Source organism: Anas platyrhynchos, chromosome 14, assembly GCF_047663525.1.
Source record: "Anas platyrhynchos isolate ZD024472 breed Pekin duck chromosome 14, IASCAAS_PekinDuck_T2T, whole genome shotgun sequence".
NCBI lineage: Eukaryota > Metazoa > Chordata > Aves > Anseriformes > Anatidae > Anas > Anas platyrhynchos.
In genome coordinates this window covers 19,665,170-19,726,376 of record NC_092600.1, presented here as the reverse complement: position 1 = coordinate 19,726,376, position 61,207 = coordinate 19,665,170, and the positions used below count along the sequence as shown (strand labels likewise).

The 61,207-nt window shown below is 41.9% G+C and overlaps 4 protein-coding genes across 7 annotated transcripts; 1 reads left to right on the top strand and 3 right to left on the bottom strand.

Annotated features, from left to right (window-relative positions):
- Positions 1-1,265: 1,265 nt before the first annotated feature.
- Positions 1,266-20,233, bottom strand: CCNJL (cyclin J like). Its single transcript, XM_072023459.1, is given in 6 exon segments — positions 1,266-1,279; positions 1,892-1,915; positions 1,918-2,184; positions 12,397-12,607; positions 19,340-19,684; positions 20,150-20,233. Coding segments are annotated over 6 exon segments (945 nt in total).
- Positions 20,234-26,666: 6,433 nt separating this feature from the next.
- Positions 26,667-33,492, bottom strand: C1QTNF2 (C1q and TNF related 2). The gene is made up of 3 exons (XM_005009300.6): positions 33,227-33,492; positions 28,666-28,914; positions 26,667-27,444 (listed from the first exon to the last, which is right to left on the bottom strand). The coding sequence occupies exons 2-3, from the start codon at positions 28,904-28,906 to the stop codon at positions 26,831-26,833; spliced, it is 855 nt and encodes a 284-aa protein (XP_005009357.3). The 5' UTR covers positions 28,907-28,914; positions 33,227-33,492; the 3' UTR covers positions 26,667-26,830.
- A 7,012-nt stretch (positions 33,493-40,504) lies between these two features.
- Positions 40,505-52,722, bottom strand: SLU7 (SLU7 homolog, splicing factor). Of its 2 annotated transcripts, XM_005009353.6 has the most exons (15): positions 52,411-52,722; positions 51,616-51,769; positions 51,253-51,333; positions 50,507-50,671; positions 49,469-49,534; positions 47,947-47,994; positions 47,385-47,516; positions 46,997-47,094; positions 45,540-45,607; positions 45,186-45,325; positions 44,360-44,521; positions 43,801-43,905; positions 43,568-43,642; positions 43,186-43,290; positions 40,505-42,204 (listed from the first exon to the last, which is right to left on the bottom strand). In XM_005009353.6, the coding sequence occupies exons 1-15, from the start codon at positions 52,572-52,574 to the stop codon at positions 42,025-42,027; spliced, it is 1,743 nt and encodes a 580-aa protein (XP_005009410.5). In that variant the 5' UTR covers positions 52,575-52,722; the 3' UTR covers positions 40,505-42,024. The 2 variants fall into 2 exon arrangements, with proteins under 2 accessions (XP_005009410.5, XP_027320917.2); XM_027465116.3 differs by lacking the exon at positions 47,947-47,994 and having other exon boundaries at positions 41,915-42,204.
- Positions 52,723-52,950: 228 nt separating this feature from the next.
- PTTG1 (PTTG1 regulator of sister chromatid separation, securin) lies at positions 52,951-56,219 on the top strand. 3 transcript variants are annotated; one of them, XM_005009297.6, is made up of 6 exons: positions 52,951-53,086; positions 53,659-53,761; positions 54,045-54,223; positions 54,651-54,744; positions 55,552-55,701; positions 56,065-56,219. In XM_005009297.6, exons 2-6 carry the CDS (start codon positions 53,680-53,682, stop codon positions 56,127-56,129), a joined length of 570 nt encoding a protein of 189 aa, XP_005009354.3. In that variant the 5' UTR covers positions 52,951-53,086; positions 53,659-53,679; the 3' UTR covers positions 56,130-56,219. The 3 variants fall into 3 exon arrangements, with proteins under 3 accessions (XP_005009354.3, XP_005009355.3, XP_071879235.1); XM_005009298.5 differs by having other exon boundaries at positions 52,997-53,132; XM_072023134.1 differs by lacking the exon at positions 52,951-53,086 and adding an exon at positions 53,157-53,181.
- Positions 56,220-61,207: the final 4,988 nt, after the last annotated feature.

The following is a 61,207-nucleotide window of genomic DNA, read 5'->3' as shown; positions in this document are numbered from 1 at the left end:
CTGTTGCTTGATGCACCCCAGGATACGGTTGGCCTTCCTGGCTGCCAGGGCACACAGCTGGCTCATATTCAACTTGCTGTCAACCACAGCCCCCAGTTTCCTTTCTGCAGGGCTGCTCTCCAGCGTCTCGTCGCCCAGTCTGTACGTAAAGGCAGGGTTGCCCCATCCCAGGTGCAGGAACTGGCACTTGCTTTTGTTAAACTTCATGCAGTTGGTGATCACCCAGCTCTCCAATCTGTCCAGGTCTCTCTGCAAGGCCTTTCCTTGGACCCTCAGAGTCCACAACTCCTCCACGTTTGGTGTCATTGGTAAATTTGCTCAAAACACCTTCTAGTCCTACATCCAAATCATTTACATTGAAGAGGACTGGTCCTAAAATGGAGCCTTGAGGGACCCCACTAGTGACCATCCGCCAGCCAGATGTGGCCCCACTTACCGCAACCCTTTGAGCCCTGCCCATCAGCCAATTGCTCACCCATCATATGATGTTTTTGCTAAGTTTTATGCTGGACATTTTGTCCAGTAGGATCCTATGGGAAACCGTGTCAAAAGCCTTGTTGAAGTCCAAAAAGATCACATCATCTGGTTTCCCTTGGTCAACTAGATGGGTTTCCTTATTATAAAAGGAAATCAAATTTGTTAGGCAGCACCTACCCCTCGTGAACCCATGTTGGCTGGGACCAGTGACTGCAATGTCCCCCAGGTGCACCTCAATAACTTCAAGGATCATCTTCTCCATAATTTTACCAAGCACTTACATGAGACTGACAGGCCTGTAATTGCTAGGGTCTTCTTCCTTACCCTTCTTGAAAATAGGCACAACATTTGCCAGCTTCCAGTCTACTGGGACCTCTCCAGATTCCCAAGACCATTGATAAATAATTGAGAGAGGTCCTGTGATGACATCAGCCAGCTCTTTAAGCACCCTGGGATGGATCCCATCCGGACCCATGGACTTGTATGAATCGAGGTGGAGCAGCAAATCCTGCACACATTCAGGGTTGGTTGGGAGTTTGTCATTCCCACCATCATGGTCCTCCAGCTCAGATACTCATCCATCAAAACACCCAGCTGCATATGAGTGATAACCTGTAAAATAACCGCTACCACAAACCATGGAACTGCAGTGGCTGGGCTCTGTTCCTAAGGTCACCTGTATAGCAAGAGGCTTTTGGATGTGCAGAGTCTGAGCAGACAGCTGAAGGCTGGCCTGAAAAGCAGCGCAGGAGTGCAATGAGCTGTCAGCACTCCCAGCAAGCAGACCACTAGGCCTGTGCACCTGTAAGGAGTTACGGTAAGTAGAGCATAAATCTTACACTGGCAATTGGCAAGAGTAGCCGAATGCTGAGCTAAAGGTTAGTAACTAGGTTGCTGAAATAGAACCTGAGTATTGGCTTGATGGCTCAGATTTTCCATTCCTTCTTGTTGTTGATGTTGGATTGTTACTTGCTTCTTTATGTTATTGATTTCTTTGTCATTCTCAAAATATCTGAAACAAATTGGAAGTTAGATTTATTGACAAGGTAAGTTCACAGAGCTTGTCTATATCCCAAAGTTTTCACCGGTCAAGCAACATCAGCTTTTTGGCCACAGATATATACAATAAATGAACTGTGAACAGTTCACTTCCAATTATCCTGGTGGGATCTTCACATCCTAACAACATGTGTTGTGAATAATTTTTCATCCCAAGTATGTTCTACTGATGGATTGATTAGGGAAGATTACAGAATCTTGAAGTCCACAACCATCTTAACATAATTTATGTAGGTATTTGTGGAATATTAATGTGTGTAGCTAAGAGGAACAAGGGTAATTCCTGTAAGATACTAAGAAGAAACATTCACATTTTTGATAATCATTTGGATGATCAGTCACCGAAACCTCTTACCTTGCACTGAGAAATCAAGGAGTAATATTTCTCCATGAAAGTTTTGACTTCTGTCACTGAGTTGGTTGGCCAGCCGTCACAAAGGTCATTCTCACCAATGGACACATCGAGGTAGTAGCCAATGTAGTGCGGTGGTGTGGGTAGACAAAGATTCCAGCTGAAGTTTTCCAAAAGCAGCATTTCCATTCTAAGCAATTTTTTCTTACTCAATACCACGTTCACATTGCACATGTATGCTAGGTTATTTAAGTGCTCCAACTTTGGAACTTTATCTTCTTTTTCTTCAAATTTACCTATCAAAAGAGAGAGTTTTCAGAAAAGACTTACTGTTATGATTGAGTACTCAAAAGCCAAAGAGCACTCCCCCAGACAGAAAGTCTAACAGTAAAAGGTGCTTTAATAAATTTAAAAAATATATATTAAAAAAAGAGGGATAAAAAAAATTAAACATAAGTTTTTTAAAAGCAAGAGGGATAGATAAGTGAAGTGACATGAGTAGAAAAAGGTCAACAGTGGTCAATATCTTCCTATATCCTTTTTATTTATTTTTTTTTTGGCTTATATAGTGTTGATCCCAAAACCAAGATTAATTCATTAGGATGAATAGCAGAGCTGAAACAGCACAAGAAATTCATAAGACTCATAACTGTAGTGTTATGGATCTTAGTAAGTTTACAGAATTAGTTCTTAGAAAACAGGTACAGTTTTGAAACTGAGTAGCCCAAATTTATTTCCCATTAAAATGTTCATCTGCTTTTTGCTTATTAAAGATTACATGTTCCAACTATATGTAGTTTCTGTGAATGTCCACCGTAAGAGGGAAACTCTTTAAGAAGTAGAAAGCATTTTAGTGTGGAAATCTTTGAGACTTAAGTTGTAATCTTCTGATTCTCCTTATTCTTGATGAGTAAATTCATATTAATTCTTTCTGAGACGGCTGCTGTGTCATTTCCGGTCATTTGCAAAGGAGACATTTTTCCTGCTATAACATAAGCTCCTTTAACAACATCTCAGGTTGATTGTGAGATGGCCAGAAGCAAGCCATTAGATTGCCCTGCCTTTCCCTTACATTATCTCTAGAATAGAATTGACACTGCCCTGCCAAATGCCACGTTAGTGCACTAGAGTGGCGTGCAGCAACAGATTTGCAGAATTAGTAATTTGATGTTTCAGCCGGCTCACAACAGCAAGGCCACCCATTCCCAGCAAAGCAGAGATACTGCTTGGCTTCTCTCAGCCTCTACATAAATTGTAATCCACAGTAGGAGAAGCCGTTTCTGTCTTTTCACTTTAGGCACAAACAAGCTTATGGATCTCTACTTACCTGGAGAGAGAACCAGACTCTGCTATGCTACAAGAAATTATAAATTATGAAAATATGCCCGAAACAGAATGCAATGAGCAGCTTTCGATACTAAATTATAGAAGTACGTTAGTTTCTACCCTTGTTTCACAATGCTGTTAAAGAGGCCTTCATACCAAGGTAACCTGGGTGCCACATTCCCCTTATGCATTCCTCCATTAAAATTACTTGGGGGACAAGGGTGACATAAAAGTTACTGTCCCTTCTTCTCAAGCTGCCCACTGAATGCCATTTTAAAACTAAAACAAAAACACCAGTAATCTCAAATCCCAGTTACTTGCTTACAATAGCAATTCTGTCAAAGCATCTCTCCTCCTCAAGTCGCTTTTGAAGCCAGTTTTTTTTGACAATAACTGGAAGCGGTTTGCTGAAAGGCATTCTGTCAAGTACGAAGAAGACAGTGTGGGGAAAATAGAGCAAGGAAGATCTAATAGTGAGCAAAAAAAAGCTCCTTTGGGTATGAATACTGTCCTTTGGGTATGGAAGCTAAATGCACACACTACAAAAAGGAAGACATTAAAAACCCTCTGGCAACACCACCTTTGCCCTTGCTGCTTCAGAATTTCTCTTTGTTCCTTCTTGTCTTGGAGGGCCTCATTAGCTAGAGTCACTGAAAGGCTAAGAGAAGTACACTCTAACTAAGTGATTAACATAAATAATTCATATGGGATTAGCAGAGAACATATATTTTCAGAGTCAAGATAGCTGAACAAAGCTGCACCTTTTTCTAAATTGCATTTCCAGCCTATTGAGACCACAGCAGTCTCTAAAATGACTCAGTTTTTCACAAGCAGCTAAAGTATTGTCACTGTGTACAGAAAAACAGGATCTCACTCTATTTACCCTTCTTTAAAAATCTATTTATGTGTGTGTGTATCCATAGTAGATCTGATGCCCCTAGGATTGTACCTATCAGTAATAAAGCAAGGTGTTACTTTGCTGCAAACATAAGAAAGCACATCTTTTAAAATACTCACTGTTACCAAGCCAAAAATGACATATCTCCAGCCCTGCTTTGTTCAAAAACTAGCAAGAAGCAATTGTCACTTTCCAGTACCAATTAAGTAACACCCTTGCTGCAAAATCCAAACCCATTCTTTAAATAGCAATGCACCTAAATAAGTATTTTGGAGTTATTTCTCTTTGTTCCTGGAAGCATTCCACAAATGACTGTTGCTTCAGTGATCCTCCCATTGCCTATACAAGAGTCCTCTTTTACTAAGACAGATTAATTGATGAGATATTAGCATGACATATGGCTTCAGAATATTCTTGTCAAATCTAAAACCAATTAAAACCAGTATTGTACCAGAAAGTTACATTAAAAGATCTTGATATCCATTTAGGATAACAATTCTATCCAACAAAACGTCTCCAGTGTCTTAAAAGCCCTGACAATTTTCTGTACTATTAGCAGTTTAACTATTTTTTTCAACACTTAAAAATGTATTTCTATCTTTGAGCCTGCTCAGATATCATAGATATGGAATGCATTAAAAGTGTAATAGACTCCACCACAGAAGGCCTTAACAGTAACAATTAAATATAAAATTCATCCATTATATGGAATAAACAGTTCTTTCCTGTTCTATCAGTGGAAAAAAAAAAAAAAAAAAAAAAACACAACAAAAAAAAAAAACAACAAAACTTTAAAATTTAGAAGTATGTATACACACATTCGTGAATCCCTTTGGTAAACCTGAATTTAGAACTATTTAATAAAAATTAAAATTGAGAAGTTAACCCTGATACAGAAGTTTAAGGATCATGGTAGCAGAAGTAGGAGAAACTGCTTTATGCCGAGGAAACCAAGGATCTGTTATTCTGACTTCTGTAAGTTACAGTTCCTTCTTACTTCCCACTAAACCTTGGAAATTTCAAGATGTCAGACTAGTCTGGAGAACAGAGAGAGCTGACTATCAGCATAGTAGCATTGGAAAGCTACGATACTGACACAGGGGAAAGCTGTTTAAAAGCAAAATGAATTTGGTCAAGTCAAAGTTAAAATTAATGGACAACAGTAAATTTAGTGATTTAGATCTTTTTTTTTCCCCTCCTGCTTTTCAACACTAGTTCTTAGTTTTAATGTTAGATAACAGCAGCCACTGCAGCATCACTGCTGTCAAGCGTACCCTGAAGTATCAATTCATCCACTGTAGGAGGTAAAAGTCACTAGGTACCCCAGGGTCCTTGAGAAAGCCAAGCAACAAAAAAAGGACTGCCAATTTAAGGAGAAATTAAAATGCAAGTATTCTTTGTCCCATAAACAATTAAAATCGATCCCAAAAAAAGGATAGACAGGTCAAGCCCAACATAAAATCCAGACCTGTGGCTGACACAGTTTTTTATTGTTATTATTATTCCTATCTCGGTCCAGAAGTCACCACAACAAACTTCTGACGCTCTCTCCCATGCCACTCCTAGACAAATACAGTTTCTAATGGTCCTCTAAGCAAGAGAGGAAAGAGGCAGGCTGTTTAGAGATACCATGTTGAATTCCTTTTTCTGTAGTGTCCTGCAAAGCCAGCAGTCATCGATTATTCAATGGTCTGTACAATACCTAGCACACATGCAAACCACAGTGCTTACTGTACCTGAGTTTCTAATACCTTACTAGTAAAGTTTAATATATAAGAAAATATTCTGCCCATGTTATATCACCAGGTAAATGAAAGATGTATAACTTTATAAGCAAGTTTTATAAGCACAACTCCATATCCTGGACCGACACACACTATTGTCTTGCTCAGCTGCCTTTGTCAGAAGAGCTACCTGCTCATGAAAGCAGGACAGTAAATGAAGAATGGATCACAAAGCACAGGCCAATGGGAAAACTGACTGCTGATGGTTTTACACAGGCAACAGGGAATTAGGTAATAAACAATTATCCATGCCCTAAATTCAGCTCAGTTAGGACTAACATCTTTTCTTGCTCTAATTTCTTTATTGTACTAACTCAGCTATTAAGAATCCACTGGCATATTAAGGAATTGGGCAAAATAAAGACAACCACAAGAAAATTAACACAGTGCTCTGTAAAGCAATGCAGCACTGGATGTGTTAAAGTTTTGCTTACAACAATACTTAAATGTAAAAACTGTTAGTGTGTCTCTGTAGCAGCAGAACCCTCGAGCAAGAGGGGCCTGTAAGAAATAGAATTGCTGGAACATTCAATGCACTTGAATGGCTCAGAGAGAGCAAGCTGGTGCTTTTATCAGCTGCTGAAGCACCTGCTAATGAAGAGGGTTAGCTCATCAGGGAAGAAAGAAGCATCTTTAAGATGCAGCTATGATTTTACAGCAACAGGCAAAAGATGTACTGCTTGAACTATAGTTATACACCATAACATTGCAACAACAACCAACTCACAGGAGAAACAGTTGTGGTGGTTTAAAACATACTGCCCAGGTGCTTGCTGTCTCCCCAGAGTGTACTTCTCCTGCAGCTGGACCAGCTGAACAGTTTGTATCAGCACATCTCATCTACTTTGGGGCAGCTGGTTTGAACAGCTTTCAGCAGGCAATTTAAGGCAAGCAGCACTACAGCAGATGGGACATCCTTACACAATCTTTATCCAACAGAGCTAGAGCACCTTAAAAATATCACGCCCATTTTCTGTAATAAATTGCCTGATTAAGATGCAGTCTGTAGCATTACAACCTGCTGCTGCTCAGCAGTGCCCCTCTGCAAGGGACTGCCTTCCCCCATCTGCTGGGGACATGGGATAAGATATGAGTTCCTCAATTCTCTCCAGCCAAAATGTTACTTAACATTTACTTAAACATGTAACTTATTTAAAATCAATCCACTTACAGAAACTATTTAAATGCCAGCTGATTTTGTCTGGAGAAAACCAGAGATTACTCAAAACACTGGTGGGAGAGGTGGAGAGTACACTACAGGTAGGCAAGGAAAGTAATAACACTTTTCAGCCATCTTATCTGTTTCCGAATTGAGCATGTATCCATGGCTGAGTGCTGAGACAAGGATCCTGGCTTCTGTGCAGGTGTACTGGTTGGTAATCATCCTGCTCCAAAGCCAGCTGTCTTGCCAGAAGACCACCAGTCCTAGCTGCACAGCACTGCCACCTACCAAAAGCCACCACCTCCCTGGTTTACCAGCAAAGCAGTCAACCTGAGTAGTCACTAGTCTGCATCAAGCAGGGACACATGAAGTTTCTTGAGCAGTTTTAACTGCTGAATGTCATTGATGATCTTCTTGCAGCAGCAGGAACCTACAACCTTTTCCATTAGCCCACCTGGAACAGGACAGGAGGTCCTCTGCCTTCCAGCCACGTACCTAGTCAAAATGTCCATGTGGACTAGGTCTGACTACGTTACAAAAGCATGTTTAGCTTATGATTCTGGTTTGGAGCATAACATTTCCTTTAATGCAAGTGAAGGAAAAAAAACATCTATTTTAAACAATAAAGTACCCGTGACATCAGTTTTTCAGGTGATATTTCCTTCCCTCCCCCACTAGCTTTCAGTTCACCTCTAGATTTCGGTGAACAATTATCATTCTTTTTCAGAACTGATTCAGAGGAAATAACTGTTGATGACATTAGTAAACTTCAAAGCATTTATAGCTGTTCTGAGGGGCTAAACTATCTGGGAGGAATTTCCTTCTCCAATTATCACTCAGTGCATACATCGCAGAAGAAACATACATCTTCCAGCTAGAGAATGGCTGGGTGATTCAGGGAATGCACACCCACGTTCGTCTCAACTGCAGCAAGTCCAGGCTGAACATTATTTGGCTACCAGCACAATTTGTCTGCAACAGTGTTATCTTCCCACTCCCTCATCTCCTCTGCAGTTATTACTGTCAAGGGAAGCACTATCATCATCCAGTTTCCCTGTCTGGGGAAACTGATGAGCCAGTCAAAATGCTTATCTAGAACTCAGAGGGAGAAGATAACTCCAGCTCACTTACAGACAACCATGGAAATGCTGCAATCTCTGTCATAAGAGCACTGCTGTTGTTAGCTCAAAGATGTGTGACAGCAAAGTTTGTAGGTGGAGGGTAAAAAAAAAAAAAAAAAAAAAAAAAAAAAAGTTTTTGAGCTCTTTTAGATCTGAGATAGAAGCAAACTTCAAACTAAATAGAAGTTATCAACAATTTCTCTGAGCTTACCCAAACATACTCAACTAACATTTAGCTTAGAATTTTGTTGCTTCCACTTCAAAAGCTGTGTCCCCAAAAGCTTCCCTATTGACCCCTCCCAACCCTCTCAAAAAAACCATAAACCATCCCCCCACTTACTTGTAAGAATTCTTACCTCTAACCAGACCTCATCTTGCTTGTGGTCTGCACACTACCCTTAACCTCTTGCTTTTTTTCCTAAGGAAGTTTGTTTTTGACTCCTGATTGCTTTCTCAAAACATGTTTGTAATGCTTATTGAAAGATATTCTGTGTTAAACATTCATCTTGATGGAGTAAACAACAGCATTTTGAAAAATTGCTGACTGAAAACTTCATAAAGCTGAAGTTTTTGTTTCTCTAAAGTCATATACATATTTTTAATAAGTACAAAGTCTTGCTACACAGACAGAAAAGCACTTTCACTGCAATTCTTTGCTGAAAAATGATGCAATTCCTACAGTAATGTTTTGCAGGAAGTTCTAATTGCTGCATTTGCAGTAACTGGCAAGGAACCAGTTTTAGTCTTCTTCACTACAGCAAGACACTTCAGGTGACTTCTGGTCAATACTCCGAGTCTTTTAGTACAAAGCTAAAGCGAAAAATCATATTACAAGATTTCTTCCATTTCATATAATTTTGAAATTGACACCAAGTTAGGTGCGTGTGTCGATCTGCTCGAGGGTAGGAAAGCTCTGCAGGAGGATCTGGATAGGCTGCACCGATGGGCTGAGGTCAACTGCATGAAGTTCAACAAGGCCAAGTGCCGGGTCCTGCACCTGGGGTGCAATAACCCCAAGCAGAGCTACAGGCTGGGAGAGGAGTGGTTGGAGAGCTGCCAGGCAGAGAAGGACCTGGGAGTATTGGTTGATAGTTGGCTGAATATGAGCCAGCAGTGTGCTCAGGTGGCCAAGAAGGCCAACAGCATCCTGGCTTGTATCAGAAACAGTGTGGCCAGCAGGGCTAGGGAGGTGATCGTCCCCCTGTACTCGGCTCTGGTGAGGCCGCACCTCGAGTACTGTGTTCAGTTTTGGGCCCCTCGCTACAAGAAGGACATCGAGGTGCTTGAGCGGGTCCAGAGAAGGGCGACGAAGCTGGTGAGGGGCCTGGAGAACAAGTCCTACGAGGAGTGGCTGAGGGAGCTGGGCTTGTTCAGCCTGGAGAAGAGGAGGCTCAGGGGCGACCTTATTGCTCTCTACAGGTACTTTAAAGGAGGCTGTAGCGAGGTGGGGGTTGGCCTGTTCTCCCACGTGCCTGGTGACAGGATGAGGGGGAATGGGCTAAAATTGCGCCAGGGGAGTTTTAGGTTAGATGTTAGGAAGAACTTCTTTACCGAAAGGGTTGTTAGACACTGGAACAGGCTGCCCGTGGAGGTGGTGGAGTCACCATCCCTGGAGGTCTTTAAAAGATGTTTAGATGTAGAGCTTAGGGATATGGTTTAGTGGGGACTGTTAGGTCAGAGGTTGGACTCGATGATCTTGAGGTCTCTTCCAACCTAGAAATTCTGTGATTCTGTGAAAATAACAAGCTAAATCCAGGAACCCCCACTTAGTGTCAAATAACTTTTCCTGACTTGACTTGCATCAGATCAAGCTACACATACCAGAAAAGAAGGTCCTTACTACACATTAGGATGGCCCTAACTGTAAACAACAGCGTTTGCTATGCTCCCCAAAGTCTCCAGACTGAACACTAGCATATAAAACCTTATCTATAGAAATTATTTAGGCATTCGTTTTGTGCAAAGCTGTTTTGGTTCAACTTTCAGTATTGTGCTTCTACATATTGGTAGGAAAGCTACCTTTACAATAATAGATCTTTTCCTATAAGGCATGATTTTATTCCAGATCCAGATGTATGAATGCTGCTGCATACACTAGTGTCAACTGTAGAAAGATTCTCATATTCATTAGCACACTAGACCCAGACCTGCTCTTTTAATCAAATTGCCTTAAAAAAAATAATAAAGCAGAATTTGCAAAACATTTCCCTCTAGTGCTATCGCAGGGCAGTTTGCAAGCTTTCCTTTTTTTCACAGTTGCTTAGAAGTGATATAGAGTTGCATTTGACTTTATTCATTTACATAAGAACAGCCTCAAAAGCTTTTTTTCTTATTATTATTATTTTTTTTAAAATCCTGGAAACTATAGGAGTCCAGCCCTCCCAATCTCATAAAGGAAACTTCTGCCCAAGATCCTACCATTATACCAATTCTGACAACTCATACAAAGTTTGAAGGTATCACTTCTATCCTGTCTGCATAGCACTGCAAATGTAAGTTATAGCTATAAATTCTTCCTCTAAATCAAATGAGGAAAAAATAAATTAATTAATAAGAACCATTGAAGCATCAATTTTATGCTGGGAAAAAATGGAAGAGGAGTATACTTGAAATTGTCAGATTTAAAGAAAATCTTATTCTCTATTCCTGAAGGTCACTTTCACCCCTTGGGGGGGGAAGCAGTAATGCTATGAGGCTTCTTGCAGTTATGATGTTACACAAACACCCCCACACACACAAAAAAAAAAAAATCTATCAGAAAGCCCAAAAGCTAAGGAGTGCATTTCTGAACAGACTTCAGTCTTCAGGCTACCTGAACCTGGTATTTCATTCTGCTGCATTTGAAATAAAGGGTGCAGTTTCCTAACAATTTTAAGGTCAGCCTTAGTCCCTCTCCCCTCCTTTGCAAGGGCATGAAGCTTGTCTGACCCCTCAGGAGAGTGAAGAAAAATCTTTGGTAAACAGAAAGAAAACACTTCCTCAGCTGGGATAGTTTTCTGCCAATTTACTTTTCCAAAGGAGCTCATAAAATGTTCAGATCAGCAGAACTGCAACAGCTCTACCCAGGGCTCATGTAGGCTGAAGCAAAACTATACCTACAGAAACCATTTCTATTCTTAGTTCTGATTTTAATATTGGCCTTTTCTGTAATATGAACCAGGAACTGCTCCATATAATTCACCACCTTTTTCTCGTGAGTGAACAATGCTTAAATATACCATATGTATGGTTTGTTAGTCTTTTACCATTATCTCTGCAGATTAAGCTCTTCAGAGCACTCCCGTCAGGGAAAAGCAGTAGCAAACCTGCATCCTGAGGAATAAGCACATAACATCGCCTTATTTCCTTGAGAAATGGTTTCTGGCTCTTCATAGCATTTTTTACCTTAATCAATATGACTACTCACACCTTCTAGGCTCTACTGCTACAGTTTGCATAACTTTTGTTGTCCACAACAATAGCGTGGTGCTCTGCCTGGCTCCTATATGGCAGAATGATTTCCCTGTAACCTAGAAACAGAGCTTATAAGTCTGCAAGGGTAGTCCTTGAGGCAATTCCTTGAGGCACCAGCCCCACTGCCTTCCACTTGCACAGCACTAGCTGCAGAGACTTCAAGAAAATACTAATGACAAATATTCAAGATCATTTTTCAAGTGGATGCCAACACCAGATCTTCAGTGTTACATAGCAATGACCAGCTATTTGATAGGAGCCCAGAACAAGCAATAGACATTCCAGCATCATCAACATATCCTCACGAAACAATTTTCCTTTCACCCCTGTGCAAGAAAACTCTGATTTACAAGGAACTGATTATGACCAGTGATAACAGAGGCACAGAGACAAGGACAGATCTCCAGGAGAGACTGCGTTACACATGCTATTCTCTACTACTGATTTTTCCTTAGAACCAAACTCTCCCAGTCTTGCCACCTCCTTTCCATCACTCCCTGATCTTCATCATCCCTTTCCACTGATCCAACACTTCAGTTACCCAAAACTCCTCTGCACATTAACACCAGCATGCAGATGTGCAACACGATTTGGGCAGAATTTAAGACTACTTTATGCCTTTCTGTGGACTTCATTAGGCACTTACCCTAAGTAGATAGAAGCTGTAGTCTTAACAGAGAAAACAGCACATGACGTGTAAGGAGAACAACCATCTGCTCAGAGAAAGTTTAAAAAAAGGTCTTAGTAGACAGCAGCCAACTTGCTTGCTAGGAGAAGACAGGCAAATGCAGAGATGTACAGTTACTTGACACTGATACTGTAGTGATCCATGAAGAGGTCCAGTAAGTAGGCAGCGGGGTGCCGGGCTGTAGGGCAAAGGCTGCAACAGTTGCTGAGGATGGTCAAGAGATCAATGAAGTACCGGCACATCCCAATCTGTGGTGAATGGGCCTTATACAAAGGTAGGTTAAGCTCCTACAGGGGGTAACAGGGAAGGAGAAAAAAAAAAAAAAAAGTAAGAAAGAGATACTGAAATATACCATTTATTTATCATTTTGCTGTCCGGAATCCCAACCTCCACCTGCTGCAGCAGCCACTTAGCAAATACAGCACTGATTGACACAGAAATCAGGGCATGTTTTGACAGTCAATTAACTTTAAGTCTTGGGTCATCCATGCACTTCCCTTACAAACATTAAACACGTGCTTAAATACTTTAAATTAGTTTAACCCAGGAGATTGCAATTCCCAGGAACACGAAACTCCTTTGCCATGAATGCTGTCCCTTAAGGACTGCTTTTTATTTCGTTCAACCAAACTGGACTGTTAAATACTGTTTCATAGGCTATCACTGCAATATATGCTTCTCCTATACTGTCCCTTCCTCCATTGCCCAACTTACTACATCCTGTACCAAAAAAAAAGAAGTCTCTAGCATAAAAAACTTCTATCTAATGTTAAAACACATGCACAGTGCATAGCTGCAGTAAGAATGGACATTAACAAGAAAAAAATCATGGGAGAATGAATGATTAGACTTCTAATTACAGCAAAGTCAAGCACTTTCTGTACTAACCTATTTCAGCATTATAAAAGCTAACAAGCTGATAGATTATTTCATATGGTATACAAATTTTCATTTTAAAGGTAGAATTTTTGAAGTTTTTGGTCTACCTATGCTAGATCTTCACCTGCAAGTGGCTACAAACCCGTGTGAAAACACTATGCAAAGAGTAGGTTAAGGGAAGGAGTGAAGATCCTTGGGAACACCCCAAAAAATCTAATGCCTACATTTAATACTTTCTTAGTTTAGAAATAATCATTTACTAATGCATTACCATGACCAGACTTTAGTAAAAATAGGCTGAATACATGTTGATAGGCATAGATAAGGAAAAAAAAAACAGCAAGGTAATTCAGATTTCACTTACATGTAATATAAAAATGACGTATATTTGAAAAAGAGTTAGAAGTAGCATAGTGCTGCAAGATAAAGTATTATATTGGAATACAGAGTGGTACATAGAGCAGTTAATCCTACTAAACAAATCAAGATGAAGAGATCAGAGCTCTGAAGTATCTGCACTGGCTACACCATTTACAGAGGAGACACCACTGTGCAGAGCTGGTGAGGTGGCTGCCCCCACTCTCCCATCTCCCTGGAAGGAAGCACTCGATGAGCACATTCAGCTTATCAGGAGAAAAGGGCGACACAATCAGGCTTAGAGGGACATGCATAACTGGAAACCAGTGTGAGAGGCATTCTGATTTTGTGCACCAAAATAAAACCACGTGGGCTTCCATATAACCAGACTTAAGAAACCAGACAAGATTCAATTACAGGGTTAAATTAGGAGATGCTATAGGCTGTGGTTCCTTACATGATCCCAGGTATTAATTGATCCAGGGTTATAATCTGTGCAAAGGCAAGAGCCTTGCCCTGCAGCACACAGCACAAAGCAGCTCAGTACTTCAGTAGGACTGCTTAGGACTGCTTTTAGGATCAGTCTGAAATGCTGAGATGGTTTCCTATGAGAGAGAGGCAGACGGTGTAACGATGCAAGAGCAGGATAAGCAGGCTCACAGTTATGTTTGGCAACCACCGACGACCTACACAAAGTGAGAAGCCCTACAAACAAAGCCATGGATGTGCATCCTCTTCTATCAACTCCTCATAAGGTTCTTCTGCATAAGTTCATCAAGGGAAAAAAAAAAAAAAAGTTACTTCTTTGAATGCAAAAAATGCCTAGATACTTGGAGATACTGTTGAGGACTAGCAACTACAGCTCTGGAAAAAAAATATAGTGTAAAAAGAATAAAATCATTTCCAATACTTAAACTTTTCATCTATTTCCAGAAAAGCAGTAGAGAAGAAACTGTTAGTCCTGCCACCTGCTAGAATTGCCCTTTCATATACTGCTTCTGCTTATCTCTGACCTGTTCGCTCCTCTCCACTCCAACTACCCCGCTGTAGGCTGCTGCACCATCATCACATCAAAATGCTATAAAAGCAGCAGCATCATAAGAGGCTCACGGGTGTCTTGGAACTACTCAACAAACTTTGCTCAACATATTGATCAGCATCTCTCAGCAAAAAGCCTCCAGAAAGACAGGGCACAGCATTTAAAGTGATCACCACAATGTCCAAACATGAAAAGTTTTGTAAAAAACTTTTTTAAAAATTCTTTATTAATATCAACCATCTTCTTGACACGAATTATTGCTCCATATATTATATTACTCCACATGGGCAAACTCAACCTCAAAGAAAAAGGCAAAGATAAGTGACAGGGCAGTGCTCTTTGGATATGGGCAGCAGGATGCATTTCCTCTCAGAGCTAAAACACGTGATAAAAGTCTTCAAGCATCCAGACTTGATTCCTCTGTGCAAGCACAAACCATGCTGTCCGGTAACACACAGAAAGCAATCACAAATGTTAGATGTTAAAATGATAAGGGACAGCATAGGATTCAATGTGTGATCTGTTACTCTTATTCTCAGCCCCTTCTGTGACCTCCTCTCAGCCAAGCCTGGAAGCAACTGAGCTACTGTTTCCCTTTATTTAAGGGCTCTTCACTTCTTTCAGACAAATCTTAATCAGACCGTCACAGAAGTGCCAGTCTTGCACATCATCTGGATTCACAATGGAGGAAGTAAGAGACCAACCTGGCAGAGCCACATTAAAAACAAAAAGTCAGACAATTCCTCTTACTATTTCCAGTGAAAATGTAAAACCCAGACATTTTCTAATAAGGGCACATAAACAATATGTGATATATGGAGTAATAATTCCTGTCAAGAAGATGGATGATAAACTGTTAAAATTTGTTGTTTAATGTTATATGATAATCATATCATTAGTGTAGTTTCAATAGTTAACAAAATGCCAGAAAAGATGGTGTCACTGTTAGTGTCAATTACATTTTGTTACATTTGCGAACCTTGTGTACTAGTGGCAATGAAGAACCCTGAGCCTTCATCCCCACGACCCCCAACAAAATGAAGGGGGAGATGTGGGAGTGTGGCCATGGGGGTTGACAAGCCCCATGGTTGGTGATAACATCAGACTCTTAACGATGAGGCCGTCGGGAATGTAGAATTTAGAGGGAGCAAAGAAGGGTGATTCAGGAGACGCCTTGCCATCTGGGGTTGCTTGTTCTCAGGCCGTTGGGGCATGGGGGTTGCTGGGTGTTTGCCACCACCAAGAAACACTGCACAGATGCCAAAAGGAGGTGTTTGAGAAAATACTAATTATGATACGAAGCAGAGATAGGTCGTACATATGTATAGGTGTACTCGGGTTTCTTATGAATATGTAAAAGCAATGTTCTGCATATTTAGAAAGTTCGATGGTTGTGTGCGTGTATTTGGTAGAGCGTAGGCTCCCCGCACACCCAGCGCTGTTTACTTGCCTTTTATAAATATTACTAAATTCAGATTGAGTTGTACCTTCATTTATAACACAACATATCCTTTATTTTTCTCATGTTCAGCAGTGATCAGTCAGGTGGATGGAGCAACACCTTAAACACACACTTATACCATATAGACCAGTGCTGCCAGCTGCTACCCTTACTGATTTATGATAATTGGTAAAAATCTTCATTGGTATACCATCGATGCACAAATGAAAAACACCATAAGTTAAGATTTTCTTCTGTTACCATTGTTCCTGTACACTCAAAAGGAGCATGAAACTCACTTGAACCTCCTACCAGAACTCCAGCCATGTAAAGGAACCACAGTTCTCAACCTACTTAATGGCTTTGGCTTACTCTGGGCTATTTCACTTGCATTAAAAAAAAAAAAAAAAAAAAGTTTTTCAGAATATCCACAGATAAAAGCAGGCTCCATTCCTTAAGATCTGAGCTTTGTTTAAACTCAGAAATTAAGCTTCAGTCATACTACCAAGATGTCATACAGAAAAACCCTCCAAACACATGGCAGACCAGGCCAGTACTTCAACTGCACTTACAAATTTTTTGAGCTTAAACATACTGCCATTCATCCTCCCAACAGTCCCAAACATTTGAAATCTAAGAGAAAGTTGAAATACTATGGTGCTTGAAAATCCACTACTTCATGTGTTTCACTGTGGTATTTTATCAGACATTTCATTAAGTCTTTCTTACACAGTTCAAAGCAGTCAGAAGTTCAGCAGCTAATCTGAGAAGGATCAGAGAAAGGAGTGTGAAAATTGAAATTCCAACTTTAAGGAGAAAAAAAAAAGAAATCATGAATAACCATGTACTTTACTAGGACACTCGTTTCTTTCAGCTTCATGCATATGCTGCTGTCTATGAAGTAACCAAATTACAGCTAGCAGCCAGCAATGCTATTGTTACTGTTTTTCAAAAGCTAGATTCCCTCCCAAGTGAACAGATTATGCTGTTGCTTTCCACTTTTGGAAAAAGCCTAATATTAATAAACCTCAATGCCTGTAACACCTACTCTCTTCTTACCACTCATTCAAACTGGAGAATCTCGTCAGAATGAAAGTTTAATGTTTTATCTTTTTGATGAATTGTGATGGCAAGGAGTCCAAACACTTTTGCATGTCTACAGGTATCTGGGACCCCTGAAGTTCTCATCTACAATTCATTTTAAAAACAAAAACAGAAGCATCACCTACACAATGCCGTAGTGCCTTCCCTCTTCATAAACTGCATGTGCAGTTGTCTGGTCTGGAAATTTCAGACTGTGCCAGGCAGATTTGAATGTATCAAACTTACCATCAGTACTAGGTAAATGTTGAAAGGATGACAAGTTTTTAAAATAACAAGGACAAAAGTGGACTTACTGGCTTAAGATAGTACCTGTTACATTAAAATCTTCATGCTATCAACAGGTCAAGTAAACCATGTGCTTCAGCAGAACTATAGAAAACACAAGGACCTAATCTACTATAGAAATACAGGCACATACACTTGATGCAGGGAGAAGAAGAAAAGATTGTATTTTTACAGAATAAACTTAATAACAGGATACTGCACTACTTCTAACAGGAAGAACTGCAAGAAATGTGCTTATGGCCAGTGAAGATAAGGGCCCCTCACAACAAGTTCTGTGTGTCTTGCAGTCCTGCTTCAGGGACTGCAGTCCAAACTGAAACTATGGACTCAAGTTGAGGGAAAAGTTGCACATCAAAACAGAACGAAACATGTTGCAGTGGTAAAGAGCATTCCTCATGAGATCTTTAAGCCCCAAGAGGAGGTGGGAGACAGGAGCTTTCTCCTAGAGGAACTCACTCAGACATTCCTACCAGTTAGAGGCACATTTTACAACTTAAAGGACTGTTTGGTTTCAGCAGAAAGATCAGCTCTCCTGACCTGGCTGAAAGTAACTGCAGACTGCAGTTTGGACTCCCATAAAAAAAGATCAAGTTACAATATTAGCCTTTTAAATTCACAAACAACAAGTCCTGTAAAATTTGGCCCTCCTCTGAGATGAATAAAAAGGGAAATGCAGACAGATCTAGTAATTCTCATTAATTGCAGGAAATGAACTTATCCCGAAAGGAAACAACCCAGCATAAGCACTGAAACAGAAGAGAAATAGCCACCAGACATCATTCAGTTTACTGGGACACTCAGACTGCCTTCTAAAGTAAAGAATTTCTTCAAACAAGACAGAAACCAAACAAACAAACAAAAACAAACAACCACACATTGACTTGCTACTTAGCTTTCCACATTTCCGTTGTATTCAGAGCTACTCAAGAGGGGAGAGTTTTGTAGAGATGTCACAGCAGTTCGACTTCCATTTAGAAAGCTCTCTGATTTTTGATGGAGAAGTCAGCTGCCTGGAACAACCTGTACCTTTCCATTATTTCCTATTTCTACAATGGCCCTACGTTACTGAAGAACCAGAAAACATCAATGCACTCAGCACCTTTTATGGCTTAGCGTAAATCAAAATTCCTGATACAAACGTACACAGTATGCTCTGTTTTTTATTTTTGTTCCTGGCTCAGGTTTGCAACAGGTTTAATGTTCTGGTCTAAGAACAAACCAACTGGATTGTAAGAGACCTGGTAGCAATTGCATCACCTGGCACAAGTTATTGCTAAACAACTGTAAAGAAAAAGAGTGCAGAACGTCCAAAGTGTTAACTTTGTTAGCATAACTTTATGAGCTTAAAGCTGTGTCAACTACAGGTAGGCAATGTTTGCTGTGGGCTCGCTCCCACGTTCCCCATGTTAACAAGCTGCATTTAGAGCTTCTTCAGAGCCAGGGATCTACCAAAGGAAACAAAGAGCAAACGAGCAGCTTTAGTTTTACCTGCCTGCAGTGCAAGTACAACTGACCGTGCTGCACTATTTTGTGTATTGCAAGCCGTTTTGTTGGCTTTCTAATCTGCCTGTAACGACATCCTAACTTCTAGAAAAGTCATTACAAGCCCTGTTGGTGCTTCTTTCAGCTCCTTTACAGCTTGCCAGGGAACAAGGTCCCATATTTTACTCGAATCTTAGCATTTATCTTGGTGAAAAGAAGCAAAACCATTTCTCGGCTTCCCGTGATGCGCTGATTTTTCTTCATCTCCGTGCTCTCTTGGCATCTAACCCAAGGAGTGACCAGCAGGCCAGCTAAGTTAAAGCTGCCGACCAGCTCGTGCGGCTTCGGCCTGGAGCAGGTCCCAGTCAGGAGCACACCGCAGGGGAGAGGTGAGGGAGGAGGAGGAGGGAAAGGAACAAAGCGGGGCGAAACCTTCGTCCTCAGGGTCTGATGGATGTCTGCCGCCAGCTCTCCTTTCCACCAACGCTCCTCAATCCTCCTTCTTCCCACCCAGCCAAAGGTCCGGAGGAGGCTCGGGGGCGCTCTGCCGGCAGGGGGAACAAACCGACCGAGGCTCTTTCCCCGGCTCTTTGCCCTCCCTGGGGCCCCGAGTCCCCTCTCGGTGCCGCTGCGGCTCCCCCAGGCTCCCCGCGGGCCGGGAGCAGCCGCTGCCAGGGGGGCGGAAACCCCGCTGCTGGGGGGGAGGAGGAGGAGGAGGAGGAGGAAGAAGAAGGAAAGGCGGTGGGGGTGCAGCTGCTCCCCCGCGACGGTGCGGCGCTGGGGTTAATTGGTTGCAATTAAGAGGCGAGCCCCTGGGAGCCGTGGGGCTGGGCAAGGAGGGCTGCTGGGAAGCGGGACACCAAGCTTCTCCCGGCTTCAAGCCTGTGAATGCTCAATAATACTCTCGGTGTTACCGTAAAAACAATAAATGCCCTCAGTATTAACGTAAGAAATGGGTTTTGTTCTAGTTTTATGATTCCATCTTCAGCTGCCAGAAACTTGTAGACCGCACGTTTGCTTGGGGCTGAAAGTGAGCTCTTCAGACCGTGTCTGACAGGAGCACAGCTCCCTGTCGGGCCACACAGCAAGGTTTGCCTCTCCCAGTGACTAGCAAGCAACTCCAACCTGTTCTGGGACCTGCCAAGCGATGCACTTCCCTCCTGTCACCGTACTTAAGCCATATCTCGCATCTCTTCTTTGTGACAGGTCCCATCCTTGTCACACAGACAGAAGGATCCTGACAGTAGCTGCAGATCTGTCGTTTGCCTTCAGCTCAGCCTGGCAAATTTTCAGACTGATAACCACTGCTTTGCGCTGGGGGCTCATGGCCCACCATCCCTCCCATTTTTATCCTATGCCAAAGTCTCACTGTTGATCTGTTTAGGACAAAGAATTTCCTGAGAAATTTCACCAGGCCTAGTAGCAGCTTTCACATTTAAGTAAATGAACTCCAGTTTCAGAATTATTATTATTTAAAATAAAATATGCAAATTGCCTGTCATTCTACACAGGATTTTTCAAAAAGAACCCCACAAAATATTTTCTTTATTGCTTTGCAAAAGGGAAGAAACAAAAAAACCTGCATGCTTCATTCAAAGTAAATATTTGTGTTGATTTTAATGTTCCTGGGAAAGTATTTTTGTGATCAACAAATTTGTTGACCAATTCTTCTGGTGAAAACATACCATCGTTGTTTATGGTCTATTTTCTGGCTTGTCCCCTGTTGTAAAAGAGAAGCAATGAAATTAATTGGCAACAGCTATTAAACCTACAGATAAAAGCTGCCACCAAGTGTCCATCAGAAATAATTTTCCCCTATTTTCTTTCTAGTACATCTAATTATCTTGGTATCCCTTAAACAAAGTACTTGAGTCCCTTAATTTAAGCAAGGACACTATTTTTTTTCTCTTTTTACTTGAAACTGAACACATGCTTAAGAAATGTTTTGTATAACGCTGAGCATTTCCTTACAAGTAATCCATTCATAATCCATACAATGATGTATTCGTTTTGTATAACTTTTTCACATCTGTATTATCTCAACATAATTCTCAAGTTTATTTGTGTTAAATAATTATTAATTGATATAAATTCTTCAAAATAAAGTTTCAATAATATGAACTTAGTATAGATTTTCAAATATTCTTTACGTCCCTTTCATCTATTGCTTCAAAACATTTTAAATCTATATTATTTAAGAAAATCTTGAGAGATTCCGTTTAAAAAAGAAAACTGATCCCTATAATGCTGGTTTTAATTTTCCAGTCAAAAGATTTTATTTTTCAAGATTATGGCCCATGTACTTCACCTTTTCCATTTGAAAATTAATTATCATGCATCAAAAGTGTCCTGCATTGATAATAAAAATTGAAAAAAATAATGAATCGAGTTGGTTCTCCTTTCTGTAGCATAGCCATGTTAGTGCTCAAAGACTGCCTTGCTGATAAAAAAAAAAAAAAAAAAAAAAAAAAGTTTATTTGGTATCATAAACTATGCACAGTAACAAACTCAACAGATCAGTAGTTCTAGGAGTGATAAGAGCTCAGGAATAGCCTTGAACCTTGGAATTGCTTTATTTTGAAGGAGGGAGTGCCAGCAAGGCCACGTACATAAAACAAGGACTCCAGTACTATTCCATTTGATAGTCAAACAATCTGCAGACATTATACCATAACTTGACTTACTGATATTCTAAAAATTGGCTGCAGTTACAGTATATCGTTTCAACCCAAGAAGGATCATTCAAGTCATCAAAAAGTTCTGATATAATGGTACAGTTTGGGTAAAAATACAGTGTATAGTCACATCAGAACTGTGTTTATTAAACTTTCAAGTGTTTTAAAAGACAGACTGAGGCAGATCAAAGCAAAATCCCAGAGGACTCCTAAAGTAAATAGGCTTACATAGAATTTATATTAATTTAGAGAAAGTTTATGTTAATTCACCATCATTAATAAGTCATGGCTAAGTAAAGCACAGGTACAAAGACCGTAAGGTTTCACTGATATAAGCCTAGTTTCAAATCAATGACATTGAGGATTGAAGACTTTTTTCTCTAGAAAAATAAACAGTTTAATTCGAACAGGTCAGTATCTTCACCACTCTTCCATTGTTCTGAATGCTAAGACAATGAAATTTGTATAAAGCTGAACAAAGCTATCTGAAAATAGTTAAGGACACAACTTTAAGTTGTGTCTCTTAAGTTGTGGCCAGAGAATGTCTCAGGCCACCTGCATTTTACCTGCCAGCACAATAAGCTCAGAAGAACCAGAGACTCAGTTAGGGAAACAACACCGTGGAAATGCTGCTGCATTGCAGAGAAAGTGCTGAGAGAGCTCAGTATCAGTAACGAGCTGAGGTGCTCTTAGTTGAGTCTATGTAGAAAAAAGGTGCTTCTTAGTCATCTTACGTGGAACACAAACAGCACCAACTCACGACTGTACCCCTATCAGGGAGGCTACAGGGTTATAATAGGATGGGGCAAGAGAACCATTATAATTTCCCCACAGTAAAATCCGTGGTGCCACATCTGGGGGCCAGGCCAGGGCCTGGGGGCAGCTGAGGCGGGAGTGCTGGGGGCTCGGGGCCCTGCAGGCACAGGCCTGTGATGTCCAGATGTAATTTGGCAGCTTCTACTGTGGAACCTGGGTCACTTCAAGTGCAGAAGTACAGCCTCTGGGAGACCGAGTTAAGGAATCAGAAGCAGCATCAGACAGTGGTGTTTATCCTGGGACTTGGGATCACCCAGTACTGAGTGCTTCCCAATTTGCCGATATTTGTGCAGAGTCTGAAAGCAAGCCTGACACTGCAAGGTACACCACTGCATGGTGTTGGGATGGACATGGGAAGGGGAAAGCCCTGTGGTAGCAGACATGAGCTCCTTTGGCAGAAAACCCTTTGCCACCATGGAGGGGACCTGGGCAGGTGTGTCACAGCCATGTCTGTGCTTGTCTCTAATGAGCCACAAGATGAACCTGCTGAGCCTTTATTGCTGAATGAACACAAAAGGTAGATGCTGCTGCTACCTTTCCCCACCTCCTCCTGGCATGCTGAATGCCCAGAGGGATTCACCTGTGACAAAACTTGGAGTACAAGGCACTGCACTGGCAGTGCTGGCACTCCCAGTGCAGAAGGCTATTGCAGCGTAAGAGGTCTCGCATGAGGGCAGTAGATGCAGATGGCATCCTGCCTTGGTCAGTGTGTTCTTCCCTACCTCCCTCCCTCCTGATGGTATCTGCCCATGTGTTTGCTTGGCCAGGACATTCCCAGCTCTGCTCTCCCTGTGATGGAGGTGCTGGGAACTGCCTGGGCTGGAGCAAGCAGCCTGTGTGGGAGTGGTTCTCTCTTGCAAGAGCTTGCCTGTGAAAGCCAGAGCTCTTTATGTGGTGTTTTTTTCCAGAAACTCCTGGAATATTTTATTTCTGGAATAAAATTTTGTTAATTCTGGTATTAAAAATAAATAAATAAAGCTGCTTGGCTGGAGAAAAACGGAAGCACAAACCAAAATGCAGCCTGAAGATGCAGAAGCAAGCCAGAATGTGTTATTTTTGAAAATCTCTGAAGCCTGAGCCAGGCACTTTAGGGGGGGGGGGGAAGCACCCCAAATTCAGTGTTCCAGTGGTCAGCCTTGTGATGACCCAGTCACTTGCTGTTTCGCCAGCTGCTCTTCCCTCCCTCTTCTCCTGGCGAAGCAGGAGGAAGGAAACCTGCAGCTGCTTGGAATGATCCTTGTGCAGGATTGGGCTGAATAGAGACATTTTGTTCACCACGAAAGTTGCTTTGTTTGTTTTTAAGGCATGCTAAGAGGAAATTAATCTCTTTCACAGGAACCTGTGCAAGAGTGTATCCCTTCAAACACTCATACTTCTTTCACAGAAATAATTGATGCTTGGCATCTTTAACTGACTGCAGCCCAATGGGAGGTTAAATAATCAGAGAAAAATTAATACAGGGGAAGCTGTACCTCTCCATTTTGCCTGCAGTATCTGAAAGGTCTGAATCGTCCCTCGTGAGTCCTTGATGGCAGCAGATCTGCAAGGGCTGGGGCTAAGCCCTGCAGCACAGAAGCCACACTGTGACCTGGTGTAGTGGCAGGGGCAGTTCCCAAGGGTGGATGTGAGCATGGTGGAGCCAGTGTTCCTGGTCGGCAGGGAGGACCTCAGCCCCAGACTGAAAGCAAGCTGTATTTTACTGAGCACTTAGCAGGGGCCAGGGGGTTTCTCTGACATTTGCATTTTAATCTTCCAGACATAGAGACTCATTTGCAAATTTTCTTTTTCACTAGACAAAAAAGATGCTTTGCCAGAGCTAATAACTCCCATTGCTTCTCATCAAGGGAAGCCAGCTAGGGGAAGTCCTCAGAGGACTGACAAGGGGAAATGCTCCCTGCAGGGGCCTTCTGAGTTAACAGGGGACAACTGGGAGTTTAGTTGTATAGGATGGTTGATGGTTCAGCTGAGCTAGCTCCTGACTGCTGCTTTCCTTCCATGTTCCTCTTCTCAGTCTAGTTCCCCACAACGCTCTCCCATCCCCTCCCAGCTCTGGCACCTGCATTGCACCAAGTGGAGTCACCTCAAAGCTGGTGAAAAACTAATCTGCCTATACATCAGGAAAAAAATAAATCCTTTTGGGAATGGGTGATATATTGAATTGAGGGGAGGGAAGGACTGCAGAAGGGAGCACTCTCTTGGCAGCAGTCCTGCCACGTCCCTCAGGCTGCCTCTAACATGGTGCTGGGGAGCTGTGTCAGGGCAGATACCTGCAGGCACATTGGCTCTGCCCAAAAGCTGTCCTGGCCCCAGCTGTGCTCCCAGGCTGTGAAGGTGGGAGTGCAGGGATGGGTGCTGGGAGAGAAAGGCAGTGCTTGAACTGCTGCTGCCTTCAGGAAGCTGTCTACAAAATGCACCCCAGGACATCCTAAATGAGAGTCTTCCTAAATGAGCAGCCACTGCCAGGGAAAGGACACCTGCCAGAAAGGTGAGCAGCTTCAAGGGAATGGACAGATCCTATTCTTCCACCTTGCAGATAGTCTTGGATAGAGAGCCCTTTGGAGAGAGGAGATACTCTGTTGACACCTGGCCCTGGTGTCAACCATCACTAAAACTAAAAGTGTCTATGGAATCTGTAGCAGTTCTGAAATAACTTCTAGAACACTGCTTTATTAGTATCAAGGGTATTCCAGTATTTTTGTACAGCTTTATTTTCATAAAATGTATTTGAAATTATTTTTGTAAGACATAACACAATTACTGTAGTTCATCAATATCATGCAACTATTTTAATTTGTAAAAGTAAGATTTTTTTTAAAATATCTTAATTTGTTCTTATGGACTACTCCTTCAGTTCCTGAATATGAAGATTAGGGGAGCTGGAAATTCATATGAGGTTTAGTGAAGTGATAAAGGAGCCAAGAAATATGAATGTGGAAACCAAGAAGATGCATCTGATAGTGAGGAAGACTCCTTCCATCTGGCTGCTGAGATAGCCCTCTGTTACAGGGTGGGTTTGACATCCTGGGGCAAGGCAGCCAACTGGGCAGCTTGATAGCAGGAGAGCTCTTCTTGCTATGGGAATAGCAAATCCTTTTGGAGCACATCCCTGTATTAGCCGCTGTTTGGGTTGGAAAGAAAGGCAAAGCTCAACATAGCAAAAGCAAAAAGCTCAGCTTTTGACTTTTCTGCCCCTTATTTTTTAAATACCATTTAGCACCAAGACATTGATTTTAGAGTATCTGTAATACTGACATACAAAACAAAACAAAAAAAAAACAAAGCATATTGGTAAGACCAGAGTCGGTGTGTAGCCTTAAGCCCTTGAGGAGGATCTCAGCAGCACCACAAGTATCTCCTTCCAGCAGACGCTGGCAGGGATGAAGGAAAAACTGGCAAGAATCAAGAAATGGGCGTGTTAATGAAGCTGTTTCTGTAGTGAAGGTTCATGCTGTCTCAGAAAATTCAGTCCTATCTGCAAAGTTCCCTCTCTGCCAAGGGTAGGAGGCTGGCAAGAATTTGGCTTGCACAACCAAAGTCTGTCTCTGGTCATATCTTATCAGTGCTTGCCTGAAAGCCAGCACAGGACCCCAGCACCAGTATGAGCAGCTGAAATCTGAGCAATGCCAGCAGTGCTTGATGCAACAAGATATATCTTACCAGGAGTTTTACCTTCAGCCTTTAGCTCTCTCCTTTGTGGCATGTCCTGTTTAGAACGGATGCCTTTGCTTATTAGTTCTGCTTTGATGAGGCTGAGAGTTACTGGCACTTTTGTAACAGTAGCTGGTAACTTCCTGACTTTTAGGAAGCTGGTAAAATGTAACAAGTATTATTATTATCATTATTATTATTATTATTATTATTATTATTATTAGACGTGGGTGGCAGACAGGCACTGATACAATCTCCAACATCAATTGCACTTAGGAGCTCAGATTTCAGGAAATGATTTTTGATCCTCACACTTTATAATAATACAATAATGAAAACGTTCTGCACCAGTACTTGAGTTACATGTCCATGGCACAGTTGGATGGTGGTGGGAAAACGTAACAGGTAGCTTCAAGGCTTAGAGACTCATGAGGTTACTTAAAGGTTGTTCCTACTAATCCTGGCACACCCTATGGACTAGTTGGTGACATCAAGTAAATATCTAAGGAGCCAATGCAGGCTGTTAGTGCGAAAAATGTGGAATGGTATAACTCCACACATGTCCATGTACAGGCTACACTTTGCTGGACTGAGGTCACATCCATTTCCTATTTTTGGGGTTTATTATTTTATTTTATTTTATTTTATTTTATTTTATTTTATTTTATTTTATTTTATTTTATTTTATTTTATTTTATTTTATTTTATTTTATTTTATTTATTTTATTTTATTTTATTTTATTATTTTTTTTTATTTTATTTTTGTATGGGTTTGTTTTTTGCTCTATATTTCATTGAGATAATCTTGATCAGGATAGATCAGGAAGCCGGTGAACAAACTGTCTGTCCAGTAGGGGTCATAAAAGAGCCCGTTTTGTTCAGAGTAAAAGATCTGCAGCCATACTTCATCCTCACGCTTCAGAGAAAGGATGGTTGATCCAGAGGCAACATCGTGGTTCCCAGTGTTGGCATCAAAGGTCTTGATCCGGTACTGCCCATTGTGGACCAAGCCAATGGCCAAATGTTTGTTGGCCAAGGTGATATCATAAGTGAAGTAGTAAATACCTGGGATGCTGCATATAAATTTCCCACTGGAAGCGTTGTAATGTCCTCCTTCATTCATAAGGATCCTGTCAAATTTGATGGGCAGCCTTTCCCTTGGGTAGCTTTTGGAGACAGCCACAGAAAAGGCAGATTTGGCTTTGTTGGCATTACAGGTGCAGGGTCCTGGCATGCCAGTCTCACCCTTGTTCCCTTTGGGTCCTTTCTTTCCTGGTGCTCCTTTCTTTCCAGGATTGCCTTTTAAACCCTTTGGTCCTCGTGGGCCTGCCTTACCGATAGCTCCCGCTTTCCCCTTTGGTCCTGGCTTGCCTGGGTTTCCTGTTCTGCCCTGTGGACCTAGAAGACAAATAACCTTGTAAACTTTTTAGTTAAAATATGGCGAGTGGAAAGGGATTATATCAATGCGTCAGTATGCTTTCATTTGGGAGGAAAACCTTGCTAGTGAGAATCCTGATGAAATACCACCTGGGGCAGGATGTGTCAGGACTGATTAACCACATTAAGTAGCTGGCATGATAACAGGACTTGGGAGCAGGAAAGCCTGTCCTCTTTAAGGACCAAAAGGCTGGTTCAGTTATCTGACTCGCTTGAGAAAAAGGAGTAATAAATTCTAAAGCTGGCCGGGGAAAAGCTTTAAATCTTTGGGTTTTGAAGGAGCTGGATGAGTTTGTGAAGCTTTTGGAAACTAGCTTTGAGCAGATGGGTATGTTTAATCTTCTGCCTAATTTTTTTACATTTAACATGAAACTGTGTTGTAAAAGATGGATTCTAGGTGTAGAAAAAATGCCCAGTTTAGCTGGGATCTGGACCAGTCATGAACCAGAAGACACCTAGTGCAGGGACTGCCTTGAGATAGGGAGCAAGTTGGGCTCTGTCACAGTGGTGAAACGGCTGGTGAGCCCTGAGTGTGGTAGTATCTGATAGAAGAAAATTACACAGGGATTTATTTTGTGTCTCTTGACCTGCTGTAGCAACTAGATTTAAATGTGGCTGCTGCTGGAAACTTGTTCTCCAGAGTCTGTTTTGGGGGTGAGAGAAGAGAAGATGGTATCAAGAGAAGATTGGTATGGTGGTGTTCTGCTGAACCAGGAGGGCACTCTGGGGTGGCAGTGGGAGATCAGCGGGATCTGACTCCTGCTGGTCCTGCTGGTCCTGGTCCTCAGTAAGGTCCAAGTTAAACAGGAATCCCACCTCAGGATTAAACTAGGGTTGACATTTGCTTTGATTTAGGTGGAGCATGGTAAGAGCAGTGTCTGCTACCCAGTTAGAGTGCTCTAGGGAGCCAGGACTAAATTTTTGCTTCTGAATTTGTTTCCCTTGAAAGCAGCAATCCAAGACTAGTCCAAGAGTGTCTCTTGACTAGGGTGAGTGTGTCAAAACAGGGAAAATCTCCCTCCAGAGGAAAATGTGCAATATTAAAATGAAGATGATAAGAATTACATGCAGCATTAAGACTCTATTAGCAAAAAATATATATTTTGGAAGGTTTTGGCACAGTGTTTGGGATGATGCTTTTATATTTTATTCTTATTTCACAAAGAATTTCTTCCCTCTTACCTTCATCACCGTGCTCGCCTTTGTCCCCGTCCTTGCCATCCTTGCCGTCTTTCCCTGGGAAGCCCATCCTGCCAACCGTCCCTGGAGCACCGGGAGCACCGGGAGGCCCGGGAGGCCCGGGGGGGCCTGGCAGGCTGCATGCCAGCTGGGGACCCTCCTGCAGCGCTGCCTTGGCAAAGCCCCCGAGGATGTGGTTTGCCACACAGGGCATGGTCCAGAGGAGGAGGACAGCAGAGATCATGGCACAGCCTGCAGAAATGAGATGGGATCGGAGGTGTGCGGGGAGCAGTGGGTGAGGGCATGGCAGTGTCCCCTCTGTCAGGACTGCGTGTTGTGGAGACTCATAGAAATGGAACGTTTTTTGGCAGGGCAAGGAAGCTGTTTGTTTTGGAGGGATGCAAATTCAAGGCTTTTGCTCAGGGAATTTTCCAGATCTGAGCAATATTTCCTTTTTAAACTTGCTCTTCTCTATACTCCTATCCATGACCACCCATCCTTTTTCCTGCTCTCCCGTCTTTCTCATGCTAATATACCTGGCAGCTCCAGCTCCCCTCTGAAGTCTGTCTGTGACTGTTTATCCATGTGCAAGGAAGGACTGAGACAAGGTCAGAGTCCAAAATGTCTCTGGCCTCTCCCACAGCCTTCCCAAACCCCTTCACTGCTCTCCTCCTTTACCATTCCCCTCCTCTTTGCCCTTCCCTTCTCTGAAAAATAAGCTATTGTTTTAAGTATAGAATATAACGAAGGGGGATTTTTTGGAGCATCCTGGGCTCTGCCTTCATTCACAGGACGGTGCTGAGCCTCCTGGGCTTGTCTGACTCCACTCATGGATGGGAGGAGGGTGTTCTGATAGGAAATGATTTCTGAATACAGCTATTTCCATGGAATTGGTGATGCAGAGCAGTTATCCTGCCGTAAAATCTCCCTCTGGATGTCTGTGTGTGGAGCTGTTTGCAAGGAGCTGTGCACAGAGTAAGCCCTCTGCATCTTGAAGCAGAACTCAGGTGCACTGCCAGCTGAGAGAAGAAGAGTTTAAACTAGGATTTGTGTTGGTTCTGCACATGGTTACAGCTGTAGTTAAAAGAGGATTTCCTCTGTGTCATCAGTTTCTGTCTACCCGTGGGTGCAGTGCTTGTGCTGTTCCCTTCCCAGCTCTGAAGGATGCCGTGCAGCTGGGGGTGCCCCAGCTGAGGATTTTCCCCCTCCCTTTGCCAGGGAGGGAAGTGACAGCTGTGGGCACTGACCACGGGGCTGCGGCAGAGGCTGATGGAGCTGGGCTGTTTTCCAGTAGCCTCGGGGTAGAAACGAGCTGGTGGTGAGTGAAAGGCTTCCCCTGACGCAATCTCTTTCTTTGCGTTTCTGTAGTTGCAGTAGCCCTTGAAATGAAAGCCTAAAGCTGCCCCTTACAACTCTGGCTGGTTCATTGTTTGCTTGGTAGCTCTGTGATCAGTCAAGATGAAGCCAGAGGAATGTTTTAAAGGCGTTAGCCACATATCACTTTGGTACCACTCCTGTTCCCCAAGCTAAGATGTACACATGCTTATATGATGGCAAAGACTCCCGTGAAATGCAGTCTGTCCCTTACTGCAGCCACCCTGTACTGTAGGAGGCTCTGAAAGCCATCCACTTGTGTGGGCTTTCTTATCACGTCAAGTTCTGTGAGCTAAACACAGAAGCAAGGCTTACAAAGCAAGAAAACTGCCTTTCATATATTTCTTCGTACTCTGGTGCTGCAGTAAATTTACAGCTAACCATAAAAGTGGCAGACAGATGAGCTGTGACATCCCAAACCTCTCATGGGCCATTTGGTCAGGCAGGGTCCTGCTTGGTGTCAAGGCAAACAGTGGGAAGCTTTGGCTTCTCTCCAGCGTGTTCTGCTTAACTCTGGCACTGGGAAGGTGTTCAAAGCACCGTATGCATTGCATGTTGCCTTAGTACTTTCTCCTGCTATCGGCTCCTGAAGGGGGTGGAAATGCACATTACATGCTCCAAATCCACCCAGCAATATGCAACACGTTAATGCTGAGTGGGAGCTCCCTGTCCTGCAATATGTGGAATTAGGAACATGCAGAGGAGTGGGAAATGCAGAACAGATCTCCGGGCGGGGGCTGCCTACTCAGCTGGTCTGTTCTGGTCTCTTCCACTTTTTTTATACCCAAGTTTATTTGCTGATGTAAAGTGTTGGTTTAATGGCCTTGTGAGACCCAAACCACAAACCGGTATTGATGCGGACCGCTGAATAAAGACTTCTTGCTCACAGAAAGGGGATCAAAGTGCTAAAATGCCTGCAGAGCAGGGAGTTCCTAAGGGAAGCTCCATCCCCACTTCCCAGTAACCACCTCAAATGGGGCAGAAGAGAAGGGAGAGACATTTGGAGATGTATGACTCTAATTAGTTGTGGCAAGGAGATATTTTGTTGTGGGGCATAACTGAGGGGGTGGGAGAAAAAAAAGGAGGGACTGCTTCACAAATGAGTATGAGTGAGCGCAAGGCAGAGGGCAGGGCACCTTCTCTTAACCTTTCTTAGCGCAGGTACTTTTGTTTACCCTCAAACAACCCCAGTAGTTAACCCAATGGGATAAACCACAAAATACCCCGAGGCTGAGAGGTTTGTAGTACCAATACTCGAACAGATGAGGAATATTTGGCTACCTGGAGCAGTGCTCTGTTGCAACTCCCGAGTCAATAGTAATTTTTGTCTCTGCAAGTCCTCTTCATCCCACACCATAGGAGTGTGTGTGGCATGGGAGCATGGTCACATTCGCAAGAGAATCTATAAATAATCTTTTAAGGAAACCTCCGAAAGAAAACAAACTCTGTGCTGGTCCACCTTAAAAGGAAAATTGCTCTTCAATGTAGAACATATGATGAGCTCCAAGAAGCAAATTGGAAACAGATCAGCATCTTTCCTCTCCTTGGCACAAGCAGTAGACCTGGCACTGAAGACCACGCAGCACAGTTTCAGCTGAGATCTTACTGTTATAGTAACATTTTAATTAATGCCTTTTGTAATAGGGTCTTGGACACTTAATGGCCATGACAAACACATGGTGTGTGGGTCACAACCCCCCACCATGCCCTGGAGGCTATGAGAGCTGGTGGTGGAGCGCTGCTTGAGTTGGAGACAAGTCAGGGGTGGATGTGGTGGAAATGGTGGAGCTGAGCTGTTCTGAGGTAGAGCCCTCTGGGCTCCCAGATGCTATGCAGGCTCCAGGCTGAGGCCTCAGGTCTTCATCCCAACTGGGTCATTTGTCTGCCAGCCTCTGGGCTCTGAGAGAGGCTCCAAAATGTACTGTGAATGTGGGAAGCCTGAGCTGGAAGGATGCAGCACAGGCAGGTGGAGTGACAGGTGTCCATCAACTGGGATTTAGGTATGAGGATTCCCTGTGTCCTTCAGCTGAAACCACAGAAATTGCTGCTGTGGCACCCAGGGCATCCACTGGGGCCAGTGCAGTCCCTAAAATAGTGCTGTGGAATCCCACAGGATAATTTTGGGGAATGTTTGTGAAGAAGCAAACTGGGAAGGAGATGGCTTTAGAAAGTGTTCACTTGTGAGTCTTAAGGCTGGAGCACAGCTCTATAGAAAATGTGTCAGGCTTCTGCGGCCCGTGGAGCATTTCTGCAAGGGGACTGCTCTCTAATGGCTTTTCTCTGCAAGCTGCTTGTCCCCAGAGCATCTCTGTCACTTGGGAGCCCCCTTTCCAGGAGCTTTGTCCCCACAGGGCTGCTTGCAGCAGCTAGAGTTGGCTCACAGAAAGGAGCTTGGGGGACACATCTCTGGCCGTGTCCCCCTTTGGCTGCTGCAGCATCCCTGCTGTGAGTGCCTGCTGGAAGCCCCCATGTGACTACTTCTATTACCTGAGCTATTTCTGGGGATGTATGTGCATTCAAAAAGGGCATCTGCAAGAAACAATTTTGCCCATAGGAGTGAGCCCCAGGTGCAAAGGAGCAGCTGTAGCTCCTGGTGCTTGTGGGGTGGCTGGGCTGAAAGCACACCAGAGGGAAAGCCCCAAGGGTTTGCCAGGCATGGTGGCCACACAGTGGATTTTGGCCAGGGAAACCACCTTGAGCAGTTCCATGCACCTCTGCGTGGGGAGCAAAAGCTGAAATACATGCATTTAATTTCTGATACAAGCCAATGGAGTAGCTATAGCAGATATTAATTTGATTTTTTGCACAAAGTAATGTCAAAGGAGATAAAGGAAAGTGCATCTCCTGCACCCAAAATGGCATCACCTCCTCCGCTGAAAGCAGCTGCAGTGCCTGAGTCAAGCCTTCCCCAGTCCCAGGACAGAGCTGTGGCGCAGCAGCTGCTGCCTGGTACCAGAGTGAAGGGGGAGGCTGTGGTTTCGGCTGGGCGAGGTGGGTGCTCCTGCTGGAAACCCGAGGAATGTTTCCTTCCCAGATGGTTTCTTTTAACTTGCTGCTGCTGTCTTTATGGATTCCTGTGCAGGCATTGGAAACCTGAGTGCTTCATCAGTTAGACCTTATTTGGTAAGTTTCCCAAGTTAAGGTTAAGAAAAGGAGGGAAAAGAAAAAAAGCAAAAGTGAATTTACTCACCCAGGCTGATCTCTTCAGCGAGATCTCGACAGGCACTGGAATCCTGCACAGTTTTGCAGATGTTTTGCCGCAGATCGCTGTCACGCAGCAGAGCACAGAGCCCGTCCTGCCACGACAGTGTCCTTCTGAGATTGCTCTGCAGTCCTCACTTCTTGGGTCTTTTGTCTTTATTAATGTTTTACCCCGTTTTGCGTGTATCACTAGCTTCCTGCAGCAGATCTAGGTTTTGGCTCCGCTTTGCCAAAGACATAGTTTTATTATTGTGTAATGGGTCCAAGCCTCTTCCTCTGTCACGTGGTGTGGGCAGAAAGCTTTATGCACACACGGCTGGAAAGCTCTCAGTGCCTGGGGAGCCTCTCGCCTCTCTCCTGTGCAGTCTGTGAGGAAGGCTCAGGAGTTTGCCTGGGCCATTTCTGGCATGTTCTGCCTCTCTGCCATAGCCACTGCCCACCCATACAGGCAGAATTTGTAAGGGTACAGGGACTGAACCAGCGAGTAATGTAGAAGCTTGGTCCTAGAGCACTAGCAAGGGAAGCAGATCTTATGCTGAGGGTGAAAGCTCACTTGTTGTGTCTAAAGTAATTTAGACAAATCAGTAAGGGGCAGATCATTCCAGGCTTGAAGTAAAAGACATCACTGTGAAGCAGCAGCTTTGTAAATGTGGGTTTTGAGAGGACACAGCAGATGCTTTACAAGTGCCCCCGGTGGATGTGGGAGACAAGATGTGGAGACCTTGACACCAAGATATCGGGGCAGGACTGTTCCTGCCTTTGCAAAGGGTGAGGGCTTTGTTTTAAGCTTGCAGAGTAATTACAAAGTCCTACCAGTTGTTGAAGATAGGCAGCAATGCTGGAAGTGGTGCCTGAAATGGGTGTTGGGCCACTGTGGGGTGCCCAGCGAGCGGTGCCAAGAGGGCAGCGGTGCCCAGGGGCCGTCCTGTCCCACTGCTGCTTCTGGCTGCAGGCCCCTGCCCAGTGCCTGGGACAGGTGTGTGCTGGCGGCTGGGCTGCGAGGTCAGCCAGCGAATGTTTTCTGCTCAGTGCAAGTCCTCTGAAGTACTCCACAAGCTTCACTCATTCTTCTGCCAGAATTCATCCTTAGCAGAGATTGCTTTTTCTTATTTTTTTTTTTTTAAGCTTTGCCCTGAACTTGCTCTCAAAACATGGTGAGAAAGGTTTTAGCTGCATGTATGCACTACAGACATAACATAAAAATAAAGTGTGCCTGCACTTCGCTTGGTGAGCTGCAGTCAGTGAGGCTACCCTGGAGGGGTGGGGATGTCTCACTGAGCCTGGGGCTGCTGCCATGATGTGCTGGCAGCCCAGGCACCAACAGACAGCACAGCAGAGTTGCACATTCAAATATTATAAATATATTTTCCTTGGTGGGGCCCTCTCCCCCACACACAGGACCAGCTTTTCCCACACTGAGTGGCTTTGCAGTGGGAAGTCCGTGGTGCAGGAGCAGCCACGTGCAGAGGAGCCATCAGCACACCCAGCACCAGGAATGAACCGAGGTGGAGAAACCCAACAGCCCTGCTGGGAAATGCGAGGTAGGACTGAGGCAGCCACAGCTGCTGGGGGTTTGCGTCAGCGAGGGCCTGACCTGCTTCGGTGGTGTGGGGACGCTGCGTGGGGATGCTGCGCCTGCCGACACTGAGCCCGGGCCTCAGGCGGCTCTGCTGCAGAACGTGCTTGGCAGCACCTCGAGGAGTAAATGCACTGCCTGTCCACAGGGAAACACAGCAGCCCTGGCATGTGGGCCTTGGCTCTGCTTTTGTTAGCTGGACACTGCAGGGAAGCGTTATAAGAGATGGTGTCATGTTTGTGCTGCTTCTTAACGACAGGCTCCCTGCGTGGACTGGCAGATGTGGGTGTCTAGCACAGGGAACGGGGCTCGCTGCCTGCCTCTGCACATCTCTGGTGTGGGATGTACGTGGGACTGGGGCTCCAGACCCTGCCACGGAGGGGTGCTGGGATCCGTGGTGCTCCCTCCTTGGCACCAAAGCCTTGCTGCCAGGGAAAGGCGTGCTGCCCAGCCCCTGCGGAATAAAAACTGAAGTTTTAAGCTCTGCCATCTCCTGTGAACATATTTTGGGTGGGAAATGTAAGCACCTAAATGTGAGTGACTTCTGGTTCCCTTCCGAGATAGAGGCCAGGACTGTGTCTCAGCAAAAAAGGCTTTTCCCATGCTGTTTTGGGGAGTGCTGCTGCATTGCACTCCTACAGATACTGACCTTGCAGCAGTGACTTTGGAACCAAATAAAATGAGTCAGCAAAGGCAAAAATAGCTGCAGTTAACACAGAGGCTTGAGACACCCTGAAATTCAGCCTTCAAGGTGAAGATGGGAAACAGCAATGCAAGTATGCCTCTCTTCAAAGATGTGTTGGTCCTTTGATTTTTTTTCTTCCCTGTTTGGAAGATACTAAGGGGAGGGAAAAGTATTTTCTACCCAACAGGTCTGCTGGCTTAGCATGGAACGGTGATTTGGATAATTTTTATTGCACTGCCTGAAAGGAGCTTGTAAGTCTCTGAGCAGCCTTCAGAGAGTGATTGTCCCTCTCCAAAAGCCCCCATAAAATGAGTCAAATCTCTGTTTAAACTTCAAGGATACCCTGGAGACGATTAGCTCTGCTTAGGAACTGCAGCCCTAACCCATTAAGATAAAAATAAATAGGACTTATTTTGGGAAGAGGGAAATGGGAACCAGCCCAAACACACCAGTGAGCCACTGCCAGCACACTGCAGATGTGTTTTTTTTTTTTTTTTTTTTTTAAATCTGTTTCTTTTGTCTCATGCATCTTCTAGTTCAAAGTGAAATTCCACATTCTCTTTGACTCGCTGAATCTGAGTTATCTGATCACTTATTTAGCCAAGAAAAGACTCTTCTGAAAATGCCTTGTATTTCCCAAGAAGGCTTAAAAAAGAAAAACAAAAAGCATGGAAAATTATAGAGTTCTCTAGGAGACAAATTTTATAGACAGGAAGCTGAGTGACAGGGAAATGCAGTGACTTCGGTTTCTCCAGGATCAGGTTAAACAGAGCCAGTGACCATCAGCAGCCCAGAGAAGAGGTGGATAGCAAATGACTTATGTAGTAGAGTGGGCAAAAAGCAAAATGAGCTCCTTGAACTGCCAGCCAGGTACAGACATGGGCAAGAAACAATGCCCGAAAGCCAGAGTTGGTCCAGAAACCTTGCAGATTCTCCATAAAGGTGTAGGGTCCTTTTTAGGGGGTCCCTTGGGGGCCAGACCTGAGGTTGGCTACATCTCCAGCCCCACTGCTGGGGGCTGAGCATCACCAACAGCAATCCCAGCACCTGGGGACAAGGGCAGCATTGTTCAGGCCAGGAAAGCCAGTGCCGAGTGCCACCTGTGCCACAGCACAGTACCTCTGTCTTCAGGGCAAAGCTCCATCCCCCAGAGATGGAAAAAATGTCTCCTGTGAGCAGTGACAGGCTGCACAGATAGCTACAGACAAATCCCCTCTCCCTCTGGTGCTTTCCAATTTTGCATTAGAGCTGCCTTTTGTGTTCTCAGACAATAATTTGCTAAAAACGGACTTCCCCCAATTCCTAAAATATTGAGAAAACACCAGTGTATCAGCAGAACGTGCTGTGGGGCTGTGCTGTCTCTGGCCTTGAAAGCTGCAGCCAGGTGCTTTTGCTTCTGCAGATGCCCAGCATGCGGCTCTCTTAAAGCAAGGAGGGGCAGCCAAGCCAAGCCAGCAGGCAGCTGAATCACCGCCCTCTCCCTCCCCTTTCACAGCCATGGTGTGCAGAACCAGGACAAGTGCTTGGGATGGGAAATGCCTCAAAGTGTATGGGTATGCTGCAGCCTGAGCTGAAGGGAGCCAGGCTGGGTGTGTTTTACAGTGGGTGCGCATTATGGTGTTAGCATGTTTTGTAGCAGCTTTTGGATGAAAAGCAGCCCTGGGTGTACTGGGTCTGGCTGGTATGTTAACTTTCCCCGCAGCAGCCCATACAGTGCTGTGCTCTGCACTTGTAGCTAGAACAGCAGTGGTATCACACCAGGGTTGTGTCTGCTGCTGAGCAGTGCTGGCACAGCATCGGGACTCTCTCTAACCCTCTTAAGGGGTTGGTAAAAAAGTGAGTAAGGAACATCACCAGGGCAGCTGACCTAAACCAACCAAATGGATATTCCATACTATATGATGTCACACTCAGCAATAAGAGGTGGAAAAAGGAAGCAGAGGGGAGGGGTGGGCTCTCATTGCAAAAATGTCTGTCCTCCCAAACACCAGCTACGTGTGTTCAGGCGCTGCTTCAAGGATGTGGTCAAGCATTGCCCATTTGTGGGAAGTAGAGAGCAATTTATTTCCTCTGTACTTCCACACAGCCTTTGCTTTTTTGTTTGTTGTTGTTGTGTTTTTTTTTTTTTTTCATTTTCCCCTCTTTTCCCATTTCCCTTTTTCCCTTTAGTTAAATTGTTTAATTAATAATAATATTTCCATAATAATTATTTTTCCCTTGAACTAAATTATCCTTATCTCAACCCATGAGTTGTTTTTTCCTTTACTTCTTCCCTTCCTCTTTTAAGGAGGGGGAGTGAGAGAGTGGTTGTGGTGGAGTTCAGCTGCCTAGCACGGTAAAACCACCATACTGGGATAAAACTGCGAGGGAGGTGTTGTTGGAGCAAAAGTTGTAGTTGTTGGCTTTACATTAAAAGCCTGGAACAAATGCATGTGCAAATGTGATAAGGAAGGAAAAGCAGCTGGAAAAAAGTCCCACTCTTAAAAGCTGTGGTGGAAGACAGGGCAACAGGCCAAGGACTGCACTTAGATCCCACTGCAGTGAGTGGTTGGGTGGTGGTGCCTTTTCGAAAATCTGTTGGAATTACTGGAATATCCTTTTAAGACTGCTGCTAGGAAATTTTGGGTTTGCTTATTTGTCCATGGAGCAGTTTCCTTAGATTATTTTTTCATGTTCCACTGAGGCCTAAAATGTGCTAGTATTTTGCAGATGCAAACCCATCACTGCCTGCTGTGTCTGGTTGGGTCATCTGAGATGTGAACAAACTTGTTTTATGTAAAACAACCAGTTTAAGTTAGATAGATATTTCTATTTCTTTGGTGCGTCCACCACAGCTAATGCCGACAGGAGAATGAGTACAATGAGGAGTTGCCTGGACGTATTGCTTTGTTCTGCATGGAGTAATTAAAGTTATACCTAAAAATGGCATGGAAAACTGCAGCTATTGGGGGGGACCGGGCACATACAGTGGTTTAGTGGGCACAGAAAATGCTGTGCAAGGTAAAGGACAAGTTCAATTTCATTTTTAAGTAGTGCTACCATTCCTGCTTTTTTCTTATCCCTTAACAACTGCGCATGTAGAACAGCACATCTCTTTCATTAACCCACGCAGGGAAGCCATAAAGATCCAATTACAAAGAAACATGGAGAGAGCAAAAGAGCTACCTTCTGGTGTGCCTCAAAGGCTTTGGAAGATAACACAGGATGCTAAACTTTCCAAGAAAAAAAATAAAGGATTCTCCTTTAACTTGTGTGCTAAAAACATGAACATCTTCAAATCTAATCTTATTCACAGTTTGCAGATCGAGTACACCTCAGACAATCAGAATTCAACAGGGTAAGAAATGAAGTAACTGAAGCGATTGTTGAAAACAATTGGGAGTTGGGGAAAATAAACATTGAGCTTTGCCAAAGGCAAGATTCAGAGAAAGCTGCCCTGAGTGTGCTGGGTGGGTCTGTTTTGTGTTGGGAGAATTTGACTAACAGGCTACAGAATTTCCTCTCACTTCTATGTGCGTGGAAGACACAGTAGTTCTAATTCCTGTTGTCTCCACTACAGTAGGCTCATTTTCAGTTTAGGTTCAGGCCAAGCTCATCGAAAAACTTGTTTCAAACTCATTTTAGAAAAAAAAAAAAAATCAGCTTGTGCAATAGGAGGCAATCATTGAATATTCAGTCATATTGCATGCCAAATCCAAGGGGAAGCAGATGGAGGAAAGATTAATCCTCATGATTAGATCCACAATGTTCTTTAACATGTAACCTCTATCATATAAATAGAATAACACAGTCTAATCTTTTTGTCCTTTAACTGTGCAGACTGATCCAGAAGAGATCTACTTTGTATGATTCACGTATTTTGAGTAAGATGCTACTGCTTTTTTCCCTGGAACTGCTGTAAAATAGAGGCTACTGGTCCCTCTTCCCTGCAGCTTCTCTCTTGGCAGGGCAAGACAAGGCATACTGAAAAGCAAGTTACTGTCATGTCTTCAAGTACTGAAAAGATAAACCAAACACACAAGTGGTTAGGATTTGGTTAATTTTTCTGATAAATGCATGGTCCTAGAGCATCTAGCATGTTACATCAGCCTCTAAAATACACGTGCCTATAACTCTCCTCTTTTTCCCCACGTCCATAAAATATATACGCATTAACCACAAGTTTAAAGGCTGCCTAGACCAGTGACTTATGTTTTCTTCATTCTGAATTACCTCCATTATAAAGGATCAAATCTCTAGCTACTTTTAGAGAGGTATCCAAATGGCTGAAGTAACTGGTGACATGGACCCTTTTGATACATCTTTGTCCCCCAAATTGAACATGACTCTGAAACAGCCATAGGTATCTGGGCACCTAGAGGTATTGCTGTCCAGTACTTCAAACATTACAGGCCTCAGAAGAGTTTACAGTTCAAACCAACTAATTCAGAAAAATCATTCAATGTCAATTTGCATTCAGATCATAGCAGAAGAATTTTTATCATCAGCGACAATATCAGAGAACTTTTAATATAGAGCTGCATTGCAGACTAACACAAAATTTCCGCTAGCATTTTAGCATTTCTGTATACTAAATTAAAATACTCAATCCTCTAAAGGTGGCTGTGAAATCAAAAACATGGCAAGACATTTAAATTTGCACTTACTGTACATAATTCCCTGTGGAAAAAAGAAGAGTAATATGCGCTTTGAAATCATCCATAATGTAGAAAGGTCAAGACATGAGCCAACATGGAAACTCAGAAATTGAGTCACTAGTATAGCAGAAGGGAAATAATGTCCCTAATAGTTCTCCCTGTGACTTTCTAAGTCCATGTTTTTTGTGATAATATAAAAGCAACCCCTGGAAAAACTAATTTCCACTCTGAAGTTTTTCCTTTCTAGTACTTGGCTATATTAACAATTCCACCTTGAATGAAGATCCTCAGTGTCTCTAGTTTGGTATATTTCTTCAGTAAGTGCTAGAAGTACTTTGTTTTATAAGATTGATTAATCTGACCGTGGAGTTTTATGTTAATTAAGCTTTATTTTAAAGTCTGCATTCAGAATTCTGTAACAAAAATAAAGGAGAAGCAGATTTTGAGAAAAAAAATGGCTCAGAAAAAGAAACCAGCCTTACAGGTGAGATTAGCTGAAACATACTACACTTTTTTTTTTTAAGTTTGCTTCTACTAACTGTAGAATATGATTCATTATTTACAAAGTTGAAATTATAATCAGGTTCTTCATTAGAAGAGCTAGAATTGAAAAGTTTTCCCTGTCCTACCATTAATATAACCATACTTAATTTGGTTATATGTAAGCCACATTTAATGAGACTGTTTATGCTTCTGTAGAACAAATTGCCAATCCTTCTGCCTCTAAAGCTATGGCATCAAGTTTTTCTCCCATTTTTTCATCTTTTAATAGCTACAGTGGAGAATTCCGAGTTTAAGGAGGAATACTGCTAAACATATAGCAAATGCTGCATGACATCACAAGGTATTAGTCTAACATTTAGCATTCCACCATGTAACAAGATTCCGGAAGTTGCAGAAGTAAGATGTATATTGTTTTAAAACAGAAAACCAAAAACTTAGATCTTCACACCTGATATATATGTTAACATCTGCAGAAACAATCAGAATTTAGAAAGCTCTATACAGTTTCTTCTAGCCTTCAGTGACAGGACCCGCGGGAACGGGGTTAAGCTGAGGCAGGGGAAATTTAGGCTTGACATCAGGAGGGGGTTCTTCACAGAGAGGGTGGTTGCACACTGGAACAGGCTCCCCAGGGAAGTGGTCACTGCACCGAGCCTGTCTGAATTTAAGAAGAGATCGGACTGTGCACTTAGTCACATGGTCTGAACTTTTGAGTAGACCTGTGCGGTGTCAAGAGTTGGACTTGATGATCCTTAAGGGTCCCTTCCAACTCAGGATATTCTATGATTCTATAGCATTTGAGACCTTTATATTAATTTAACCAAAACTGTACAATCAATTTTACATTTCCAAAATTCTTACTATAAAGCGATCAAATTAACTATTTCTCCTTTTAAAGCCATGCGACAGGCAAGTCCATTTACAAATAAAAGTTAGACTTCAGGTGTACAAATTTATCTTCAACAATTTTTGCTTTATATTAACGGCAACACCTGCCGATCACTTCTTTTGGGTACTCAGTTTTACTGAATTTATTAAGTCTTCATGCACTGCCAAATGAATCCAGAATCTCTGGAATTACAGCCAGTATCAGATCATTTCTCTTCCAATCGAGAGTTTACAGTGGATGTATTCTTTATCATCTCTGTGTACACACACACGTATATGTATCTATACACACACAGTCATAAATTATGTGCGTACACACACACACATACAAAATTGCTCCAAGTACTGGACTGCTTACATCTACTGAAAGAAGTTTTTACCAATATCTGTGTTGCAAAGAAAATTTCTGGCATTTATTAGCCACATGGAAGGTGTCTATAGACTTGTAAACAAGTATGGAAAAAAAATCCTGTGTACTGGAATGATTTTCACTAAGGCTACTGTCCAAGAAAAGAGGCCATGGGATCATCAGGTCTCTGACGTTTCATTCTATAAGCTTCCATTTCCTCTTCTGTTGGCTCTCTGGTTTCATATACACTGTTGTATGGTCTCTTTCTCTCATCTAACTGCATAATTTCTTTAACTTGGAGGAGACGAGCCTCTTCTGCATTTAATGCCTGAAATGGAAGAGGGAAAGGGGGAGATGCAAAGAAAGTTAAAAAAAAAAAAAAAAGTAAACAAACCCAAAACCAACAACAAAAAGCTTACATTATATTCTAGTATAACAAACAATTAGCAGGCAGAACAGTGGGATAAACAATGCACATCATGCCCACCTACAGCACACTTCACATGTGCTATTTAATGCTTATTTTTGAACATTTAGCATAATATGATAGTAAATTAGCATTTTGCAAACAAGATACTTTAATGCCCTTCCAATTGCCAAAATCGAGTAAGAAACTCATGGGTTTTAATCATGATCCATAAAGCACAAAAGCAGATAAGAAAGCATGTCATCTTTGTGTTTTGTTCCCGTTTCAGAGTGATTTTAAAATGAAAATGTGCTTTTTTGAAATACAAATTATCCCATTTTTCAAACTACTACTGTTGCTCCTTCTTGCTATTGAAAAGAAATTATTCTTCTACGATATTTTGATTAATCACAGTCTGACATTAATTTCCCCTGCATACCCAAGGCAGGATGTTGTGCTTGCACAGGGTCCATCCAGCAACAGTCAATAGACAGATTGTCGACAGACTTACTGCATCAGCTATGAGACTGGGCTCAAGTATGGGATAAAAAGTTCTAAGTCAAGCTTTGACAATGCCTTTGTTCTTTGATCTCAAGTTACTGTGTTCTGCAGTGTCTTTATACCTATTGCTGTAATAGGCGACTAGAAAAGAAGTCTTCTGTATCTTCCAAACTAAGTCTTCCAAAACTAGACTATTTACTGCATGTTTGCCTGACAAATAGGGAGTAAAAGCTATGTACTTTAGAACATCTAACAGCACTTTAAATTTGTTTCATCTCAAAATTAGCATCAAAGAACAGTCCACAGAATTCCACAAGAACTGTTACAGGTTTCATAAAACTAATGTTGTAAAACATATCTGAAGTTCTTTTTGCAACAGAAACACTCAGGAGTATAGCACACCTTTTTAAGTTTTTCTTGCTTCTTTTTCTCTTCACCCTCGCTGTCTGAATTAGAATTCTTCTTATGTTTCTTCTTTTTCTTCTCTTTCTGTTTCTCTTGGTGGATCTTTAAAGCCGAAAATAAGCAGCAGTTAAGATTCAGCTAGTAAGCAGTAGCAATATTCTACCATTCTATGAACTAATTTCAAGCCATCATAACATTTAGTAAACAGTAGGGATTTTTGAGAGGTCAGTTTTGAACAGAGGTGTAAGTGACACAGTAATTCAGTTTGATGATTTTCAGACTCCTTAGAATGACTTGCATAATCTTGTAGTTATACATATGTTTGGGTCACATAAAATGCTGAAGAAAAATAGCTCCCTTAAAAAGGGAAACAACTGACCTCCATCAGTGTTTTGGGTTTTGTCACGTGTTCTTCCTCTCTAGGTTGCTCTTCTAGTAAGCTTGCTTCAGTATTCTATGCAACAGAAAAGGGAGAAGATATCCATTTACAAAGCATATTTGAAAGGGGAAGGCCAAGTTAAAAAAAAAAAAAAAAAAAGCAAAACCACCTAAAGCTTATGCAGATGAATGCCTTCTAGCTCTACTCAAGTAATTAAAAAAGACAATACTTACAGCAATTTCTTTCCCAGCTTCTCCTGTACAGTATGAGTACTTCACAAACGAGTGGCAGCATTTGTAACCCCACTTGCCGTCTTTCCAGTATGAACCCCAAATGCACTGCAAGAAAAGACACCACAGCAGTTTCATCTATAATAATACTCCCATAAGAAGCAGGCTGCAAATTATTCCTGACATCATTTCCTAATGAGCAACCTATTCAAACAGTCCGTAAGGGGAAGTTATGAGAAATACTTTTGCAATTTTACATTAGTCTTACAGGTATGGTTCCAAAAAAAACAAACAAAACAAAACAAAACAAAAAAATCACAACTCCTCATTCGCATTGCAATCATGAGAAATTAAAATTCCTCCTTAGTAGAAGAGTGTGTCACATTTAGGGAAGGAGAAATTTATTTACTTGGTGTTTTAGCTATATTGCACTGCATCTACTACACCTTGTTCCCTTCCAAAGGAAGATATTTTTATATATATATATATATATATATATATATATATATATATATATATATATATGTGTGTGTGTGTATATTTACTTCAAGTAAGGACTTACTGTATGGTTGTTGATCTTCACATCTTCTTCATATTTAGAGCATGCAATAGCTTTCTCTTGTCCTTTGATAACTGTCCCATGTCTAGAATACTCCACGTAATCTTCTGTTTGAGCTAACAGCAACTCAGCTGGTGGGGTATCTAGATGTTCTTGTCCTCCATACTATAATGCAAAATAAATGACATATGATAGTTTAGAAAAAAAAAAAAAAAAAAAAAAAAAGTCTATGTAGTTAAGCACACATTTAAAAAATTTCGTCTTTGGTGCCTTCTCTGTCCACACCTCTAGAACAAAATGCAACACAAAAGTGGGTAGAGACAATTAAATCTTTAGTGAATAACTAGGAGAACTATGTATCCTCCCATGGCCACTGATACTTTCTTCTATTCCTGGAAAATTACACCAGTAATAATTCTTACTTTAGAGATTATTTCTAAGCAGGAAATCTTTTCAGACCAAACCAAAATGTGGAAAAATACAACCTTGGTATAACCAGTGCAGTACGTTCCTCCCCCTGTCAAACTTGCATCTAAGGTTTGGATTCCTACTAGTGTCAGATTTTTCACTAGAGATATTCTGACAGTTAAAGGAAGAGCTCCCAGTCATCCAAAGAAATACTAGCAGATCTTCAAAGGTTCCTACATTAAATAATATAATGAATCTAATAGATGAGATTATACATGCTTTATTGTATTGCATATAATATTGTATATATATAGAACAGCTGATGCATTTTCACATTGTAGTAGCAGTATGTATTTGTTCCCTAAGAACCAGAATTCAAACTTGGCAGAATTCTTATTAAATAAAACCAAACATCTATTACCTTCTCTAAGATGCTTTCTTTCTGCTGCGCCTTGAAATCTTCTTTTTTCACTTTGAAGGATTTATAGAGTAGCTCTAATTTTGTAGGGTCCGCCTGAAGATGCACTTCTGAGCCTTTGTCATAAGCCTCCCAAGCAAACACTGTGTTAACAGGAAGCATCAATGTTTTTTCTCAAAATATATTCACATTATTATCTTTAATTTTCTAATAGTTTGAAAGAAAGACTCAATTTAAATCTAGAAAGATTTCTCTTTTGAAAAAAAAGTGTTGCTAACTTAAGTCTTTAAAATCCATTTTTTGAAAACAGAACAAAAAAAACAAACCCCATGAAACCACAGAAAAATAAACACTTACACTGAGTCTGTGCCATTGAAATGGTATCTCCAGTGTAACGAACGAAGTTATCACCTGCATAACCAACCCTGCAGGAAAGAATGATATTATTTTTAGCATGCAGATAACATGATTTTCTTTTAATCAAATCACGTAACACCAACAGGAAGTAAAAATTTTCCTTTATGTCCTGAGTTACCAACGGAGGGAGAGAAGCATTCATTCAATACATGAAATTAAAGTTTAGACTCACAATACAGTCATGACAGTATTAGACAGCACTTTAGAGTACTCATGCTACAGTCTTGGAGCTGTCTGGGATACCGTGAGTCAGGCCTGGGCCTAATTGCACAGTAATTGCACAAGCAGTACGTGATACTGTACCACTGACCTCTGCTTTTGGATTTGTGAATCTCCCCTTCTGCTCAGCCAATTTCAAGCTAGGAAATAATTTTACTGCCCTGTTACCTTTTGCACACCCCTTGTAGAGGCTGAAAAAGAGCAGATGGAACACAGGCTGAAAATGAAATAATGTTGACAATTCAGTTTCCTACTGTTTTCATCTCCCAAAGCCCCTCTGAAAAGCTTAGTCTGCAATGCTGTTGCAGAAACACAGACTGAACAAAGGTCAAATTACAACTCCAGAGAGAAATTAATGCATCTTAATCTGAAAATAAAATTGACTGTCATTATTCTTGCTGGAGACAGGGAGAGGTGGAAAGAGCATTATTTGCTAGCAGTTAGCCACTGCCATTCTATTTCAGGCAGGAAGCTAATCCAATTACAGTACCCTGAATAACATTTCTACTCACAGCCTGTCTACTCTGTATGTCCACAGAGCAACATGGGTCAAGGAAGGGTCACAGCTCAAGTGCTTGACTTGGGTTTTAAGTAAGACAGCCTTATGTGCAACCCAAAGCCTACCTGTGGCATTCCGTAATTGTCTATCTAGACAATGCCAAAGTTTTCAGACTTTTTCTGTGCAGACTCCATTAATACACAGGGAGCTTTTGATCCTAGTTCAGGCATTTAGTCAGATACCATAGATACTCCAGGATAGTCTCCAGGGCTGAATGCCTCCCAACAAAAAAAGGGTTGAAATTTTAGATCCATTACTGAAAATACTTTATGTGTATAACGTTACTGTTCACCGATATCTCTTCTACTTACAACAGTGTTCTAATCCTTGATCTACATCAGATTAGTACACAGAATGGTAGTTCCTGCATCCCTGAGGATTAAAGTCCACTATCACTAACACACTACTTTTATATATTAAAAACAAAAATGTGTTAATAAATAAAACATTTTTTCCATGTTTACTATAAAGCATTATTGAAAGACTCTTCTATCCATAACTGACTAGGGATTCATTAATAAAAAGACACACAGATATGAAATAAAAGACAAAACTTTTAGAGCAGTCTCATTTTTAAGAGTTTTGTTTGGTACACAAGCATGACCCTGTTTTAACTTACTCATCTGGATTCTTGCCTGTATTGGCATATGGGTTCTCTCTCATCGCTCTTGTTTTGGGATCATAATAAGCAGAGTTTGGATCTAGATTCCTTAGGTACTAGGAGGAAAAAAAGCACATACAACATAAAAGATATTTGATTAAAACTTATGATTTTTAAATAATTGAAATTACTGCTGTATCCCCCAACTTAGAAATTTTAAAATAAGGGAATATCTGTGCAAGAGATAGACCTTGAAGAAGTTATAACAGGAGCAGGAAGAGAACTGTGGACAGACTTTAACCTCTAAACCCTGAGACCCATACTCAAACACACTAATAATTGAGGGTATGAATTTTAAAATTAATTAATATAAATATAAAAGGAAAAAATTAAGTTCTTTACTCACTTTTGCAATATCTTCCCGAATACGTAAATTTCGGACTGTGATGCGTCTTTTAGAGTCAAAGTTCTGCCCAGGCATATCAATGTCATCTGCATATTTATCTTCATCTTCATCTTCACTGTTACGATCTCTTTCCTGAGGAGAGAAACAGAAAACTTCTCAGAGACAAGTACAATAATCTGATTATAGTGGTTTCATTAAAAAATGGACCTAAACATGCAAATCTACCATGTAGATACACTCAGCATTTCAGAAATACTGATTAAGGGACTTCCATTTCCTCCAGTTACAAAAATGTCACTGTGACAATATTAAAACAATAGTTATCTTGGGCAAAATATACCATGCAAATAACAATGTTACTTGCTTGCACCTCTAAGGTTTGACAACACGTGTGACTTAAAAAACCCTCAATGAAATCCAACAACCTCTTCCAAAAGGGAACAGGCAACCAGTGGCATGAACCCAACATTGAAACCCTTATGCCACCCTTGTTTTGCTATTCCACTAACTATGGGTCTTTTTTTTCCTGCCCATGGTGTGATGCAATGGGTAATCATCTTACTGTCTGGGAATTTGGTTCCTCTTCTCCCCACTGGTGTCTTGGGGAGTTCTGCAGCAAACAAAGAGCACATCAGCAGAGAAGAAGAGAAGACAAGATAGCGCAGAGAAGAAAAACGGCAGGGAGATAAAGACCAGTCAAAGCAGAGCTTTGAGGCTGGTTGCGAAAATACAATGCACACAACGCACAAAGATCACTACATTTTGGATGTTCTAAAATAGAGTTGGTAAGTATCACTATTACAGACACAAGCTGGAGACCTTTTCACTGGATTACAAACCAAATTTCTAGAATTTACTTTTCTTGTAAAGGCTTTGAACTGTCACTGTGATCTAAAGCTTGTTACATCTCTGAACACTAATGATTTAGACTAAGATATTTCTTATCATGTAAATGTAACTAAGATCCACCTCTAAAACCTTAAAAAAAATCTGTATTAAAGAGATATGTATGCAACTATTTTGTTAGGACTGACAGGAATAAATTATGGCTTCTGATTCATGCTTGGTAATCTAGTGAAACACAGCCAGATTTTTCATTAACCTGTTTAGCCCTTAACCTGAGAGTAATTGCCATGGCAGAACCATCCAAAAAAAAAAAAAAAAGTATATGGAAGCTAAAAATGTTTGTGGTGAATACAGGCATCAAAAACAAACAAAAAACACTTTTATACCCATAAGATCAGTAGTCCGTATTTTGTGTTGGGTCAGAAATTTAGGTCATTCTGCCATCTAGTGACTAAATGAAAGGTGATAATCATGGAAAATGGAGACCCAATCATATGCAGTCTATTGGTTGATGGTGGTTTTAAATATATATATTTTTAAGAATACCACTTAAAAAAAATACTTTTGTCCAGTAACGATCTCTGCTTTTTCACCATTTTATAAACTTAAAATATCATAAATTACTTTAAAAATCTGAATTTTGTATCAATGATCATCAAAAGTGGTGCCTATAATCTAAGGGGAGCTTGTAGAAGTTAACAGAAGATGCATACTCTTCAGTTACATGCCAGAGGGAAGTAGATACGTATATTCAGCCTTCAAATAATCAGACACACTACAAGTAGTCAAAGCAATGACTGAAGAAGAAAAAGTTTGGGTTTAAGATAAAGAAAATACCTTCGCATTCCTATTTATACCAAGCATTACTAAATCTGCATAATAATCAGTGCTCCAACATCAGTCAGACAAAACAGTCCTTAAATACTTAAAACATGTCTCTATGTGAACTGAATTCCATGGAAAACAAGCTTTCTAATCCAAAATTCCACATAATTAATTTTAGAAGATTAATAATCAAACATTTTTTGCCCAAAAGGGAAGTACTGTCATTTAGAAGAAAGTATTCTGAATTCTTGTATGTGTCACAAAATAAGCTGGTGCTGGGAAGAGCTTTCAATTACTGAAGAGTATAAAAAGCAGTAGAAAAACAAGTACAGAGAATAAAAGCATCAGAGAAGTAACCTGTTCTATTTTCACTCAGCCTAAACAAAAATAAATTAGGAGTTTGATTTACTTACCACTTGCTCCAGCTTTCCTGATGCTAACTCCTCCTGAAGCTTCTGTGCTTTCAGTGTACGTTTGGCCTGCATATCACACAAATGCATTTATTTTAATATTGCCTTTTAATAGCAAGTATATAGTAACATCATAAGAATTTCTTGTGATCGCTGCCATTTAAAATCTATTCACTATTATAAGAAAATGGACATTTAATTCTTTGGGTGCTCGTATAAAAAAAAAATAAAAAAACAGAGCCTAGAGATAGTCTCCTCTACACCTATGCTTAACCACAGTGCTTTTAGAGCCTCAAGGAAACTATATATACTAACCATTTTACTGTTATATTACATGGGTAAATAAACCGATTCACCAGAGCTTATGCAGCTATACCATTACTACGTCCATCGTAATTAAAGAAAACACAGCTTATTTTAGTTCAGTAGTTTTTAAAAAACAAATATGCTTTATTATTGTGTCCTCATAATCTAGTTAAGAACATCAGTGTATAAGGTAGTTCATGACAGATGCTGCAAGCATTTATGTTTCACACAGGAACCATCAAATTTTATCATCTAACATGACATTTTAAAGCAGAATGAAGTGATTTTTTTACATGTATTTGACATCACTGAACCACAGAGACACGTACAACTAGTTCCCTGCTCCACAATGGGAAGATAAAGGATTCCTAAGTAACAAAAATATGAATGAGCTTACAAATACAGCTTTATTGACTCTAGGTAGTAAAGCCACCTTAGAAATTCCTTTCTTGCCTGCAATTTAACGTTCATCTTGGTCAATAAACTCTAGAGCTTGTCTAGTAAAAAGTAAGCAATCTGGAGAGACACTTCATTTATTGCAGACCCATACTCAGTTGTCTGTTCTGGTTTCAACTTTCAGTTCAAGTGAAGTTTGCTATCAAACACAGAATCCACCCCGCTTTCCATTATGAATACCCCACAAGGTCCAACATTAACAGTGCAAGTAGCAAGCACTCCTCCACCTAGTGAAGCCAAACGCTGAACTTTTCCCAGTAAACTATAATGCCTACGCACCAGATCAACCTTGGCATATTCCTCTACAATCTTCATGTGCTCTTCTGGGTTATATCCATTCCAACGATCTCGCTTTCCATCGTAATCAAACATCAGTTCAGGTTGCACATGTTCATCTGGCGCAATATTCATGCCTGTGTATTTTGCTCCAACTTTCCTGGGTCTCTGAAAAAAATAAATAAATGCATTGGTCATTTAGATTGGAATATGCTACTTGCTAAGACACACAGCTTTAAAAACAGTATCAATGGAGCTCTTCTAAAGCCAGTTAAATTCAACACAATAAGCCTCCAAATTCTAAGTAAACATGAGAAGTTCAATTCTGTATTTTAAAGTAATACAACTGACTCAAAAGTACCAATTACTGACTCAATTTTCAACAGTTAAAGAAGTGATTAAAATAGCTTCTGGGGACTGCTTCTAGCTGACATGAAACAGACAGCCACAGCAGCATCTGAGTTAAATTAACATGAAGAACTAAAAGCCAACCTTTTACTTTAGTGCTTATCACAAACAGAATTGATAAACACCACCCTGAACGGTAGCTTTTTTTCTTCACTTCTCTCTTGTGTCTCCTACATAACTACTGTTTCAGAATCTTTCAAACAGAATTTTGATACTTGTAACCTTTTTCAAAGTAACTTTTTCAAAATAGTAGTTTTTAATGAAAAATAGCTAGCTAAATTTAAGATTAGAACTCGTGTTGTTTTCAAAGCCATTAGAACATCAACAATGGTCAAGTTTACCTCCATGCAGTCTTTCTTTTTGTGTGTCAATGCACCACAGTTCTCACAAGCTCCTTTACGATATCGGGTAGCTATTGCATGCTAAACAACAGAAAAGACAATCATTGTACAAAATTGTGGCAACATTCGTGTATGTGTTTCCATCAACTAATTCATTTTTTTCAATACCACTAAAGCACATATGCTCTAGCCAAACCCCAAATGCTTATTTTGGTTATCACCAAACACAGGGACATACCTGCTGAATACAAATTCCCAGCTCTTGCCTCCCCCCAAAAACACAGACCCAGAAATTGCAGGATGTCAATAACTCTTATTTCCTCAAAGAAAACCTTTATTTTAGGACAAAAACATCTTGCACACCTCTTGAACTCCTCGTTTGTACCAATCTCCAGAAGAGCTGTACTGTTTCTGCTTCTCTGGCTGGGGTCTCTGGTGCTTTAGTGTGGGCCTTTTAGAAGGATCTATGTACCATGGCACTGAGGAAATGTACTGAGGAATATGAGGATTGATATCTCTGTAAAAGATATCACGAAATAAATACGTGGGACAGGAAAAGAAAAAAACAAACTCGTGATTTAGCTTAACAAATAACTTTTACATTAAGTTCAATGCTTTAAAAGTGATAATAATCACTGAAGCTATAATGCATTCCAAAGAAGTAAGGTCATCTTAAGTATGTAAACAGACTTTTTCGAGATTTTGTTACCATTAATTCACCTAAACTCCTGACTCCAAATTAAATACTTCCTTCTACAGTTACTGAGCACAAGAATATTAATGCTTCTCTTTCCAGAGGCCATAGGATGGTGAGCAGGAGCCTTGTAGATGCAACAGAGAAAAGGAATAAACAAACTGTAAAGTCTCCCAGTACTCTGTGTGCACCCCTTGTAAAACACTCCTTGTCGGTGTTCGCATCTCCCCAACAGATCAGGTAAACAGTGATTTATTGGGCTAACACCCCAACAGCTCAGATGAACACTTTGTTCTGGAAGCAGAATCGCCTGTTTTCCGAGACAGACCGGAACGTTCAAAGCAAATTCATGAAACTGCGCAGTTTCCTTCCGCAGCGCGTCCTGCGCCCCTCCGAACCCCGCAGTGCCACGGGCAGCAGGCCTGCTGACCTGTGCCTGTAGCCAGCACGCTAACGAGACTTACTTCCCTTCTTCGTCCACTTCAGCAGGCGCGTTTCCCAGCTTTCTCTGTTCCTCCAGCTCCTTCTTCTTCCTCCAGTCTTCCCTCGTCATCTTCTTGGGCTCCTCCAGGCCCACCTCGCCCGGGCCCCCCGCGGCAGCGCCGCCGGCGGCCGCCCCAGCCGCCATTTTGTCTGCCTCCAACCGAGACCCCCGCACGGAGCCGGCCCGACGCCGCTGTGCAGCACGCCTCGCGCAGCTTTACTTTGTTGTTTTTCTACCCTTCCCCTCCTTCAGCGGCGGCGCGCGTCCCTCCGCAAGGCCGCGGTGACGGAGCGGTGACGGAGCGGTGACGGAGCGGTGACGGAGCCACGCCGTGACCCCGCCTCCCCCGGCCCTCCCTGCCGCCCGTCTCCCGGCTACCCCGCGGCACCGCGCCGCCACCCCACCATGCACCGCGGCCCCTCCTCGAGCCCCGCCCCTTGAAGGCCCCGCCCCCCGCGGCGGCCTCACGCCGGTACCGCAGCAACGCCGCGGCGTCGGGAGCGGGGCCGCCCCTGCCCGGTTCTGGCCCGCCCACTGGCGCTGCTGAGCCAATCGAGTGCCTGAGCGTTGGTCAAAGCAGCCAATGGGAGAGGCGGGGTCGATTTAAGAGCTGGCAGCGGGAGGGCGGTGCCTTAGGGCTCGTGCCGTTGCTGGAGGTGAGGCGGGACCGTGGCGGGACCGTGGCGGGACCGTGGCGGAGAGGTAGCGCCGGGTGCTCCCCCACGGACAGGGTCACCTTCTACCAGCTCGGGTTGGTCAGGGCCCCATCCAGCCTGGCTTTGAGCACTTCCAGGGATGGGCCACCAGCAGCTTCTCTGGGCAGCCCGTGCCAGGGCCTCGCTGCCCTCATGGTGTTGCTTTCCTTTGTGGAGTAAGCAGCAATAAACACCGTAGAAAAGTCATGCAGTGGCCCAGAGATACAGGGCCTTGCTGTGTAAGATTCCTAGGGAAACCTTGCAACTTTCTTAAATCCCTGTGCCCTCCTAGGGTGCTGTGAGCTTGCCATGTGCATGGATACCTTCAGATATAAGCATGTAGTCAAGCTATTATGACTTGAAGCATGTTGTTCTCCACTCAGAAACCTTAGTATTGTCTATGACAAAAGCCAGATGACTTTCACATCTTCCACTTCTCAGAACCAGCTCTGCCTGTAGTGCTGTTTAAAAACTGTGCTGTGCTGAAATAAATGATAAGAACTGATTTCTTCTTTTTCTCTGTATCTTTCTAGAGTGGTCTCACCAGCCTGAAGATGACTACTCTCATCTTCTTAGATAAGGAGAATGGTGAAGTTGGTGCTGCTAAGAATCAATTAAGACACCCTTCAGGATCATGTGCGTATATGCCCTGCTAAAGTAGTGGGGAACAGAGTAAGGTGCATGAATTGTGTTTCATTATTCACTGATTTGAACAGAGAGCAAAATTGCTGAATTAGGTACAAAAATAAAACTAAGCTTATCAGTTGTTATGAAAGTGAAAATCACTTCTCTGTCACAGAGAGGGCTTATGCTTCTGAATTATAAGTAGAGAATGACAACTTGCTTTCTAATGTGCACCTAATGAAGCAGGCTTTAGGGTTGACATGGTGCTAAAGCTTGTTCTCTTCTTCCACTCCAGCAAAAGTCTTATCTGAAAGAACTCAAGTCACTACACCGCTTCCTAAAAAAGCAATTAAAGCATCTCCAGCCACATCACACTCTGTCAGAAAGGCTCTTGGAGACGTGAATAGGACTGTAGGAGTCACAAACAAGAAAGAGCAGATGAGACAGGAAAATCAGCCTTGCACTGCAAAGAAAGTAAGTACAACTGCCTTTCCACCAAGGGTGGATGGGAGGGAAGGAAAGGGTGTAGGGCTTACCTACATAGATACAAGGCATGCAATAACTTTGTGAATATATAAAAGTAAAGAAGTGGCTCTAGAGAAAATATTGGCTGAGTTACTGTCTTGTTCATGTTCTGGTTAGCAGGACTTTAATATAATGAGCCTAAATGCTGTACAGCAGGGATTTGTTGCCAGTGCATAAAGTACAGTTAGAAAAGCTAAGCAGCATAAGGGCAAATGCTTCAGCTACCTTGCATTGAAGGTGTTAAAATTTAGATGTAACTGAGGACTGTATTCTTCAAGTGTTCTTGTCTTCTCTGTGCTGGGCAGCTTTATGGACAAAAAGGATACTGCATTTAAAAAAAACAGATTAGCTCAAGTAATATCTTTCTCTTGTTAAGGTTGCTGAAAAGGCTGCTGGATTAGAGAGCCAGGATGTGATACTTGAAGAACCCTTCCTTGAAATAGAAAACATGTTTTGCTATGATCCTGGAGGTAAGAGTTCTTTGTAATTATTAGAACAAAGAATCAGGCTTTAAGTGCTGACACCGTTGTAAGACTGGCCAAGTTGCAGTGGTAAACAACCTGATGTGCTTCTCCAGAGTCCATTCTTAAGCATAAGGGCATTCACCATTTTTTGAAGCACCACCTCATTTGTGTTTGAATGTTTTAACTGCAATACTTGTGCTCCAAACATGTAGTCTCCGTGTCTGTTATAGTGGCAGGAAGCTAGTTCCAAATAACCAAGTTATAGTTCTTATTTCATTAAATGGCATCTAGCAGGCAACCATATAAATAAAGGGCTACTTGAATGTGGACTTCTCCTAAGAGTGTGCCAAGACAGTATTCTGTAACAAGAGAAATCCCTACTCTGTGGGATGAAATAGTTGAAACTTCTAAAACCATTCTTCATCTCTGTGATGAGGAGAGTTGTCTCAGTTCTTCACAATGTGCCTTCAAACAGTCCAGGTTATGTTGAAGTAAATGTGCAAAAGCTATTGTACTGAAGACTATAATTTTAGTGTTGGTTTAAACATGTGCTGTTTGATGTAGTTCCCAGTGTAGTCATTGAAAAGAAACTCCTAAAAGCTCCTGCTTTACACTAGCAGTTACATACACTTTGATAAGTGTTAGCATAGATTTTATGGGCAGCTAAGGGGTGGCTGCAAATAAGCACCCTGTAAGATGTAACTAACAGACTGAGTTGTTTTGGAACTACTTTTACTTCATTTAATCTAGAATGACTGCAGCTTCCCATGCTACTGTACACTGTTACTATACTACTGTGTCTTTCCCAAATAGACTTTGAGAATTTTGATCTTCCTGAAGAGGACAGAGTAAGCGATATCAACCTGTGTGGTGCTCCTCTCAAGATATTTACAAGCACTGCTGAAAAACCACTGAACATGTGTCTTTCACCTGTGGAGACTGAAGAGCTGTCATGGGAGTCTAGTAAGTGGAAAACTAGTACGAGTTTCAGTGCATACAGTGCTCATTAGTGGTCTGGGAGGAAAGGCTGCAAGAGTGAACTGTCATTGCTGTCATAAGCACCAGAATAGCACACTTATATCAAGCAACTCTTGGTATACAGCCAAGCTGAATGTAACTGGTCAACTCCACTAACAGTGGTCTCAAAGCCATATTGCTGTGTAGCTTTCTGCAGTGTATTGCTAAATGACTAGTTAGGATGAATTGTCCAACAGTATTTCCCATAGTCATTCAAGTGGTTTATGCGAACTCACTAGGAGCTAGCTTATATGAGACTAAAATTCTGGGCTTCGTGAGAAACTGATTTGCTGTATTTCTAACTTTCAGACTTTCTACAATCAACTGCTGACTTCATTTCTACACTGGATGAGATCATTGATATGCATCTATGAAACTATGAGCTTCAAAAGCATATTCCAAAGTTTCTGTTGAGTGCTATACTTTAATTAAACTTTTAATAAAGGTTGGTTTAATGTGTGTAATATGGGACTTCTCTATTTTCTGTAGAGCTAATATACCAAGGGCATAAGATGCAGGTAGTAAAATACTGCTTTGAAAACAAGGCTATTTGACAAGATATTAAAGCTGCACACATGAAATCATTTTTGATATAATGTAAATTACTATTGCTAGTACTGCTCTGGCACTTCACTTCTTGAACATATTTGCTCTTCTTCTCAGTGGTTGTCTTAGACACATTAGTGGTTGGCATCTTAGATCCTTATGCAGATGTGTACTTAGACTTCAACTTAGTCTTATAATTGTCACTGCATTATGTGGCTTTCACTGTTGGTATTGTCTATGCTCTGTGAGGCAAGGATGGAAGAACCCTCATCCTTTATGTCACAAGTGCAAATTCAGTAGTTTCTGCTTTCACACTTGTAATGGTCTCAGTTCCTTTTCATAATGGTGTGAGACAAGTCAGCTATGGAGGTAGTATGACTTATAGTTGGCTGCTATCCAGCACTGGATAAGACTTGGTTTGAGGTGACTTTACTTCATCAAGGTTGCAACAGGCTACTCCATCTTAGTGCAAGTTTTATGAAGCTTGTACAGGTGATTCCTGATACATTCTATAAACAGCTGCTTGAAGTTCAGCCAGTCTTTGGGAATTTGTTACTAGACAATTCCCAACCTTTAATCTGGTAGGCATAGAAATTTGCTATTTCTTTTGCTATTTTTTCCATTTTCATTTTTCATTTTCATTTCATTTGCTATTCTTTCTCTAGATTCAAGCCAAGGGCAAGAAATTTTTTTAAAAAATCAGAAGGATATCTAACAAAAAGGACATGATTAAAGGCAATTCTGTACAGAGACTTCAGGTTTCTGCAGATCCTTTCTTGAGTGATAAGAAGCATTAAAATTAGCTGTGCCTTGGCTGAGATCAAAGTTTGGGTATGTTCTGCTAGCCATGGGTGTTGAGACCCAACTATAAAGTTAGGGTTAACAATTAAAGTGAGGGAACAACTTTAATTTAACTTCCTGTATCTACCAGCTCAAATGAGCTGAGAGTTCAAGCCTAACTTTACATAAAAACTCCTGTAACTAAGGCACTGAAACTGATTACACAGTGCCATCGTGTGGCCTCTTACGCAGCCACACAGGTAAAAATGCTTGTGTGGTATAATGCAAAACACAACATTAGAATATCTTGAACCATATTAGGACAATAAATCAATATAAATGTAGGCTGTAACTGTATGCCCAGACACTACATTTGGAAAGACACTAGTGCTTTATGGGAAACTTTTCATAGTAACTGTAAATTATTTTGGAGGAACTTAGAGTTCAGTGATGAAGCACATAACTCTTCACCTCCTGAAATTGTCTTTTTATGCTATGTTCACAGTATATACACATGCACACATCCAAATGCATTTAGAGTATGATTGTTAGCTGCAAGATTTCATCAGTGTGGATAAGCATTTGTATAATGATCATAAATGATAATTGATTCAGATAAGCCTCCTGATACTGGTAGACTTCAATCCTGAGGCCTCAAAGTTGTTACTCTTGAAACAGTGGAGTGTGTGTGGGAGAAACACTCTGTAGCCAGTAACAGGCTCAGGTGAGGATCTCAGTGAAATAGTGATTTATTTGTGATTGCAATGGTGGGTGCCCACAAGCAGTAGAGTGCCCCTACTAGTTCTAAAACACGGTGTGTATATACTTCTTGATGACAGGTCCCTCCCCTGTTTCCCCACTGAGTGGGTAATCCAGGTTCACAATCTATCCAATGCTTCACAAACAATGCATGGCCTTCAGTTGCCAGCCTGTTAAATTTCAAATTTCTTTTGACTTTTTTGCTGTTTGAAGTGGTAATGTTTCTTCACTTTTCTGACTTAACACTGTGATTTTCACCTAATTGTTCCAAGGAGTCTGATTGTCTGCATTTCACAAGGTCACCTGCTAAGCTTTCTTATCACTGTAAGCATATAAATACCACATTCCTATAAACAATGCCACTCTGCAAAAACAACATTTGTATTCCCACGTGTGCTCAAAGCATAGTCTGTGTCAAAGCTTTAGGGATATTACTGGCCTGTCTGCATGAGAGTGAATGCTGCTGCCATTTAGAACATAAGGTAACAACACTAGGACAAACTAATAAATTCATGCCAGTGTTATTTTATTTTGCTTAAGAAATGATTAAATCCTTCAAAGTCTAGGAAAAAATAAACAATCCTAGGTTTTGTGTCCTTTTTTCCCCACTCACCTCTCCAGTTTTTAGGGAACATTCCAAAAACCATGAAGGAAAGGTTTTTTGGATATGGAGTGTAATAAATGAAGTCGTAACTCAATCTGAATTTAGTAATATTTATAAAATAAATGTTCATAAAAAGTTTAAAAGATATAAACGGTATAAAAGGCAAGTAAACAGCGCTGGGTGTGCGGGGAGTCTACGCTCCACCAACACGCACACACGAACATCAAACATTCTAAACATATAGAGCATGGCTTTTACATACTAAACCCAAGTATGCCTATACATACGTACAATCAGGAAAGAACAAACAATCCTTTAAGTTCCATGACTTACTAAACTCGAGTACGCCTATACATGTGTACAATCTGTGATTCTGATTCTGTGAATCAGAAAAGGTAACAAACAATCCTTTAAGTTCCACGACTCAACAGTCTCATTTTTCCACTCCTTTTCTTGATTACATACAAGTCTCCATTTTCCATTCCCTTTGAACAATATGCCTTGATTTAAGTTGTCAGGCAACTTGGTCTTCAGGCCTTATGTATCCCGTTCTTCCCAAATCAAAGAAAAGCATATCCATCTCCTTTTCAAGGCCAATAGGCCTGGGTCAAAATATATAAAATAAAATATATAACAGGAGGAATACTTTCTGTAGGATTTCTTTTACGGTATTTCATCTGATTTTTTTTCTACAAATACTCTCTTGCAGTTGCTGGCAAGTAACACAAGCCAGTCAAAGTCAGACCTGAATAAGAAGCAAGCAGTTGTTTCGAAGCTTTATCTTTTAAATAGATGAGATCAAAAAGGTATACATCATCATGCAGCCAATCTGAGCCAAAACGGGAGTGCTGCTAAGAATGTTGTGATATATGGAGTGGTAATTCGTGTCGAGAAAATGGTTGATATTAATAAAGAAGGAGGAGATTTGGGAGTGTGGCCATGGGGTTTGGAAAACCCCGTGATTGAGATAATATTAGACTCTTAAGGACGAGGCCATCAGGAATATAAAAGGGTTTAGAGGGAACAAAGAAGGGTGATGCAGGAGACTCCATGCAGTCTCCAGTTTCTTGTTCTCCAGATGGTTCTCTTTTTCTCCAGCCATTAAGGCATGGATGTTTCTGGGTGTTTGCTGTTGTTGTTGCATTCAAAGTTGTTTGACCAATGAAAAGTTGTTTTGAAAAGAACTGCTGTGGAGAGAAGGGTATAAGAGGGGAGCCTGCCCTCAAGGTAATAAAAGGCAGCACGATGAAGTTACATCAATAAAGAAGCAGGAAAAAGAAGTGAAGAGGAACAGGCTGGGAGAATGGAGACCAGGATGGGAACAGGCACTTTGATTGCCTCATGAAGATAGGTTCGGCCAAACTCAGCAAACCGCTCAGAGAAGCTCGTACAGAAAGTCACTGGAAACAGGCGCACTGGAGCTGGAGAGAAGCTCGAGCTGAGAGAAGCAGACCCGTGCTCACGACTGCCTCTCGCTGGTCAGCAGCTGCGCATTATGGGGAATCACACGTCCTTAGGAACAAAGACTGTCCTGGTAACCTTACAGCTTATTCTCCTTATTAACAATTGGACAGTTCACGAGCCTGAAATATGGGACCAAACTGAGGTCAAGGTGTGGGACGCTGCAACTAGAAACGACAAGGTTGCAGTGGGATTGCTTGGCACCTGGCGAGCGATCTCTGAGGCCTTAAAGAGCCCTGTGGAGCCACAATCACAAACGTGTGGGTGCCAGACAGTGAGGGAGCTGCGGGCTCCTTTACTGATCCGACTGCTACGCCATGGGCCCCTCTGCTGCCACAGCCATGGAAGGCTTTTGCTGTTACGCCCCCTGTTGACCTGAACATGCCTTTTGACCCAGGTCTATTGGCCTTGAAAAGGAGATGGATATGCTTTTCTGTGATCTGGGAAGTGATTAAGGAGGCATTGGGGAGGCAAGGACAATTCCCAGACAAGAACTGTATATCTCGAAACTAGACACTGGAACTCATGATAAGGAAGCGGCAGACGGACAGAGAAACAAATGTAAGGACTATAAATCTCAAAACTGGACATTGGAATTCATTATAAAGATACAACAAACGGAAGAATTAGCAACAACCAGCTCTTGCAATTAACAACCTGCCAACTCAGCAGATTCCTGGCCAAAGGTGAAAAGTACACTGTGAGGAAGACTTGGGGTCTTCCTCCCAAAGACCACTGCCCACGTCCCAAAGACCCCTGCCCACAATTCTTGGGAGGCTCTACGCAGGCGCAAGGTGCCAAAAGGCTAATTAGCATGAGAAGCGAGGGAAGGTGGGGATAGGTAATGAATATGTATAGGCGCTTGTAGAATATTGATAGATTGATTGTATAAAGTCAAGACTGCTTTCTGCTTTGGGTATGCATGATAGGTGGAGAGATCCCCCATGCATCCAGCGCTGCAATAAAGAATATACCACTTAAAGGAATTTTGGCTTCGATCTTTGAATCAAGAGAACGGGATACATAGGGCCTGAAGACCGAGTTGCTTGACAACTTAAAGCGAGACATATTGTTCAAAAGGAATTGAAAATGGAGACTGTAAAGTCATAGAACTGAAAGGATTGTTTGTTACCTTTTCTGATTGTACACATGTATAGGCGTACTCGAGTTTAGTAAGTCATGGAACTTAAAGGATTGTTTGTTCTTTCCTGATTGTACGTATGTATAGGCATACTTGGGTTTAGTATGTAAAAGCCATGTTCTATATGTTTAGAATGTTTGATGTTCGTGTGTGCGTGTTGG

What these genes read in the sequence shown, in the direction of transcription:
- C1QTNF2 (XM_005009300.6), bottom strand. Translation starts at nt 28,906, where the DNA reads ATGATCTCTGCTGTCCTCCTCCTCTGGACCATGCCCTGTGTGGCAAAC. An exon ending in AGGCGAGCACGGTGATGAAG is followed by an intron (nt 27,445 to 28,665) that starts GTAAGAGGGAAG and finishes TTTGTCTTCTAG; the next exon opens with GTCCACAGGGCAGAACAGGA.
- SLU7 (XM_005009353.6), bottom strand. Translation starts at nt 52,574, where the DNA reads ATGGCGGCTGGGGCGGCCGCCGGCGGCGCTGCCGCGGGGGGCCCGGGC. An exon ending in GAAGTGGACGAAGAAGGGAA is followed by an intron (nt 51,770 to 52,410) that starts GTAAGTCTCGTT and finishes TATCTTTTACAG; the next exon opens with AGATATCAATCCTCATATTC. An exon ending in TTCGGGAAGATATTGCAAAA is followed by an intron (nt 47,095 to 47,384) that starts GTGAGTAAAGAA and finishes TTTTCCTCCTAG; the next exon opens with TACCTAAGGAATCTAGATCC.
- PTTG1 (XM_005009297.6), top strand. Translation starts at nt 53,680, where the DNA reads ATGACTACTCTCATCTTCTTAGATAAGGAGAATGGTGAAGTTGGTGCT. An exon ending in AGCCTTGCACTGCAAAGAAA is followed by an intron (nt 54,224 to 54,650) that starts GTAAGTACAACT and finishes TCTCTTGTTAAG; the next exon opens with GTTGCTGAAAAGGCTGCTGG. An exon ending in GTTTTGCTATGATCCTGGAG is followed by an intron (nt 54,745 to 55,551) that starts GTAAGAGTTCTT and finishes TTTCCCAAATAG; the next exon opens with ACTTTGAGAATTTTGATCTT.